Below are 72,089 nucleotides of genomic sequence, written 5' to 3'. Positions count from 1 at the left end.
ATGTGGAATAAAATAAAATAAATAACAGAAATGTAATGTACTTAGCTGAGAAAGAGCGGTGGCGTCCAGCCCTGAATGTCAATGCGCTAGGAAATTGCCAGAGAATAGACAGTCCGACGGTGCGTCACCGAGCGAGTTCAATTTATAGTGTCCGGTCTCCCTTATCCTCCCGAAAGAAAATAACTATTTGGCAAGTAATTTGGCAGATCCATTGAGTTAGTCGATGACAAGAAGGGATTAAGTTGGAAAATTCAACTATTTCCGTTCCAAGATGTGTGGCAATTGTTGGAAGTTTTAGTGCCAATGTTGTCCCGTCGACTTCTTGCAATACAATTGCCCTTTGGAAGTGGATGGAGCCCGATCGAGTTGGAAGAGCAGGCGAGTGGCGAAGAGGGAGAGAATGGAGATTTTTCTATTTTTTTCCTTTAAGTGGCAATGGCGGTCGGTTAAGAACCTCAAGCACGGAGGGGTAAATTGTCCCCTAGCTAGGTATGCATTGGCCGGCCAACTTGCAGGCGGCCCTTTTTTTTGTTGGTTTTTAACCACACCTTTAAGTAAAGGTGTGTGTGTGAACTGGTTGATGGAGAGGAAGAACAACGACAGCAGCGCGAGCAGAGCGGGAGTGATGGCGGCTTCTGCGGTCACTTTCAGCTTGTATGCAAGAAGGGAAAGCGACTCAGCTGCCCAGGGCGCCCCTACCGAGAGTATGAGTTTCGGGTTTGGTGATGGTAGGCTGCGGGTCTTGCATGCATGCAAGAACTCGTTCCCATGAAGCTCTTCGTGAAGAAAACGCAGCTATCGAGATTACAGCTATGACTCCTTTGCATGGAGGATATTGCCGAGAAAGCTTAGATTAGTCAGAGCACTTGATGACCACATTACTTTGGTATTCCTCTAGAATTCTTTCAAGAGTCGCCTCCTTACCGATTCTCTTTACCCAATTCAACTTCTCTTTCAAAGTCGTAATTGAAGCTTCTCGATTACTTTCAATTCCGAGTAGGTTCACCTTCTCGTTCGTATCTTCAAATATACTCAAGATTAGCTAATGCTTGAATTTAGCTGTTGAACATACCCGTTCTTGATCGTCCTGAAGTGGAAACTAGAAGCCGGTTGCCAATGAGTTGCCGATTGGCCGACAATTGATGCCCAAGCAAAATTTCTTTTGCGAATTCGATCAATTAGTTTTGGAACTGTCACAAATCCTTCAATCTTTGAATTGCAAGGTTGATGAATTGCAATTGAAATTTTGTTGATTAGAGGAACTCCTTCTTAAAACGGAAATCAGGTGCCGATTAATCCTCGAACCTGAGGCTCTGATACCACTGTTGGGAGAAGAGGGGGAGATTGACCACTTAGAATATTCAACACAAGCTTTCAAGCCATCACCATCAAACTGTCCACCTCTTCTTTCAATTTCCAAGCATACACACTCACCTAGACTATGACACACACACACACACACACACACACACACACACACACATAGTAAACATAGAATTGACATAGACAAACTTGTAAAAGACTGTAAGAGAGGTGTAAGAGATGGAGACTAGATTAGAGAGTACACAACAAAATAATCATAGCTTAAGAGAGTAGAGAAGAGAATCTGCAAGAGAAAGGCCTAAATCTAGCCCCAAACTCCACGGCACCTCTCTTGTGGAGTTGGTATTTAATATATTACTTTGAGTTTAAGATGCCAAAAATTGAGGCCCCTCTTTTACAACCACTTTACTTTTGCAAATGAGTGAAGCTCATTAGTTCTTGCATGACCCATAAGGGGAGTTCCCACTACAACTATTTACAGAGCCATAGTGGCTTATTGAAATGATGTTCTAAGATACTGTGCAAATATAAAATGGCCAAGAGTAATTGCCGTCGCCTCTTCATCAACTCCCCGCATTCCACTCTACAAAATCATCATCAACTCAATTAGTAAAATAGACAGCACATGATTAATTTAACCATTACGCCCAACTATCCCAATTGCAGCTAACCACTACAACAGGAGGGTGCCCAGTCTCGTAACAAGCTTCAAGGCTGATGACACTTACTTCTTGGTTTCCAGCAGGTGGTGGAGGTAGAGATGGAATGAGGGGCTGCGGTGGTGGTGGTGGTTGTACGGGCGGTTGAAGGATTTGGATCGGTGGAATCGACCCTGGTTGCCTGGGTGGTGGTGGTCTCACCCTTGGTGGAGAGATCTGATTCTCCTTTATTGAAGTTCTGCATTCTTGGATGAGGACAGTAGTACATGCCATGGCCGTCTGGATTTCTGACAGGTGCATGCCCCTTCTGCACCAAATGTACTGAAAGATTCTCTAGTTGGTTGGTGATTCAGTTCAGCAGGTCTTGTTGATCTTCAGCTGGTTCCTATGGCTGATTCCTCTGGACGGTTCCTGCAAGTGTGACTAGGTGTCGGGCCCTTTCCGGTTCCTCTTCCTCGATAGTTCTGGCTTGTAGATGCAACTTCTTATCTTTAAAGCCGAATACTTCAACTGCTACCTCATATGTAGTAGGAAACCTTCCCTTCACCTTCTCTTTAAGAATTGACCATAAACCAACCACAAACCGGTCTTTCTTCAAGAAATTGCGCGTCCCCTCACCCTCTCTCAGCGATGCAACCCATTGTCCCCATAGATCCACAAATTTTGATTCGTATGCTGCATACTCAGCCATACTTCCTTGCTTCAACTCCATCAGCAATTGCCATAGCTTCTTGAATGTGGTGCCTTCTCCAAAACACCTTAGGAATGCTGCTCTTAGCAGATCCCACATCTCCTTGGTGACTTGCACTAAGAAATTGTGCCATGATCTTGCTTCCACTTTCATTAGCAGCGGAAAAATGCACAGATGTGAAGCATCATCATCCCTTCCAGAGACGACACATGCTATCTCAAGATTATCCAAGAAGTTTGAAGCATCTTCCCCCACCTTACCCGTGAAGGTTGGAAAAGAAACATTTTCCACTGCAAAAAATCAGGATTTTCAAACCTTTTTTCTTTTTTTTTCTTACACAAATGACTTAGCGGCTTATAGCGGCTTTCTTACAGGGTTGGTTGGATAGATTAAAATAGGAGCTAAGAAGAGCACACAGCTAGAATAGAATAAAGATCCTTACATCAAAAGAGTGGTAATCATCAATAAGGGGCAAGATATTGGGACGTGGGGATCTAAGGACTTCATCGAGCATCTCTGCTCTGAATAGGAAAACAATCTTTTGCTGGTGATATATCTTCCTATTAATGTACATGCTTACATGCATGTGTTTCAAGAAACAAAAAGGAAACACTTCTAACCTATTGTTATTATTCATGTCGGGTGTAGGGAAAGGATTTGATCTCTAGAGTTGTATACCTTAAGTGTTGACAAGGTGACCCTTTCACCACATGCATGTACCTCTTGTTGAAGTCCACACAATCCTCCACATTAGGTTCAAAACAGACTGGGCGAGAAGAGTCTACCTCAATTGCCTTTCCATTTTGCATGCGGCAGCGACGCTTGGGTGGTTGTACTTCACTTGAACTCTCTAGGCCTAGAGAGAGCATAGGCCCACTTGCTTCCATCAAATACTTTAGGCTTTGTGGCTTGGACTTAGTGGTTGATGTAGTTGACAACTCTTCTCTGACCACACTGGGAGAAAACACTTGGTGCTACACAAAATTTGATTGATGTGAGAGTGCTGACGCGATCTCAGAAGCAAAAATCACCGTTCTTTCTTCACCTCCTTTGTCGGTACTCATTGATAGAATGCTTTGGTTCACAACAGTGATGACATTTCAAAGCCCTTCGTCTTTATGCTCTTGATTTTTTATTAGCACTAGCAATGTGATGGAGAGCTCACCTCTTGGATATCAACGATGCTACAACCTGGCAGTAGCACTTTGATGAAGGCCTTAAGTGCCTCTTCAATTTCCTCTCCTCCGTTCTCCAATTGGAGAATTCCCGCAACCATTTGTCCATGGTCAGTGACGTGCATCGTTTTCAGTGTTGCAAAATTGAAGGTTTTTGAGAAGCCCACCGCCACCGTGGGGGCACCAAATGACAAACGCAAGTGCAAAACGGACCCCGACGGCCTCAACGCCAGCACCGTGCATGCCGAACTTGTCACAAGAAGTGAACAAGGGGCACAATCTAGCTTTGAGCGGTTAGGATGCGAACAACAGTGATTAAAGTAACACTAATATAACACACCATAGAGAGAGAGAGAGAGAGAGAGAGAGAGAGATAGAGACGTAGATGTAGATGAGGAAAACCCCTTGGGATGTGAGGGCAAACTTGATTCAAAGTGGTATTTACAAAAACCTTAGCTTCAGTGAGATGGTGATTGTGGTGATAGAGAGAGAGAGAGAGAGAGAGTATAGTGCATTCTCTAGGGAGAATTCCATATGTGTGGAAATTCTACTCTTGTGTGTGGCAACCCTTAGATTCAGGGTGTGTGCATGGCTTCCTTCTCAAGTGTTGACGCCCAAGTGCTGCCCCCCCAAGTCCCAAGTGCTACTCAATCACGCTGATAGTGAACTCTCAGTGTTCTTTTATAGATGTAGGCTACATTAATTTAGGATAATCTGATTATGTTAGGGCCCTAATCAGGAGAGACAAAGCAAGGAGCCGGGTCCCAGATGGTTGACCCTTGCTTTGTTTTAGGAGAACTTTAAAATTATATCTCCTAGGTGGGCCTTTGTGACCATCACCTAGAGAGAGGTGGCAATATACAATTGGTTTTTTATACAAGGTTTTGGCTTGAAAACGGAAAAATAGATTACCCTACGGATGTTTACTGCGGAGATTCGTCATGGACGAGATGCCGGTGAATGATGAGAGTCGCTGGTGCATCGGTGTAGCACGTCGTCACTTTTGGGGATGGTGGGGCATGCCTTTGGCGTTATTTCTTGATTCGTTGTTGCCTTCGCATCATTTTGGTGTGTTTGTCAAAGCTTGTCGTCCGTCTTGTTGTTTTCTTTTTGGTTTTCTTCTTCCTGTGTGTGCGTATGGCGTGCATGTGTTTGTTTGAATGTGTGTGTGCAAGTGTAAGCGTGTAGTGTGTACGTAACTGTGTATGTGCACTCATGCATGTAGTGTACGTGTGTGTGTGTATGGAAAGAGAGAGAGAGAGAGAAATACTTTAACTGGAAGAGAGAGAGAGATGGAGAGAGAGCGAGAGGTGGGTGAGAGAGGCTGAGGGAGGGGTGAGAGTGTGTATATGGGGTTTTGTGTGTGTGTGTGTGTGTGTGTGTGTGAGTGTGTGTGTGTGTGTGTAAGTGTGTAAGTGTGTGAGTGTGTTGGCAAGTGTATGTGTGGGAACGAGAGAGACATATAATTTTTTTTACATGCTGGCTCAATACAGGAACGAGGAAGAGAGAGAGGGAGACTGAACGAGGGAGAGAGAGAGAGATAATGAGTAAGAGATGGGGAGAGAGAGAGAGGGAGTGTGTGTGTGTGTGTATGTGTGTGTGTGTGGCGTGTGTTGAGAGAGAGAGAGAGAGACTATTCAGGACGATGCTGCTGAGGAAGAGAGAGAGAGATAGGGCGTAAGAGGGGAGGGAGACAGTGAGCGAGAGATGGGGAGAAAGTGAGGGAGAGTGTGAGAGTGTGTGTGTGTGTGTGTGTGTGTGTGTGTGTGTGTGTGTGTGTGTATGTGTATGGGTGTGTGTGTGTGTGTGTGTGTAAGGAAAACGAGAGAGAGAAAGAGATTTTTTTTTGCGCGCCCTATGGGATGGCCTGGTTGCCGACACAGGGAAGGAGAGAGAGAGGGAGAGCGTGAGTGAACAAGAGGGAGATGGGAAGAGAGTGAGAGGGTGATTGAGAGTGTGTATGTGTGGGTGTGTGTGAATGAGTGTGTGTGTGTGAGAGAGAGTGTGTGTGGGGGTGGGGAAACGATGAGAGAGAGAGAGAGAGCTACTCGCATGGCGAACCCACCGGGTTGATGAACGAGAGGGAGAGAGAGATTTTATGGGTGCATGTGATAATGAAGGAGAGAGAGAGGGGAATAATGGAGGAGAGGGGGCAAGGTGATGCCAAGGGGGGTTGGCCCCTATGGGCGCATGCGTGAGCAAGGAGGAGAGAGAGGGTGGCGGTGGCGTCTGCAGGGGAGAAAAATACGATTTTTCTAATATTATTTTGCACTATTATTAAGCTTCGGGTTGGAGTTGGTTCCCGCGACCATGACTTGTCAAAGCCGGCCATCACTCCCTAGTCAGCAAGTACGACAAGCACCTCAAGCACCTTAGTCATCAAGCACGACAAGCACCTCAAGAATGGGCCGGGAAGACCTTCAATCGTGGTATCACCAAGTTAAAATGTTTGAACAAGATGTCTACAAAACTGCATTTAGAACACAAACCGGCCACTATGAATTTCTTGTCATGCCATTTGGTTTGACAAATGCACTAGCAATCTTCACTCATATGATGAACCGAGTTTTCATTGGACGATCAAGATTTTTTCATTGTATTTTTTTATGATATTCTGGTGTTTGGTAAACATGTGCAAGAACATAAGGAGCATTTAACACGTTTCTTTGACCTTTTCTCACAAAACCATCTATACTTGAATCTTGAAAAGAGTTCATTTTTTCAATCTAAAATAGAATATTTGGGACACATTGTAACGGGTAAGGGAATACATGTAGACCCTAAGAAAATTGAAGCTATACAATCATGGCTTAGACCCAAAAACCTGCATGAGCTACATTCTTTCATCGGTCTATGCTATTACTACAAAGTTTGTTTGTAATTATGCCTACATATCACACTACTTAACTCTCCTGTCAAAGAAAAACACCCCATACGTATGGACTCATCCACAAGAAATCTCAATCCCTGCACTCAAGAATGCTTTGACTAATGCACCTGTGTTACAGTTGCTTGATTTTGATCAACCATTCAATGTGGTACTTATTGATGCTAGTGGAAAAGGTATCGGTGCAGCTCTTATGCAAGATAACCATCCACTTGCATTTGAAAGTCGTAAATTTAAACCATCTGAATCTAAATTTAGTACATATGACAAAGAGTTGACTACTATAGTGCATGCATCGAAAATTTGGAAACACTATCTAATGGGTGCTGACTTAATCAATAAAATTGATCAGCAATGTATCAAGTACTTGTTATCTCAACCACTAATAAACGATAGACATATTAAGTGGGATGCTTTCATTCAAAGTTTTCAACTCAACATTCAATACCAACCTAGTAAAGAAAACGTTGTACCTGATGCTTTGAGTCAAAGACCCTCTCCTAATAATCTATATATTATTACATGAACTTTTTTTTATAATATGAATGATAGTTATGCACAAGATGATGACTTTAAAACCACTTGGTTGCATATGCTTGAAAATTTAGTGCACACCTTTCTTGAATACACTATACAAGAAAACTTCTTTACTTCAAACAAAAATTGTGTGTCACAAAACCATTTCAAGTTTTGCTCATTGAAGAGTTACACAAACCACCTTATGCTGGACACAGAGGTTTTGCTGCTACTTTTTAGAATTTATGTCGTGATTTTTTTTTACCTGCTATGAAAAGTGATGTTAAACCGTATGTTTCATCTTGTCTCATTTGCCAAAAGATTAAGCAGCACAACAGGTAAGAAATTAGGTTTGTTACACCCTCTCCCTATTCCTGAAAGACCTTGGGAACACAACTCTATGGACTTTGTTATTGGTTTCTCACTCATTGTTCACAAATATGACATGATTTGGACTGTTATTGACATTTTTCTAAGCAAGCATATTTTATTTCATACAAGAAAACTCTCACTACACATCAAGCTGCACTTCTCTTTTTAAAAGATGTTTTTCCTTGTCATGGTTTGCCAAAAGTAATCATATTTGATAGAGATTCAAAATTTTGTAGTGCTTTTTGGACTACAGTTTTTGAAAATCTTGGCACTACACTTGATTTCACTTTTGCATTTCATCTTGAATCTAATGGTCAAACAAAAGTCACTAATCGCACTGTTATTGACTCATTAAAAGTTTATGTGTCTTCTCAACTCAAGAAATGGGACGATTACCTGCATATCTTACAGTTTTTTTATAACAACACCACACACTCTGCTACAAGTAAGTCTCCTTTTGAGATTGTGTATGGTCATTCTCTTCCTATTCCTGCTTCAAGAGTTTCTAACATTGTGCCTGATTCTGATACTTTTACTGCTGCTAATTTTCATGAAATTTATAAAAGTGTACACACTGCTATTAAGAATTGACAAGAATTGTACACTAAGCATGCTAACAAGCACCACAAAGCACATGAATTTAAAGAAGGAGATTATGTTATGCTTCGAATTGAAAAGAGAAGAATTAAAAGTATTGATACAAATGTTTTTGTCAAGCTTGGTTCTCATTTTTATGGTCGATTCAAAATTTCTACTGTGATCAATGATGTTTCATTTTGTTTGGAATTACCTTCACATTGATACATTCACAATGCATTTCACATTAGTCTATTACGACCCTTTTGAGGACCCCTACTTACACATTATATATATGAAGAACCACCCATACTTGTCGATCAAGAAGAACAACTCATCCTTGACCAAATAATTGATCATGAAACCACCACTACACATATTTTCATGATTTGTAATCGTTATCTTTTGACTGTTAATGGCCACCCCAGAGAAGATGCTAAATAGATGCCTAAATTTTTTTCCAAAACTTTCCAAATCTTCTCCACACATTTCATCACTCACAATCCAATTGATTCTCTATTGAGCAATTGAGGACAATTGTTATCCCTAGAGGGAGGGATGTTACGAGACTGGGCACCCTCTTGTTGTATGTGGTCAACTACAATTGGGATAGCTAGAGCGTAATGGTTAATTAATGTGTTGTCTTTCTATTTTTACTAACGGTGAGTTGATGATTTATAGATTGGAGTTCCGGGAGTTGACGAGAAGGAGTTGGCAACAAATGAATTCCTCATCCATTTTATATTTAGTGTTTTAGATCTTTTATCAATAAGCCATTATGGCTGCTTTGTAAATAGGATAATGAGAACTCACCCTAAGAGGGTCATGAAATAAGTGATATACTCCACTCATAACTAAAGTAGACTAAGTGTAAAAGAAGGGCCTCTAATTTTTGGCACCAACAAGTAATATCAAATATTAAATACCAAACTCTACAAGAGGTGCCGTGGAGTTTGGAGCTATAATCTTTAGGCCTTTCTTGTGTAGATGCTCTCAATTTTCCCTTTGCTCTCTCTTAGGCTATGTTGTGTACCCCCTAATCAAGTCTACATCTCCTCTCTTACACTCTTTCATGATCAAGATTGTGTGTGTGTGTGTGTGTGTGTGTGTGTGTGTGTGTGTGTGTGTGTGTGTAAGGTGTCATAGTCTAGGTGTGCATGTACTTGGAAATTGGAAGAGATGGTGATAGGTTGAAACGTAAGTGTGCAAGCAAATTGGAATTGGAAGAAACCGTTCTCCCTATCTCCTTTCCAACAACTTATATACTTAACATGTGTCCTACAAAAGCTTTGTAGTCTATGACTCCTTATGAAGCATAGCATGATATAAAGCCTTCTATTGAACACATGTGCATTTTTTGTTGTTTGGCTAATGCCTTAGTCCCACAAACGCAACACAAAAGTTGGATGATAAGGTTTTCAAGTGAATTTTTGTTGGTTATAGTGTTGAAAGCAAAGGTTTGGTTTCATGGGATGTAGTGTTTGTGGAAGCTTCGGTTTAGCCTTGTTGTCATGTACTTGAGACAGTAATGTAAGCTATGACATTTATGACAGTTAATTGCCTCTTTCCAGTGGTGGAAGTTCGCATGCAAATTCAAATGAGGCAAATGTACAACCCATGGGAGTTTCTAAAAATGTTACAAATCAGCCTATTACTAATACAGATGTAGATGATGTACTCGACAAGGAAAGGGCTAAGAATGAGCAGGCTAGTAACCTTTGTCTTTTGATGAAGCACAAAATGCAAAAAATTGGATGGCTGCCATGCAATCACAATGTGATGCACTTATAGAAAATGACACATGGACTTTATGTGATTTACCTCTTGGCAAAAAGGTCATTGGTACAAAGTGGGTTTACAAGTTGAAATGCAAGCCGGATGGTGAGATTGATTGCTATAAGGCTCAACTTATTGCAAAGGGTTATGCACAGCAAAAAGGCATAGATTATGAAGAGACTTTTGCTCCCGCTTGCTGCATGACTAATGTCCGTTTTCTATGTGCATTGGAAGCTCATTTGGGATGTATATCAGTCAAACATTGTTACTCCTTTCTTGAATGGTGACAGATTTGAGGAAATGTATGTAATGTAGCCTTGTGGTTTTGTCAAGAAAGGACAAGAGGATAAAGTGTACAAATGTAAGAAAGCTTTGTATGGGTTGAGCAATCTCCTTATGCTTGGTATGAGAAAGATGATACTCAATTGGCAAAATGAAGTTTTCATAACAAGAAAGCACATTGTTTTTAAAGCGTGAGGGTGATGTCCTTCTCATTGTCGTTCTCTATGTGGATGATTTGCTAATCATTGGACCAAATGAGAGACATATTGCTCAATTTAAGGCTAATTTGAATGCTACTTTCAAGATGAAATATTTGGGGTTGTTGCATCATTACGTGGACATACAGTTTAAGCAGTGTGATGGTGGTATTGCCTTGTTTCAAACAAGTTACATAGAGACATTGCTATGTATGTTTGGACTTGAGGATTGCAAACCTATTGTCAGTCCCATGAAAGTAGGTTTGAAATTGAGTCTTCATGATGTTGGTGATCTTGATGATGTCACTCTCTACAAAATTACTGTGGTTGCCTTATTTATGTATGTAACACAAGGTTGGATATTCAGTTTAGAGTCTCACAGGTCAGTAGATTTATGCATAGCCTAGGGTGTAAGCATTGGCAGGTTGTCAAGAGGATTTTTTGCTACTTGAGTGGCACTTTACATCTTGGATTATTTTATCCCAAGGGGGATCATTGCTGCCAGACTTACATGATTTTTTAGACTCAGATCCGGATGGTTGTTTTGACATGCAAGGGTCCACAAGTGGTTTTTGTTTCATGCTTGACAGTTCATGTATCTCATGGTTGAGCAAGAAGCAAGCTATTGTGGCCACTTCTAGTTGTGAGGCTGAGTATAGGGTAGCCTTCATAGCTATGGCTGAGTGAGTATGGCTCAGACGCCTTATGGCTGATTTGGGTGTTGGACAGGACACTGCCAACACCATCTACAGTGACAGTTAGATCGCATTGGCAGCTGCAAGAAAACTTGTTTTTCATGCTCACACAAAGCACATTGAGGTGCATTACCACTATGACCCCATCAAAAAAAGGATTCACCACAGTAGAGCACATGGTGCTTGCATTGATGTTTTCCACTACAAACTTCCACTCTTATCTATTGCATAGACTCTTTGTAATTCTAACAATGGAAGAGGTCTCTCCGTATGTGATGCAGCACATGGATGTCTCATCTAGAATCTCGAAGTGGCTTGTTAGATTACAACAGTTTGACTACACTTTGCAAGTGGAAAACTCCACCAGGGCTAGTCTAGCAGGTATTCTTACTCATCATCACTATGAGAAGAAGCTAAAGGTCAACTCACAAGGTAAAGGAGTGACACCAATGGTGGAAATTACTAATCTAGAAATAGCTCACTCTCTTTTATTTGATGGAGCATACAAAAGAACAGTTGGGCAGTTTCTACTCCCACTCCAACAATGAAGCGGAGTACGCATCCCTAATTCTTGGTTTAGAACAATGTGTTTTGCAAGGGGTTTAATGCCTAAATGTGTTTGGTGATGCCATGCTCTTAATAAAGCAGATTAATGGCACTTGATTTGTAAAAATCAGGTTTTGCTTAGCCAATTGCGCCAAGTTAAGGATCTTTTACAAAAATTTGAAGCAATGCAGCTATTTCATGTCCCTAGGGCAAAAAATCAAGAAGCGGATGCTCTAGCCAAGGAAAGAATACAAAATGTTCTTGTAAGAGCAATCAAACTGAAGCTGCCCCTCTTTCAGGGTAGCTATGCTATGCTTGAAATCATCAGATTCTTAGATACAAGAGAATGTCTTGCAGGGTATACCAAGGGCCAAAAATAATGGCTTGTCCGAAAGGCAACAAGATACCACCTTATCAACAGAACCTTGTACTGCAAGGGCAAAGACCAGATTCTCAGGCAAGTACCAATCTCCAGTGAAATCACGGAGGTAATCTCAAGTTGCCATAATGGTGTTTGCGGTGTCCACTTTGCTCTAGATATTACCAGTAGGAATATTCTACAGGCAGGATTCTCTTGGCCCAATCTGAACAGGGATGTGCATCATTGGTGTAAAACATGCAGAGCTTGTCAAGTATGTAGTGATCGAACACTAACCTATAAGCCACAGACTCCTATCATCTAATATGGCCGGCTTGAGAAGTGGAGAATAGATGCAATTGGTCCTTTACCAAGGGCCCAATCAGGTAAGCTATACATTCTAGTTGGTGTAGACTACATGACCCGATGGACGAAAGCAGCAGCCACCACACGCATTACAGCCCAAGAAGTGGTGAAGTTCATATTTGAGCACATTTGTTGCCGCTTTGGCACACCTCTAGTGATAATATCTGATAGAGGGCCAGGTTTTAGAGGGGACTTGGTGGAAGAATTGATGAAAAAGTTAGGCATCACACGCCGACCCTCCACTCCATACTATCCACAGTGCAATGGTCTAGTAGAAAAGGTAAACGGCATGATCTGTAAGATCATCACAAAGCAAGTGAATAACCACACAAGTGATTGGGATAAGCATCTCATGGCCGCTCTTTGGGCCTACCGCAAAACATTTTGAACATCACTAGGTTTCACCCCTTTTCATCTGGTATATGGAAAGGAACACATTCTACCCATTGAGGTACAAATAGCCAGCTTGCGAGTCATGGCTAGTCAGTTACATGCCCAATTGCCCATCTCTGCAACCACATCTCAGATCTAGAAAGTCTTCAACTAGATAGGGAAGATGTGATTAACCACTATGCAGCACAAGCAGAACGACGTCAACTCACATTCAATCAAGGACTTAAGGAAAAGGGTCTAAAGAAAGACATGTTAGTATTGAGATACGACAACAAATTCAACACTAGGAAAGATAAGAAGTTTCAGCCCAGATGGGAAGGGCCATTCATCATCAAAAAGCAATACACCAATGGAAGCTACAAAATTGATGGAAGCAGATGGTCGAATTCACAAGACCAGAGTCAATGGAGGGAGGCTAAAAAGGTACTTCTTAAGGTTTGATCCAGAGTTCATACTAGATATTCCATAGGAGGGAGAACCCTCCAACTCCGCTGCTAGGGAATCAGAAGCAGAGCTAGAGACATGAATGCCTCTAGCCAGAAGGGGATGGCTAATGATGGCCGGCTTTGACAAGTCGCAGCCGCGGGAACCAACCCATATCGAAAGCTTAATAATAATGCAAAATAATATTAAAAAATCATTTTTTTCTCCCCTGCAGATGCCACCACCACCCTCTCTCTCCTCCTCGCTCACGCATGCACCCACAGGAGCCACCCCCCCTTGGCATCACCTTCCCCCCTCTCCTCCATTATTCCCCCCTCTCTCTCCTTCATTATCACATGCATCCATAAAATCTCTCTCTCCCTCTATTTCGTCAACCCAGAGGGTCCGCACGAGTAGCTCTCTCTCTCTCATTGTTTCCCCACCCACACACACACTCACCCTCTCACTCCCTCCCCATCTCCCTCTCGTTCAGTCACACTCTCCCTCTCTCTCCTTTCCTGTGTTGGCGGCTCTCTCTCTCTTGTAACACCCGCCACACACACACACACACACTCTCCCTCCATCTCTCCCCATCTCTCACTCACTGTCTCTTTCTCTTTCTGGTTCAGCCTCCCTCTCTCTCTTCCTCGTTCCTGTATTGAGCCAGCATGTAAAAAAAATTATCTCTCTCTCTCTCGTTCCCACACACACACTTGCCGACACACTCACACACTTACACACACACACTTGCCGACGCACTCACACACATACACACACAACCCCATATACACACTCTCACCCCCTCCCTCAACCGCTCTCACCCATCTCTCACTCTCTCTCCATCTCTCTCTCTCTTCCAGTTAAAGTATCTCTCTCTCTCTCTCTTTCCATACACACAACACACACACGCGCGCGTACACTACACGCGTGAGCGCACATACACAATTACATACACAGTACACGCTTACACTCACATGCACACATTCAAACAAACACATGCACTCCATACGCACACACACACAAGAAGAAGAAAACTGAAAAGTAAACAACAAGACGGACGACAAGCTTCGACAAACACACCAAAATCACGCGAAGGCAACAATGAATCAAGAAATAACGCCAAAGGCATGCCCAAGTCGGGCCCCGAAAGTGACGAACGCACTACACCGATGCACCAGCAAAGCCCGCCATTCACCGGCATGTCGTCCACGATGCATCTTCGTAGTAAACATCCGTAGAGTAATCTTCAAGCCAAAACCTTGTATGGAAAACCAATTGTTTATTGCCACCTCTCTCTATGTGATGGTCACAAAGGCCCACCTAATACGAGATATCATTTTAAAGTTCTCCTAAAACAAAGGAAGGGTCAACCATCTGGGGCCCGGCTTCTTGCTTTGGCTCTCCTGATTAGGGCCCTAACCTAATTAGATTATCCTAAACTAATGCAACCTGCACCTATAAAAGAACACTGAGAGGTCACTATCAGCGCGATGGAGCAGCACTTGGGACTAGGGGGGGGGCAGCACTTGAGAAGGAAGCCATGCACACACCCTGACTCCAAGGGTTTCCACACACAAGAGTAGAATCTCGGTACATATGGAATTCTCTCTAGAGAACACACTATAGTCTCTCTCTCTCTCTCTCACTTTCGCTCTATCTCTCTCTATCACCATGGTCACCATGTCACCGAAGCTAAGGTTTCTGTAAATACCACTTTGAATCAAGTTTGCCCTCACATCCTGAGGGGTTTCATCCTCTGCATCTACGTCTCTCCCTCTCTCTCTCTCTCTCTCTCTCTCTCTCTCTCTCTCTCTCTCTCTCTCTCTCTCTCTCTCTCTCTCTCCCTCTCTCTCTCTCTCTCTCTCTATGGTGTATTGTATTAGTGTTACTTTAATCATTGTTGTTCGCGTCCTAGCCGCTCAAAGCTAGGTGATGCCCCTTGTTCACTTCCCGTGATGAGTTTGTCATGCACGGTCCTCGCGTTGAGGCCATCGGGGTCCGTTTTGCGCTTGCACTTGTCAGGAGCTTGAGATGCTTGTGGGAACATTACCCAAGCTTGATGTGCTTTGTCATGCTTGCTGACTAAAGTGCTTGAGAGTAAGGTGTTCCACAAAGTCAACAACTATCCCAACAAGGAGGGGGCGATTCCTACAAGAGGGGTAGAGGGAGAACACACACATCCTCACACAATGTAAGATTGGTACAAAGAAAGAATTTAGGACACTTGTCAAGGTCCTCTTCATGTTGCCCTCATGGTGTGCCTAAAGCCTATTGGTTGGCCTCGTAAGGGATCCAATGATAAATTAGTTAATTTAATTAATTTTTTTTAGCATTTATTAAGTCCTTTCTCTCAAAGGGGAAAGGGGGACTCTTGTCCCAAGGCTACCCTTGTTGCTTGATATGCCCCTTGCATGTGGTTGACTAGGCCTGGAGAGGTCCAATGATCTTCAAGCATGAGCTAGAAGGGAGGGTCGACCAAAGCAAGCTAGGGGGTTTCTTGAGGGGTATACTCTCCCAGACACACTCTCATTGTGTGAATTGCAAAGTGCAAGAGCTCCATCTCCTTCTCCAAGCTAGTAGAGAAGTTGAGAGCGTGACACCAACACTCTTGGCTATGGAATTCAAATCCAACCAAGATCCACTCTTCAATGCTTAAGCTTGCCATCTTCTCCATCTTCATTACTATGCTATTATGTATGCTAGCAAGAAGAGTGATGATAAGTGAGGAACTACTTATTTCTCCTATGGAATGTTTCTTCTTGCTCTTCCCTACCCTCATTCCCTACTAGCTCTCTCCACCTTCGAAGGTGTTTGAGGCCTTGGGACTGAGGCTTGGGATAGTTAATGCTTTTTGGAAAATTTATGTTATGCTCATGATGCATGAATCTTTTTGACTTCATTGCATCACCTAGGTCACAAGGAACACAAAGATTGTATTGTACCAAGTCTCTCTTGATGGGAGAATATATAATATGAATGCCTATTGGAGGGGGGACCGGTTCCACATAATCTGGTCCTCAACTGTTTTCATGTTCTCTAAACTCTCTCTCTTGCAAAAGTATTGTTCATGACAAGTTAACTAAGTACTATGTTTATGTTTCTACCATCAATTAAGTTCACCCTCTATGCTCACAAATAAATCTCACAAAAATGCTTTCTCTAATTTTCCTAATTCCGCTACTCTCAAAGGTCATAGCCCATTTTCATTACAAATCATGCATGAAGCAATGTTTGAATTGTGAGAAAAATTCATCATGTGAAGAGACTTGAGAAGTTTTGGTGTGAGCAAAAAGTTGGTTTACCAGCACTAGATAGGTTTTTCCTTGCTTTTGAATTTCTTGTTTGGCTTAAAGGCCTAAAGATTGTAGCCCCAAACTCCACATCACCTCATGTGGGGTTTGGTATTTAGTATTTGATATTACTTGTTCGTGCCAAAAATTGGAGGCCCCTCTTTTACACTTAGTCCACTTTAGTTATGAGTGGAGCATATCACTTATTGCATGACCCTCTTAGGGTGAGTTCTCACTATCCTATTTATAAAGCAGCCATCGTCGCTTATTGATAAAAGATCTAAAACATTGTGCAAATATAAAATGGCCGAGAAATTTATTTAGTGTTGAATCCTTCTCCCCAACTTCCAGAACTCCAATCTACAAATCATCAACTCATCATTAGTAAAAAATAGAAAGGCAACACATTTATTAACCATTGCGCTCTAGCTATCGCAATTGTAGCTAACCACATACAACAGGAGGGTGCCTAGTCTCGTAACATAGGTGGCACACATAATAGCCTCAAGCCAAAACGAATGTGGTAAAGCTTGACTTTTGACCATACATCGTGCCATTTCCATAAGGGACCTATTTTTCCTCTTGGCAACACCATTTTGTTGAGGTGTATACGGCACTGTACATTAGTGTTGTATCCCATGACTAGCCAAAAATGCATTAAATTCATGAGACATATACTCCCCCCTTGAACGGAGGGTGCACGTAGTACATTTCAAGACATTTTCAGTCATAGCCAAAAATTGCTTAAAGCACATAAACACTTCAGACTTTGCTTTAAGCGGATACATCCATGCATGCCTAGAGTAATCATCAATGAAAGTAACAAAGTAAAGGTAATTGCCCAAAGACGCGGTTTGCATGGGCCCACAAACATCACTATGCACAAGCTGCAACTTGCATGTAGTCCTAATTGAACCATCCTTTGGAAACTTTGAGCGTTGTATCTTACCCAAAATACAGCCTTCACAAACATTTTTGATAGGTGCTTCAAAATGCAACAAAGAAGCAAATTATATTTTTGCAAACGTAGCAAATTGGAAAAATTCAGATGCCCAAAATGTGCATGCCAAAGTTTTGCATTTGAAATAGCCTCAGAATCCACAACTGCATTTGCAAAATTATGCCCACACTTGTCATACAAAGTGAGATTATAGCCCACGACATAAAAGGCATGATGCAACAATCTCATTCCAAAATTAATATTATGAATTGTACCTCTGTCGTTATCCACAAGTTTCGCAACAAGACCAATTCTAGCAAGTGCAGATATAGATAAAAGGTTCTTCTTGATCCCAGGGATATAAAGTGCATCAACAAGTGTGAAAGAACTGCCATTCGCAGTAGTCAACACAATCTTTCCAGCTCCCTTGATAGGATAAGAGGCGTTGTTGGCACAAGTGACTGAATTCCCATGAGGGACACCCTCAAGAGAGGTAAACAAGTCACGATGAGAGGTAAAGTGATTTGTAGCACCACTGTCAAAGTACCACACATGAGTATCTGCAACAACTAACATACATGCATCATGGATAGAAGGAGCATAAGTGCACTCTGCACTAAAAGCCCATTCTACATCAACATCAACATCACAATCTCCTTTCACAAAAGACTCAACAATAGCTGCAATTGTAGTGGAACTAGCCTCTTTCTTCTTAGCCTCTTTTGCCTTCAACTTAGGACACTACTTGATCAAGTGATCAATATTGTAAAGCTAATCATCAAGTGATCATTAGCTTTACAATAATGGTAATGCATCTTCTTTTTTCCCTTTTCACCAGAATTCCCAGATGAATTGTTGCCAATAGAAGCATTAGGAACATGCGATTTACCACTCGCAGAAGAACCATGAGAAGTGGCTACATTACTAAACTACCACCTTTTCTTTGAGCAACAATAAAGGCATGTTCAACTGCACACTATTTAGTCTTGTTTTTCTTTGGAAAGTGACTCTTGCAACATCAATGTGCATAATGCGTCAAACTTGACAACTACAGGATTTCCTTGGATCATAAGTCTCCAAGTACTAGTGAAAGTCTAGTAAGAGTCTGGCAAAGCATCAAGAACAGCCTGCACAAGGGAGCTATCAAAAATGACTTTGCCTACAAAAATAAGTTGTTCATCCTTGATACTAGCAAGGAAAGTGTCCACCTCATCTTCCTCATGCATAATCTTTGACTCGAGCTCTTTAGGCAGCAAACAATTTTAGCCTCATTGTGACTTGCATAAAGATAAGCCATAATATCCCAAGCTTGTTATGAGGAGTAATAGTGCACTTCATAGACAATGCAATCAATGCATGATCTTATGCATCTCTTACATCCCAACGAGCTTGCTCAATCGTAGGCAAAACAGCTCTGGCAGCAGCAATCTTGCCACCAAAATTTACAACATCCTCAACATCGTTTACATCCTTAGAACCAGGACCTACATCAATTTCCTGCATAATATTCCAAACGCCCTTTGACAGAAGGACATGTTGCATCATATGATCCCACATAGGGTAATTATCCCAATCCAATCTATCGTCAGCAGCGAACATCTTGAACACATCTATGCTGTTGTCGGCCATGGCAAATTTTGCACCTAATGTGGAAACTGCCCGAAAAGAGGAGAAACAAAGTGGGAATAACATGTACTATATAGCACAAACCAAAGAAGACTGTAAGGGACTTGGTATGCAAAAAATGGCATTGACAAAATTTTTGCATAAAATAACAAAATAGAATTCACAGTAGTACCTATAGTAGAAACGGAGGCCAAAATGAGCTCGAATCAAAAATCTGAGCAGACCGAGCTCTTTAAGATAGCCCAAAGCATTTATCGACCTATTGTTGACACTCACCAAAACTCACAAAAATTAAAAAAAGCAAGCAGGCGTGTGTTGGAGCTACTGGCGACTAAGCCCGAGAGGATGCAACCTGCTCTGATACCAATTGTTGGAATTAGGGTTGCAAGATGTTAACCCTCACAGCTCACGGACACCCTATCACCTACGACGGATGTTGTATTATTTACTTCTAGAGTCAGGTACCGGGCTTGCGGTCCAATAGGAAAAGGGTAAGAGTGATCGTCGATGAGAGGCGCACTCTAACTGGAACATTCAAGGGATTAGTTGGCTAAGCATGGGCGCCCAAGTGTGAGTGGGGTGAGCTCATATAAAAGTCAACTAAACCTAAAATTCACTCATTCTCTCATTTGTGCAATTGAAGAGTGCTCTTGCTCCATCTCTATCTCCTTCTTCTTCATCTCCTTGTGTGTGTGTGTGTGTGTGTGTGTGTGTGTGTATGCGTGAGAGAGAGAGAGAGAGTGTGCGATCAAGCATTGCGGCGGCACGACAGCGGCGAGGTGGTTGAGCGCGGCGTAGCGGCATCTCCCTCTTCTTTGCGGCGAGGAATCCCCCACGACAGGAAGCGTAGAGCGGTGAGTGACACACCAACGCCATCTTTGAGCTTACTAGTTTAGGCTTGTTGTGTGCTTGGAGCCATTTGTGGCTCGCACACGGTGTATCGGCAAGTTCCTTGCATTGACACGTGCGACATACGCGCACATTTTTGGCACCATTGCCGGGGAATTCCATACACTAAGCTTGAATGGCACTCTGTGCTTCTTTTGTGGTGCAATTTCTATTGTAGGAAAGGTAAGGAAGGAGGGTGTGTGTGTTGAGAAGAAGGAATTTGTGTTATACTGTGTATTGTTTTTGTTCATGGAGTTTTCAAAGGTACTGTGTTTATTCTCTATGTATTAAGGTTGTTAGTTTTCTGTGTACAGTAAGTAGGAAGTAGATCTGTGAGAGCTAATAGAGTGTGTTAGTGTGTAACAATAGGTGTATTACTTAGAAGTAGGTAGATACAGTGTGTGTGTGCTCTCGTGCAGGCCGCGGCGACCTTATCCTTTATATATATATATATATATATATATATATATATATATATATATATATATATAAAATTAAAGGTAGGACCGGGATTGGTAATATCTCCCAGACCCAAGCCCAAGCTCACGCTCAGGCCTAGGCCTCAGTCGCCTTTTAAAATTACGAATTTTAGCTTCACACGTAGCTAAAAATTGATTTTTTGAGGACCAACGGAACTTCAGATGCCCGAAAATTGTGTTGTAAAGCACACAGCGACCCTCTAAGTGATACGCTCGTTTCGAGCTATCACACACTTTAATCAAAAAAATCAAACATTAAAAAACATTAAAAACGTAAAAAACACGACTGAAAACGGACGCTTAAAAAAGTAAGCGGTTAACCTTCGAGGTTATTCACCGACGCTTGTAGGGTGCCAAAGGCACATGCATCTGCACTCTGGTCGTGTGCTAGAGACAAAGCAACTAGAGAGAATTTCGACTTACGCGAGTTCGCAATATCCACCTACTTTAGGTTCCTGGCCCTCGGCGGGGACCAAAGGTAGTACAAACCAAGACCCGAACATAGCGGCTAGTGACTCTTCCTCTGACTACGACGTCATGGAGGGTTTCCCAATGCCTAATCCCGATAGCTCAAGCCAAGACATGCATGCCAGGGGTCCACGGTCCGGGCCAAGCGTGCTTAGCCGCCTGAAGGAAACCTTTAGTAGAGCCACTCGCTCCGAACATGGAGCTAATGATGTAAATGAGGGGGGTGGGGAAGTAAATTCTCCATACGTGACCAACGTAGACCCTATACCCTTAGAGAATGTGCACGTGAATACTTCATTCACTGCACCTCTTGACTCTTCAGAGTTATTTCCCTCCGAGGTCATATTACCCGATGGTAGAAGCCTTGCCGAAGTGCAAGAGGTTGAGCGGTATATCCTTGCAGCGAGGGAAAAGAAAGTCGAGAGCTTACGTAAGGCGGAGCAACGAAGAGAGTTAAAATCGGGCCTATGTCAATATCTTTGCTAGGAGAGCAATCGAGTGCTCCTGACTTAGCAACCGCTAAGGGCCAACCTTTAGAAAGCCACATTGCATCTGGTTCAAAGAACACCCCTAGCACCTCAATCCTAGATGGAGAGTTCTTAAATGAGAACTGGGAGTACGAACTACAAACGGAAACTCTGACCGACCTATACACAGGTCACACCTATCACATGGGTTGGTTAGATGTCCTACAATCCACAATGGGTGCTACTAGTGTGGAGGATCAACAACAAAGAGTTTGTGAGGTCATCCATAGGGTCATTGAGTTAGAGAGACAGAACAAGGGGATCAACATGCCTTCAACGGGTCTCATGAGATTCTTGGATACAGGGAAGGCTAAACAGCCAACCTTATCACAAATGGAGACTCCCTCGGTAACTCCGATGGATCCTCCATATGTTGTTTCTCCAGGGGTCTCAGTGCAATCTGAGCCCACAGAGTCTAGCTCATCTTTCCCTTGATGACACGACGGCTACCATGCCTATCCCAATGATGGGCACACGCCATGGACCTCATTTGTTAGTAAAGCACCGCTACATGGTAGCTCAATGCCTGCAACAGTACCTACAAGTGTGTACCAATCGTATGCACCTATGGGTCATCGTACTCATGTAGTCTCTACTCCTCCCATTGTTTCAACAACCTATGCTCCACAACCACAACACCCAAGCTCTTATTTCCATGGGACTATACCGGCTAGCATTAGCATGTCACATCCAACCTCTGCTATGCCTAGGGCCACCACATGGCACAACATCGTACCCAACGTGGAACCCAAGGGCTTCCTATGCGCCAAGCCCGATGCCAATACCTACTTCACATGTAGTCTCTGGAGCACCTCCACCCACGGTGCCTGCTCACTTAGGTGACTTGGCAACATTTTCTCAAGCTATTGGTCGATCTATTACTGAGAATATGCGTAACACGCGTGATAGAGAGCCTAAAAGTAAGGCAGTACAAATAGCCAAGCTCACACAAAAATTTAGTGGAGATGGGGATGTGAGAAAACATATCGAAGTTTTTGAACAAATATGCGATTCTCTAGGAGAACACAATGACCTACATAAGAGTAATGCTTTAAGCCTAACCTTAAGTGGAAAGACTGGGGATTGGTATAGAACCCTAAGGGTGGAAGAAAAAATGATTTACCCTACTCTTAGGAGACTGTTCTTGAAAGAATACATACGAGAGGGAGTGCTTTGGGGTGTAGCCTCTCAGCTCCAAAAAACCCAACGAGAGGAAGGAGAGTAAGTGAGAGACTTTATTAGCCGCTTGAAGCATTTGAATTCTCGATGTAATCCAAATGAGCGCTTCAACAATAACCAATTGCTTGATAGATTCATTAGGGGGTTACGACATGAGGATATCTACAATGGCTTAGTCATTAGAGGTATCACCACTTGGGAAGCAGTCACCACCAATGCAATCCAATTGGAGGATAATTTAATGATTCAAGGAGAAAGATTGTCTGTTGACTCTAAATCTATTAGCTCACAAGCATCAGGGCATCAGCCAATGACCCTAAACCCTATTGCTAAGGAGCCAAAGATATATCAGATGACTTTAGCATATCTCACCAAGGCTATTCAAGAGAGTCTTAGGGATAATCGTGCTACACAAAACAATCATATGTATCCAAGAAGGGAGCAACAATGGTGCTCAATATGCTATGGACCTCATAGTACCAGTGAATGCCCTACTTTTAGAGTAAAATTCAATGGGAACTGCAATGCCTGTGAGAGGTATGGTCATCAAGCTAAGGACTGCATAGTATTTAAGCGCGTGATGGCCAATAGACCAACCTTAGCATGGACAAACACACCTCGAGTGCCTACATTGATGCCGGCCCCACCTCTTGAACAAACAGCACAACACAAGGTCCCTAGGGCCCAAAATGTTGTCCAAACAACACCCTTACCACCTCCAGTGCTAGGACCGCAACCACCACATCCAAGAATCACTTCTGTGAATCAAGTGGGTTGTGAGTCATCTATTTCTTGTTTCGAAGGCTGTGAGGAAGATATAGATCCTAATATGCCTATGGGATGGATGTTCTTGAAGAAAGTCCACAATACTACATGGAGGACTATTGGAGACAAGTCAAACCTGGATATCAAGTAGCTGCTCTTGCGGCAAGAGACCAAAATATCAATTACACTGCTAAGAGACCACCTCTTCAATGCTATGAGTGTGGAGGTCCACATCATGTAGGAGTGTCCTATTAGGCTACAAAAGAACACCACACTAATGCAAACCAATCAAGCGAGCACGTCTACAATGCTGATACTCATGTGTAATCGATGTGGCATAGATCATTTGATTGCCCAATGTCCAAATAATCCAAATGCACCGAAGATCACGCCATAAACTTGATTGAAGTTACCAAGGAGCCATCACAAAGTACACCTGTGGTACCAATAAACATACTCACACGATCGATGCTCCAAAAACAATATTATATTCTTGAGGAAAGAGACACGGCATCAATTGCCCAATCTCAGAAAAATAAAAAAACAAGAAGAAAGAGATCGCAAAAAGCAGCGAAGTCAGACCCCAGTTCAGACCCCAGTTCAAAGACCAACATAGGGACTGGTGACAACCCCGTATATATGAACGACGCTGAAGAGGATTCTGATTCAGAAGAAACTGTGGACGTACTACCTAGGATGACTGAGTCGAACAATGTGGATTGGGTCCACCTAGCAGCAACCATAGACACTTGGGGAAATAGGGGGATGACCTGGGTAACACCTGAGGGGGATGAAATGCCCGTACCCTTAAATATGCTACAGGCAATGCATATAGATTCTGACAAGACCCATCCCAATATAACGAACAAAACATATAAGTGGGTCCCTAAAGCTTCTTTAGCGACCATAGCTAGTGCTAAAAAACAGAAGCCCCGTAAGAAACGTCCCACTCGGTCCAAGAAATGTAAGAAAACGTGGCGTTGGATTCATAAACGACTATTGGAAGCCCAAGGCTACTATCAAGGAAATGATCAAATCTGGGTGCCAAAACGTAGATTGTGTTCTTACCTGTCAACTGAGCCATGTGCGCCTAATCCTGTGGCTCCAAAACGAATCGACGATGGCGGAAAGAAAAAAGTTACAGAATGCTACACACCCACTCCAAAGCTAGTTTGGGTACCGAAGAAAGAACGATTTGTTCCACCTAGCTCAGGAAGGGGGGGGTCCCATGAAGCTTCTAGCTCCTCATGTAATGCATCCATAGAGGTAAAAGCTTCTCCACAGCCTCCACCTACAATAGTGGACCTCCATAAAGCTACAAAGGAATCCACACCTCCCAGTGTTCAAGAATCGCCTGAGGAACCACTTCAAGTTCGATCCTGGGAGAGTACCTTACCACCCTTTCAACTTGATAAGGCACCTAAGGTAATAGAAAACTACTAGCAAAAATCCTCACCTATTACCAATTGGAACAATTGGTTTCAAAGGGTGACGAGCACATTTCAAACGGTATGATCTACCCAAGGAAGGGGGGAGTGCATCATTCACTCACTTCCCTCTCAACCTTCCTCCCTGACCTCTCAATCTCCCAATCTTAGGGAATATACATATAAAGCCTTATACTCACAAAAAACAAAAAAAATAAAGAGCAAGAGCAATTAGCAAACGAGTATGCACAATAAAAGTCAAAACATTGACCCAAATCTACACATTCACATCCGGTACACTGAAACAAAAACCTATGTCATAAAACACCTTTGATCCTTATCACTTGAGTGATGGAGGGTAGGTAGACTCAGTACGATAGGAGTGTTTCTGTTTTAGAGTTGAGTGATTAGCAAAGTTCTTTTTTCCCACTGATGTGCCTCCTAGAGGTATTCTTTGTGTTTCCTAGTGTGTACAGGAACGTGTTGTTGTTGTTAGGACTTGGACCTTCATGGAATCTTTCTGTCGTTCACACTTCAAATCAAGCACCACCATCAACACAAACAGGTGTTTCTTGTCCATCAGCATTGCCCCTTATATTTTTTGCATCTATGTTTGTCTGCTTTAATTGTGATTGGTAGCATAATATTCAGCGCATTTTCTTAGTATCAAGCATTAAATTCAATGTCATTTTTTTTCATAAGCACTTGTCTAGGTTTTAAAATCAAGCAGTCCGACTAAGCTAGTTTGACCAAGTTAGGTATTAGAGATCTTCTCTTAATACCATGGGGAATGCCTTCCTAATAGTCAATGGTTACTTAGGTTCTTAATCCGATTTAGGCAGCATTGTGTGAAATGTACTAGGGCTTTCTAGTGGGCTTAGTCCCTATTGACCTTTAGCTTAAGTATTATAAAGGGAGTTTACTAGTGTGATGAGCCAGGGGAGGGTAACAGTGTTATATGACCCCCTAAAGCTACAAAAATAAAATGTTGAAAACGAACAAACAAAAAATCAAAGTGACACAATGTAAAATCTTAAGCTGGAAGAGAAACCTCAGCTTGATTTGGTACTTCACTCACATGTATCGCCTATGGTACTAGAGCCCTAGAGGTTCCCAGTGTGGGCGCTTTTCCTTGAAAAGCAAAAAACCCAAGACATACAAAATAAGCACACACATCAAAATTGAATCACTGTGAAAAGACTTTGGGGGGTCAAAGAAAAGGTAATCAGTTAGGCGATGATTTCATGAGAAATTCCTTTCATTGTAGCTTAACTACAAGGTCTTCTAGGTATAGCCTCTAGTCAGCCCTCGAACATGAAATACTTGGCTCTCGCGATTAAACAACTTAATTGACCAGAGAAAATTGAGAAGCTTACCCATGGTATTAATAGTCGATCTCTAGTGCCTTTCGACCGTTAAATTAGCGACCCCAGACTTGTTTAATTTTTTACCTTTACATATGTTTATGCATTTGATTATATTGCAATTTAATGTTTATTGCTGACAAATGGTTTAAAATTCTGTTACCAATCACATTGTCTGCCTACAACCGCATATGGTTTTTAATTCTATATGAGTATGCAATTACTGTGCCAATGTTGTTTGATTTTGAAGTGACTGAAGAAGGCTAAGGACATTCATCTCAAATGCTCTTCCACCTCGACAAACGAGCTTCAACTCAATAGCTTTCGAGGACGGAATCTACATCAAGAAGGGGGGCATGTTAACCCTAACGGCTCACGGACACCACCTACGATGGACGTTGTATTATTTACTTCTAGAGTCAGGTACCGGGCTTGTCGGTCCAATAGGAAAAGGGTAAGAGTGATCGCCGATGAGAGGCGCACTCTAACTGGAACATTCAAGGGATTAGTTGGCTAAGCATGGGCGCCCAAGTGTAAATGGGGTGAGCTCATATAAAAGTCAACTAAACCTAAAATTCACTCATTCTCTCATTTGTGCAATTGAAGAGTGCTCTTGCTCCATCTCCATCTTCTTCTTCTTCATCTCCTTGTGTGTGTGTGTGTGTGTCTGTGTGTGTGTGTGTGTATGCGTGAGAGAGAGAGAGTGTGTGTGTGTGCGATCGAGCATTGCGGAGGCACGACGGCGGCGAGGCGGTTGAGCGCGGCGTAGCGGCGTCTCCCTCTTCTTCACGGCGAGGAATCCTCCACGAAAGGAAGCGTAAAGTGGAGAGTGACACACCAACGCCATCTTTGAGCTTACTAGTTTAGGCTTGTTGTGTGCTTGGAGCCATTTGTGGCTCGCACACGGTGTATCGGCAAGTTCCTTGCATTGACACGTGCGACATACGCGCACACAGAAAAACGCACATAGCTTAGAGAAGATGAAGGAATCTCAAGGCACACATCAGAGAGTGAACTACTTAGTGTGCAAAGAAAAGATAGATAGCCCTAGAGTGATGGGCTTATATACAATGCACTGGGGAAAGAACCTCCTAGTGAGGGAAAAAAATGCCCCGGTTGTCCTAAGTGTGTTCACACACATCACTATCACATGTAAATGGTAACAACGGGGAGAAAGAACGGCAGGGATGGAGGTAGATGAGGGTGATGATAAGTATTTTTCAAGCATAGAATTAGTAAATTCTTCTATGCAGTAAGCTCTTAGCATAGCTAGAATAATAGAGAAGAACAAGATGAAGAAGATGAGCTTACTTAGTTGGATTTGCATCCATAGCCAAGTGCTCGAGCATGGAGACTATCGCTTGAGCTCCCATGAGAGAGACAGAGAGAGAGAGTACGAGAGAGAGTACTTGCTTGGCCACTCTTAGGCATTTGAGAGAGTGTGAGAGAATGAGAGAGCAAGCCCCCAAAGTCCCATGAGCCTCCTTCATTTTTTCCCAATGTTCTCTACTTTCCAAAATTCTTCAAAATGGAATACTAGTGCATGGAGCATTCACAAGTGAACACTTAATAGGAAACTAGATATATAAGTGAATATTTGTCCCCTCCCCTTCTTGCCATTCTTGAACAACTTGCCTCCTCCTCCTTTTTGACTTGAATTGGCAAGTGCACACACACACACACACTTGTCCAACCTAATGACTAAGTGACGCGAAGCATTTCAGAGGGAGGGGTGAGGGGATCAATGGATAGAAACTCCAAGCATGGCCGTCAAGCGATGGCTTGTTAAAACTAAACCCGACCAAGAACTAAACCCGGATATGGGGCCTATCCGGGTTTAGTTCTAAGCCAGTCCAGGTTTATCATTTATAACACCATGTAAAATGGCATTCCTTTCACATGCACGTGGATGAGAGACGTGGCTAGCTCAAGCCTCAAAAGGCATTGGGGCATGAGGTCATGGGTTCCAATCCGGGCTTGTCACGTGTACCGCCATTTTTTTGGGGGGACTGCCCACCTCGGGATGCTTGCCAGCCCTCCTTCGCTGTCAATCCCCTTACCCACCTCCACGTGCACCCCCTTGTCACTTAGTGCCATGGCTTGTCCAACTTTCCATAAAGCAAGTGCAAGCAACTTGGGACATTTGGCCTAGCCAAACTTATAATAGAAGGACTATAGTCAAATTTTTAAATAGGGAAGGGTTGATCTAACAGTCTTTTGTTTTTCCCTTTCCCTAATTGAAAAGTGTAAAGTTTTCTTTAATTTAACTAGCTCATGTGCAAGACCTTTGCATGATCCTTTGGAGGCTCTATGAAGATAACTTGGGCTAGAGATTACCTGCTTATTGAGGACCTACTAAATTAGGATGAACTCTAATAAAATGTAAACTTACGCTTGGGCTTTGGAGCTTTACCTCCTATGCAAAATCTTAGCGTAGTCATTGGGAGGCACCACAAAGTTGGTCTCGAACCCTGCTAAATTTAGATATACTAAGTTGAGACTATCTCTACCGAGTTTAAATTTTATCATTCCAGACTTCATACTTGGAGTCTAATGAGTAAATTTAATTACTTAAACATTACACACCTAGTTTCTATTTGTAGAATCTTATCATTGCTGTAATTATCCCCCTTTGTCATGTACCTTTGATCAAGGTTGCTCAAGATAGACTTATCCTTCCTTGACTTGTACCTTCGATCAAGATAATTAAATAGCAATTATTCTTGCTCTTTTATATAATTCTCTCCTTTGTTCCCAAGTCTTTTACTGAGTTAAGTCTATAAGCACCTTAATCAATTTCTTTTGTTCTCTTCTATTTTCTTTAGACTCAAGTGGCCAATTTAAGATGGAAATTACTTCCAAAAAGTTAGAAATTATTTTCATAACAACCTTGGCCATTTTTTAATGCATCATTTAATGCATTTACCAATACCTTAATAATAGGAGGATCACCCGTTCACTTCTAATCATATCTTGAATGTAGATCACCCATGGAGTGAATGACCCTCCATGCAATAGCCTTTGCAAAATCATGAAAAATAGGAATGTATCTTGCATTCCCGATTGTCATTTTGTTTACCGGTTGCATATCTTGAATAAATCTCAATGGCACAATTCTTTTTACAGAAACTTTAAACCACTTTTTTAAATAGGGTGCCCAATCTTGTTCCAATCTTTTTATGAAAAAAATCAATCAACTTTGAAACCTAAGCCTTTGGAAATGGAATAGATTGTGAATTCCAAGGCATGTATAGAGCAATGAAAATAACTAGTGGTGCTCCAATATTAGGATCTACACATTCAATCTGACCTGGTTGAAAACGAAAAACCTTTCCATGTTTTTGCAACATATCTTGAAAAACACTTTATCTCCTCATGTGCATCTCCAATCTTCACTTCTTGCAATGTCTCTTTGGTAAATTTGTAAGCTATCAAGAAACCTTCTTCATAAGCTTGTCACTTCATTTTGGGGAAGGTGTTGCTCTACAGGTCTAATATTCTTTGCTATTGCCGATTACTACTAGTCTTACTTTGGGTTTTGGGGGTTACTTCTAAAGGTACAGTGTCTTACAAGAAATTTAATGGTTTATGAAAATGGGCAGAACAATATTTATGCAATGTTCAAAGAGATTTTTAGGAATGTGAAGCGTTAGATTGAGATGAAGGTATGCTAGGAGATTTTAAAGAATCTTCCTTTGTGGATACAATGGTAGAACTTAAAGCTACTGCTCAATCTAGGTCTCAGACCACGGGGATAATAAATTTGTGAGCTTTTATTTTAGAGCTCTTTTCAAACAAAAATAGCTTTTTCCATTCCATGCTCAAAAAAAGCAATTTTCATAAGTGGGAGGGGAAGCTAATTCAGTACTACCTATGAAAAATGTGAGGACAATGATAGTCAATGGAGCTTGAATGATGTATAGATAAATAGATAGATAGAGAGAGAGAGAGAGAGAGTCAAGAAGGGGTTAATTTCTCCTATGAACTTACAGAAAATATACATATAGAGGGGTATTTTAAATTGAAAAAGTGAAAATTTTGGTACATAAGGGGTCTTTTTATTAAGAAAAGTGGTACATAAAGGGTCTCTATATAATTTAAAAAATTTAGAATAGGGGGTTTTATAAATACCTCTTGAACGCACGTACTATGCAAGATCTCTATATAGTGAACCCCTCGAGCAATCACTCTTGTAAGTCCATATAATGCCTCTATTTTGGCATGTGAGGGGTTTCCTCACCGTCAGAGAGTGGTCTTGTTATCACTCTCGAATCGCTAAATGGGATTTGCCTCGTCTAGGCTTACACGTGCTACACTATGGACTCTTTGGGTTACATGCTTTGCAACCATGGTTTTTGGGTTGTTCACTTTACCATTTATTGTAAGAATATGGCCTTTGTAGGCCTTTGAGCACGTTATTGGGAAATAATTGATTGGTTCCTTTGGAGCAATTCTCTGTAGGCCATCTATGTGCCTCATATTGCATCTAACGTCGTGGCAAGAACATGGGAGTCATAGAAGAGAACAATGGTCAATAGTGGAGGGGTTCAAACATTGTTCAACATTAAAAGCATTAGGAGGATCACCCAGAGCTTTTTCATAGGGAGAAGTTTTTTACTAGGCCCAGAGAAGGTGAATATGGTAAATTTTATTATGTGATCTGGATATGTGTGAAAGTCTATGAGAACTAATATTTGAACTCGTAACTTTCAGCAAATGTGTATCGGATCTTGATGGTGTAGATACGCATGCAAAGGTATCATTAGGTTGTATGTGTCTTAGATCGTGATGCTCATTTGAGGAGCTTGTTTTTTTAGAGGCTCAGTCTGTCAAAAAACCATTCATCATTACTCAAAACATGTGAAGGGTTTCTAGATTGGAGGGTACTTTGATCACCAAAAGTGGAAGTCTCAAAAAATAAAATCCATGGAGACAAATCCTTGAAGAAGCATTCTAGTTCTGAGAGAGAGAGAGAGAGAGAGAGAGAGAGAGAGAGAGAGAGAGAGAGAGAGAGAGTAAATGTATGTATATGTGTGTGTGTGTGTGTGTGTGTGTGTGTGTGTGTGTGTGTGTGTGTGTGTGTGTGTGATCTTGCAATGCTAATGAAGGTGGCTAGGGAAGCTTGTGATGATGAGTATTATTAGTTGAATAAAAGAAGGATGGCAAAGGAGATTGTCAAGTATGAAAGTAGATGAAGGCACAAATCAGTGATTCATGAGTAGGAAAATATGGGCAACCATGTGTTAGGTAATTCAATTGATGTGGGCCCGCTATTATAGGGCATAATGGTGCACAAAGGCGGGAGTGGAGCTCGTGGACAAGACTACAAAGAAGTGGTTATTCTAGGCAAGTTCGCAACAGAGTTTTGGGATCTATTGAGCCTCTTATTATCCTATCCATAGATCAAAGGAAAAGAACTAACGACTTGAATACTTACCCTTGTGTTGAAGCTAACCGTGCATAGGATAGTTATTTTCCCTCGACATCTTTTTTTGTTGAAAGATTAGATACATGTAAAACAAGACTACTAAAGTTTTTGTAGCAGATGGCAGGTGTCGCTAAAAATAACATGTCTTTGCCAGCATGAAATTAGACCAAGAATTAGACATCCGCATGACCTCACCTTCTAGGATGCTAAAACAAGAGGGATGCCAATGTAAACAATGCAAAAGATTGGCAATGACAAGGCTTATCATGGTAACAACTAAATGGTTACCTCGGCATCCTCTACGGACTCTCTCAAAAGGTATAAGCAACCAAATTATATGGCTTTGTTCTCCAAAGATCCCCACATCATTGGATGAACACCAACCAAGAACCTCTCAGGCTTGAACTCATGGGCTACTTCCCACAAGATTTCATCTTTGCCAATTTCCCACACATTCACAAAAAGGAGTATATCTCTTGGCAAGGAAAAGCCGACAATCCTACTCGGATCCCTAGCCAAATGTGGTAGTAGCAGTGGCACTTGTGGGTGTAGCCTCAAAACTTTTTTAACAAATGCTTGCAGGTATGCAAGGCTATTAAAATGGGATTCCTCCACTTTCTACCCCCATTGTATCAGTGCAATTATTTCCTCGTGAAACTTAACTAGCCAACTTTGATTTTGGGGCACACAATAGCTCTGCCATCGCCCACTCTATAGATACCATTGTGCTATATGTACTTCCAGTTAACATTTTGTGCACAACTACGACATGGACATGGATTCCTTTAAACCTTAGAGCTGCCCAAGTCTTCTCATCCACAAAGCACTCATAGCAATAACAAAACTACATGGTCCATGGATCCCACACATGGTGATGTGATGAGAATAGGTTTGAAGAGGTGTGGATGATCAAGTGTGCTTCTCCACACTAGGAACGTTGCTCCCTACTACCACATCCTCTCACCCCCTGAAGAGAATGTACACTAAACTCTTGTAGCTCCCCACCGGCATAGCCTTGGAAGATCTGTAATAAGCACCGCACGTATGCATCAGCCAATGAAAAATTTTCACATGGACTACATATAACAAGCATCCAACATGCTCAAAGACTTTGAAAAGCATTGCTCTTAGAGACCTTTCTTGCCAATGCATATATGGGCTGATTTTGGATGATTGCGGTGGCTTCTGTAGTCTTCTTTCTCTCAAAGTGCGGCCATATTTAATGAAGGTCTTTGACGTACATTAGAAATGCAAGGTGCGATACTACTAATACTTTCTGCATCAATCCCATCACTACATCCTGCAACACCTTGTTCTTAGTCATACCCGTTAATTACCATCTCAAAAATAATTGGCAGTGGTCATTAATCGCTATGCAAACACGTCCTCGACAAGGCAAATGTGAAAATTGAAGCTTAAAACCATGGCGGCTGTCCTTTCACAATGTTGGAGATCATATCATTGTACAATCATGTTTTGTATCTGTTATAAGCAACAAGTATAATGGCACATCTGGTACTTTTGACCTCAATTGGAGTCAACTCTTGCTCGTAGTCAAGGACTACATACGCCAGCTTCTCCTTCATGTCCCGCAGGATCTCCCGTTCTGGCATTGTCGTTGTTGTAAAGGAGTAGCATATCTTTGTCAAAATCTTCATCAGTGCGTCTCTTAGGTCCCTTCCCGCCAAGTCCAACCGCAGGATTGCATGCGGAAGGGCATACCTGCATGGATGGACATGCATTTACATAGATCATTGTGTGTATGTGTATCTGTGTGTGTGTGTGTGTGTGGAGACATGCATTTCAGAAGAAAGTGTGTAGAGGCATACCCTTCATAGATGGGCACCGTGTGGGTCACCCCATCTCCAAAGTCCAGCACAATTCCTGGTTACTCATATATAACATTCAGGAAATGGTAATGCCATATGCATTAGAAGCCAATGTAGCAATCTTATTTTTGAAATTAACATCTGATTCATGTTTGTATGCTAAAACCATGGAAGAAATTGGGAGAGAGGGATTACCTGTAGTACGTCCTCTCGCATAGAGCGAAAAGACTACCTGGATTGCAACATATAACATGGCCGGAACATAGAAAGTGTCGAACATGATTTGTGTCATCTTCTCACGATTCACCTTTGGATTAAGGGGAGCTTCTGTGAGGAGGACATGGTGCTCCTCCCGTGCTACTCTTAGCTCATTAAAGAAAGTGTGGTGCCACAATTTTTTCATATCATCCCAGTTTGTGACAATGCCATGGTAAATTGGGTACTTGAGTGTCAGAATACCTCTCTTGGATTGTGCCTCATCCCCCACATAAGCATCCTTTTGCCCCATGCCGCCCCACAATGCTCGGAACCACTGCTCTTGGTGCATCATCCCCCGCAAATCCATCCTGCACATGCACATGTCATCCAGAACACTGATTTTTTTGAATCTTGTTTTATGTTGGTCCATTGCATTCAGCGATCTACAAAGTCGTGATTGATCTCTGCGTCCATCTGCATTGAACGTCTAGTATTTTTTACCTCAACGTCCATCTGCATTGAACGATTTGCAAAGTTGTTAGGACATTGATTTTCTTCTGGATGTGTTTGCATGAAAGCACGCGTGCACGGGCACACACACACACACACTCACACGCAAGACAGGACACCGCATGTGCCATATAAAATCCTGCACTCTTTGTATGAACTTGAAGTGCTAGGCCTGTACTTGTATGAACTTGTGCATGTGTTAGGTGTTTGGGTGTTGATCCCAGCTTCTTGAATGCGTGTACTCCTTGATGAACGATGTAGCTTCTTGAACGCCGTTATAGGAGCAATATCGCCAGTCTTGAGTCTAAAACCCCGCGATGCGCATACCCTTACAAAAAGGGGGAGCCCTTCATTGTTAACTACTTTTATTTGTATCGATTATCCAAACTCACATATGAGTTGTCATAACTAATATCTAATTCTCCTAAATGATTTTCTCATCATTTAATATGGGGAAGTACCAGGGGAGAAAAAGCTAGAATATTGGTTAAGCTGGCAGACCGGCCACAGTAGGGATCCAAACAAGGGGCCATATGCAAAAGAGCAATGTGAAACAATGGGCTTAAAAGACCCTAAGGTTTAGCCCATTAAGACTTCCAAAATGCTAAGGTTCAAAAATTCAAAGGTTGTGCCCAAAGGTCAAACTCTAGGGAAATTGGATGCTTTGTGTGTGTCCCAAAATGTCTTCTCAAGTCCTACATAAGAGGGGATGAGCCCAAGAAGTAGGGGATGAGAGAGAAACACAAAAACACACTCACAAGCTTCCTTTGTACACAAGGGGAAAGAGGGACACATGTCAGCTCCCTAGCCCAGATGCCCACAAGGTGTACTCAAATCCTATTGGATGGCCTTGGAGGTGGACCAATGAGAATTAGGCTAGAGTAAATCTAGTTTAATAAATTTAAAATCACTTACTAAAGAACCAATAAGAATTTAGCTCTCTAGAAGACCATTGGACAGTCTCCCAAGGGGTCCAATGAGCATTCAACAGCCCAATGGCTTGCCTGATTCCTATTGGCCAGGAGATAAAGGGGTCCAATGAGAGTTTAATTGCATTAATTAATTAGAAAAATCTCTTACAAAAGGGGAAAGGGCCACACATGTCAGAAGGCTATCACTTATGCTGCTTAATTTCCATTGGCTAGGCTTGGGGAGGTCCGTTAGGGTTGTAGCATGAGCAAATAGAAAGAGGGGTCGACCAAGAGAGAGAGGGGGCTTATTTTTCAAAGGCATTATCACTTACACACTCACACAATCTCATGTGTGGATAAAGAAGACTCTCTCTCTCTCTCTCTCTCTCTCTCTCTCTCTCTCTCTCTCTCTCTCTCTCTCTCTCTCTCTCTCTCTCTCTCTCTCTCTCTCTCTCCCTCCTTCTCAAGCTTTAATAAAAAGCTTACCACCTACTCCAAGCTTGTGAGAAGGGAGGCCTACACCAACAACGCTTGGCTTTGTGATGCAAATCCAACCAAGAGCCAAGCTTCAATGCATGATCATCTCCTACCATGCTAATTACTAAGCTAAGCTATGCTAATATGAGTGATTATGTGAGGAGGTGTACATCTTTCTCACAAGAAAACTCCTTCTTCCTCTTAATATACTCTCATACCCCACTAGCTCTCACCATCTTTGAAGGTGTGTGAGGTCTTGAGTCTGAGACCGTGAGGGAATTGATGTTGTGTTTGATAAGTGTTTTGCTTAGTGCATGAAGTTTCCATCTTCATTACACTAGCTAGTATTGAAGGAGCACAAAGAATATTGTGAAATGTCTCTCTTGATGGGAGAAACCATAATAGAAAGCCTTTTGGAGGGGAGACCGGCTCCATGTAATCCGGTCCTCAACTGTTGTCAATAGCTTAATTTTGCTCTCTTTTGAAGTATTGTTCATGCTATCTAACTAGGTGTTATACTTTTTGTTGATGTCTTCAGCCAAGCACTCTTGTTATTCTCATTAGGAATCTATTCTAATGAAATGCTCACTATGATCATGCTATTTTCCGCTACACACAAGTTACTTGGCCATTAAATGTTCCATGAGCATTCACTCAACAAGGAGATCAAGCACATTTGACACCATTATCCTAGGGAGGCTCCACATTGATAGTAAGTTGATTATTTTAAGACGTAGAGAAAGACAATGGATTTATAATTTGATTGTTACCATAAAAAAACATACATGTGGATCCAAAAAGAGTGCACAATAATGTGATTGGGAAAGTAAAATCTCATTAGAAATAATTTCATTGCAGTTATCTTTCACTAGTGTCCTAGAATTCACATAGTCTATTGATGATTCTTACATGTGATATCAAACTTTTTTTTTTTCATCTGTTGTAGCTCTAACACAAGCCTTGCAAATAAGTAATGTGATTTTTACATAGTGGACTCCTTGGGGATATTTATACATTTGAAACTATAATTTACATATGCTGCGTTAGCTCAAAAAAACTAAATCTTACTTTAGCTACACCTTCTAGGGCATACTTTGTAAGCAATGCATTCTAAAATGAGATATTGTAATAGCAAATTCTCCCTAAGGTATTAGAGGCATAAAAAAGGCACGCCTATATACAAGAGCACTACCGAGTGTCACACCTAATTTAAAGCTCTGCCTAGTGTGACACCCATTATTGATGCAATATAGACATCATCCTTGTCACATTGTTTACAAAAGGACAACTTGCACCACTTGAAATGCACAGCTTGGGCAAGTGCAAGAATAGCCTTGTTATAGGAAACTAGAGAGACACTTTAATAGAACCATCTTAGAATCTTATAAAAAAATGTAAATCATAAACTTTGGAGTGTGTAATTTGTTTTGATTAAGTGAAGACATGCTGCTCAAGACTAACTCAAAATTATTTATTGTGTAGGCACCATTCAATTTGGCCATAAAGTCTCCGTATAACAAGCCCTATAAGAAAAAAGAACAAATTTTACATTGTAGAAACAATCCCAAGGGACCCAAGAAATATAAAGCACAAGTGTAGAACTTAAAAGAATGGTATTCCAAACTTTTCTCCTGGTATATGAAGCCTTGGCTTTTAATTATTCATACAACAATAGCTCACAGGCCAATGGCTTGAATGTAGATAGTCTAGAAGCTTATAGAAGAATAACATTTTTAATGTTTGAGTGATGTAACTGGTAAGTGTTGAGCTCAAAGACTGGTTTTTAAGATCTAGGTCAAAACAATTTGGCTTCCAGATCTTCATATAGGAAGAGCTCACAAACAAGACGGGACAATTTAAGAGTTCATAGAAAAAGAGTTCACGGACTAGATCCTTATAATAAGATTATAAATCAAGGTGTAGTACTGAGGTTTTGATTGCAACAAAAGTTTTCTAGCTAGGCATCTTTGCATCATTGGCTACTTGTTTAGGGGTACTTTCAATCTTACCATTGTGGTGATAGATTCTTTGCTATTCTATTATCAAATTCTTTTATATATGTGTTGTGTAGTACCAATGCCATACTCATTGGCTCTTCCACAACTATCCAATTTCAAATATTCCCACTCACAAGTATCAACCCCTTTCCTCAAGGTTTCCAAGGTCAAAAATATAAGAGGATTGTGCTAAATTTGGTAAAATCATTATCTACAGTATCAAGCTCAAAATTGAAGATTGTGTAGAGTTGTGCGGACAATCTTTCATCTGTCAATGACATACTGAGTGAAAAACTCTTCTTCCAAAATTATGGAACCAAAATGGTTAAGAAAAACACCGCTCAAAATTTAAAAGTTCTCAAAATACTCTTTATCAATTTTAATGCGTTGCTCCAAATTTTGTGTCTTTTTTATAATAGAGATCCATCCTTAAGGAGTCTTTTTGGGAAATTTTGGAAAAATACAAGGGGTATTGTGAGAAGGTTTGGATTTTGAGGGGTATTTCAGGAAATCTCCTTTGCAATAAGTCTCCAAACATTAGAAAAATATGTTTTCGTTAGTCTTCTTGCAATCAGTCTCATAATTTTGAAAAAAAGAGTTTTTGACTCCGTGCATCGTTGACAGCTCGCAATCCGTCCGCGCGCGCGCAGACGGACTGTGAGCTCTTTCCCTACATAATCTTCAATTTTTTAGGGTATTCTGGTAACTTCTTTGATAGAAAATCGACACAATCAGAGGAAACGTGAGACTCCCCTACAAAATGTCAATATTTTAAGGCTATTTTGCTACCTTTTTTGAGAGCAAATTGATAGTCGTGTCAATGAGAGGAAACGTGAGATCCTTAGCAGAGCTCGCAGACCGTCTGGGCACGCGTGGACGGATTGTGAGCTCTTGAGCTAGTAGCTAGGGCAGACATTGTAGATAGCTGTTGGCAGGGTGGTGATGTTAGCAACTAGAGGCCGAGTAGCTACTCCAGTTACACTTACAGTAGACGAGACCAAGGCTCCTGCAGGCTACACAGCATGATAGCGAGGTGATAAACGTGGGGAGTTGACGTTGTCGACAACACAAACCCCACCCCCATCCTCTGGAGATGTGATTCCCTCGCTCAAAATCTACAGAACACTAAAAATCTGATGTGCCTGTGGAGAGTCCCACAGGCAGTGCCACTTAGTCTCCAAGGGATGCCCGCAACATGGGCAAGTAGGAGGATGGACACTATAGACTAGCCTTGTAACCACTGTCAATCCCTGGTGAGCGAACAACCATTGGAAGGTGGAGATCCTACGGGCCTACCAGCCAGTCCAAAGCCACTGCCAGAAATCGGGGAGAAACTCTTGAGAAGGCCCTACTGGCACTAGTGCTCTGAGGCTGTTGGTATAGCTGGCCGTCGAGCTGTGGGATGGAAACGGCCAAGCTGGACTGTGTACTGAAAGAAGTGGGTGCCTAAGACATCTGGCTTAAAAGGGTCATGCCAGACTCACTCTCCTGGATCCCACTGAAGCCACACTAAGGATCTGGTGTTGTAAACTTGAATCCTCCACACTCCTCCAAGGTCTGTAGGATCCGGATCAATCAAACACTTCCAAGCAATTGCGGCCACTACCTGGATCCTCTCAAAAGCACACTCTGACCCCAGTGGGGACTCTGCCACCCGTTGAAGTATGCCCTCTGCCTTAACCTCAAAGAACAGGCAATCACCATCCTTTAAGCAATCTCTAGCTGCAATCAGGATCTCCAACTACATCAACGTACCCATCCATCTCGGGACCTGGGGCTCAAAAGGAGTCTGCCACTCCTTTGTGAGAGCGTCTTGGATGTCCTCTCTCATGGCTAGCCCTCCTCTGTAATGTCCCAGACTCTAGTTGTATCTTTTCAAGCAAGCTGTAAGAAGTCCGCCACTCTCCAAAGCTCCGCGTGTGGACAACCGTCAAGGGGCCCAAAGAAAGGCAAGAGCAGGAGCCAAGCATGTGCCCCTACTCTATGCGCATCGCGAGGTTTCAGACTCAAGGATGGCGATATTGCTCCTATAACGGCATTCAAGAAGCTACATCGTTCATCAAGGAGCGCGCGCGTTCAAGAAGCTGGGATCAACACCCAAACACCTAACACATGCACAAGTTCATACAAGTACAGGCCTAGCACTGCAAGTTCATACAAAGAGTGCAGGATTTTATATGGCACATGCGGTGTCCTGTCTTGCGTGTGTGTGTGAGTGTGTGTGTGTGTGTGTGTGTGTGTGTGTGTGTGTGTGTGTGTGTGTGTGTGTGTGTGTGTGTGTGTGTGTGTGTGTGTGTGTGTGTGTGTGTGTGTGTGTGTGTGTGTGTGTGTGTGTGTGTGTGTGTGCTCGTGCATGCGCGCTTTCATGCAAACACATTCAGAAGAAAATCAATGTCCTAACAACTTTGCAAAGCGTTGAATGCAGATGGACTCTAAGGTCAAAAATACTAGACGCTGAATACAGATGGACGTAGAGATCAATCACGCCTTTGCAGATCGCTGAATGCAATGGACCAACATCTCTTTGCAGTCTAGAAAACCAGGATTCAAAAAAATTAGTGTTGTGGATGACATGTGCACGTGCAGGATGGATTTGCGTGGGATGATGCACCAAGAGCAGTGGTTCCGAGCATTGTGGGGCGGCCAAGACATGCCGGTATAATGGTCGGCATGGGGCAAAAGGATGCTTATGTGGGAGATGAGGCACAATCCAAGAGAGGTATTCTGACACTCAAGTACCCAATTTACCATGGCATTGTCACAAACTGGGATGATATGAAAAAATTGTGGCACCACACTTTCTTTAATGAGCTAAGAGTAGCACCGGAGGAGCACCTTGTCCTCCTCACAGAAGCTCCCCTTAATCCAAAGGTGAATCGTGAGAAGATGACACAAATCATGTTTGACACTTTCTATGTTCCGCCCATGTTATATGTTGCAATCCAGGTAGATACAAAACATGATTGTACAATGATATGATCGCCAACATTGTGAAAGGACAGTCGCCATGGTTTTAAGCTTCAATTTTCACATTTGTCTTGTCGAGGACGTGTTTGCATAGCGATTAATGACCACCGCCAATTCTTTTTGAGATGGTAATTAACGGACACGACTAAGAACAAGGTGTTGCAGGATGTAGTGAAGGGATTGATGCAGAAAGTATTAGTAGTATCGCACCTTGCATTTCTAATGTACGTCAAAGACCTTCATTAAATATGGCCGCACTTTGAGAGAAAGAAGACTACAGAAGCCACCGCAATCATCCAAAATTAGCCCATATATGCATTAGCAAGAAAGGTCTCTAAGAGAGATGCTTTTCAAAGTCTTTAAGCATGTTGGATGCTTGTTATATGTAGTCCATGTGAAAATTTTGCATTGGTTGATGCGTTCGTGAGGTGCTTATTACAGATCTTCCAAGGCTGTGCCGGTGGGGAGCAGAGCTACAAGAGTTTAGTGTACATTCTCTTCAGGGGGTGAGAGGATGTGGTAGTAGGGAGCAGCCTTCCTAGTGTGGAGAAGCACACTTGATCATCCACACCTCTTCAAACCTATTCTCATCATCATCACCATGTGTGGGATCCATGGACCATGTGGTTTTGTTATTGCTATGAGTGCTTTGTGCATGAGAAGACTTGGGCAGCTCTAAGGTTTAAAGGAATCCATGTCCATGTCGTAGTTGTGCACAAAATTTTAACTGGAAGTACATATAGCACAATGGTATCTATAGAGTGGGCGATGGCACAGCTATTGTGTGCCCCAAAATCAAAGTTGGCTAGTTAAGTTTCAAGAGGAAATAATTGCACTGATACAATGGGGGTAGAAAGTGGAGGAATCCCATTTTAATAGCCTGGCATACCTGCAAGCATTTGTTAAAAACGTTTTGAGGCTACACCCACAAGTGCCACTGCTACTACCACATTTGGCTAGGGATCCGAGGATTGTCGGCTTTTCCTTGCCAAGAGATATCCTCCTTTTTGTGAATGTGTGGGTAATCGGCAAAGATGAAATCTTGTGGGAAGTAGTCCATGAGTTCAAGCCTGAGAGGTTCTTGGTTGGTGTTCATCCAATGATGTGGGGATCTTTTGAGAACAAAGCTATATAATTTGGTTGCTTATACCTTTTGAGAGAGTCCGTAGAGGATGCCGAGGTAACCATTTAGTTGTTACCATGATAAGCCTTGTCATTGCCAATCTTTTGCATTGTTTTCATTGGCATCCCTCTTGTTTTAGCATCCTAGAAGGTGAGGTCATGCGGATGTCTAATTCTTGGTCTAATTTCATGCTAGCAAAGACATGTTATTTTTAGCGACACCTGCCATCTGCTACAAAAACTTTAGTAGTCTTGTTTTACATGTATCTAATCTTTCAACAAAAAAACATGTCGAGGGAAAATAACTATCCTATGCACGGTTAGCTTCAACACAAGGGTGTTGAGCCAGCAGAGGATCACACCCACATTTTTGCTCACACTCATCATTTTGTAACCATTGATTGTAATAAATGTCTTTCCGACATTAATTTTGATTTGAGCCATTCATTAAGTAACGAGACTCAATTGAGTTTCCAGCTTGTAATCCCGAAGTAATTTCACTTGCTGATGTAATTAGTTAGAGATGTTCTCACCTCGAAGGCTGAGGTATATAAGCCAAAGTTTTTGTAACCTAAAGGTTTTTAGATTATTAATCAAAGTGAGTTTTTGAGCGTCGTGACTGTGTCTGAGAGAGAGAGAGAGAGAGAGAGAGAGAGAGAGAGAGAGTCTTATCTACTTGCTACGCGAGCTACGGAGCCGCCATTGGAGAAGCGACACCGCCATTGTGTTAGCAACGGCGAGAGCTACGCACAGATACCAAGAGTGCGCGCTATTGGCTTCGGTGTGAGTTTTCTTCCAACTCGTGTGTCGGAATGGAGCGTGCAACATATCTATAGAACCACAACGAGTAGAGCTACACATTAGTACCATCGGGGTCAAGTTTCGATCACCTGTATTTTTCGGCCTGTCTTCATACGCGTTTACCGCACTGAGTGGTTATAGGTTGATTTTGCAGTTCAAATCTTTAGGGTGTTGTTCTTACCTAGTGTATAGACTTCCCCTTGAGTTTGAGATCGATTTAATGATCCTAGATCCTGTTTCGTATAGCATTCGTTCGTAGTACGGATTTCAGTCACTTGCATATTTTAGAACTTAGATTTGATTTCCTTAGTAGTGATTGTCATTAGAAGGTCGAGTAGGTGATTTGACACCCACCTAGTTGTTTCCATGCGCCTGCGGGTCAAGCTCCGTCCTCGTCTGACAAATTCTGTTGTTGGTTGAGTTCTCGCTATTTAGCTTCCGCTAGCGGCGTAACCGCCTTAACATTTGGCGCCGCTGCCGGGGACGAGAGCCCTAAGTAGGTGACCTTAGACTAATCCTACGAGGTGAGTCGTATAAACTACTTTGTATACTTTAGTTAGGAAAGATCTAGGAGTGGTAGACTCCGAAGATCTCGTGAGATACTAGGAAGTGGGGTATTCCTGGGTCTTCTGTGTTGACAGTATTTTTAGTTTAGCTTAGATTTGTTTGTTGTTTTGTTGGTGTTGAGTAGTTGTTGATAGAAGAAGAATTTGCTAGTCCGTGAGTGACAGTGGATCTCTTTAAAATCACAATTACCAAACCCATTTTATGATTAGGAATAGCTTAGGTAGGACTTCATTTGATCCTGATCTAGAGCTAGTAATCATTGGAGTATTTGCTTGATATGGTTGATTGCATGATAGATCACTAAACCGTCGAGTTAGTAGTGAAACTTGCAAAAAACAAAAGTCAGAGAAATTTTCTGTGTATCTGGGAGCTGCTGAGCACTTGAGAAACCTTTAGGAAGGATTCTGTGCCAAAAAACTGGAAATCTGCAACTTTAGACATCATACGCGTATGATGTCTAAATGACCAAATAGAGACCAAAACAGAAATTTTGACTTTACCAGAGTGTTCAAAAGGGGGGTTATACCCTAATTTCAACTTAAAACAAGAGCATTAACACTCAAAGAAACCCAAAAAGACAAGCAAGAGTCCAAGAAACGCAAAGAATAGAAAATTTTGGATTCAGATCTTGTTTTTACATTCAAACCTGACAAAAACACTTGAAACTCAATTATAAACATTGGAGAAGGCTTAAAACCAAGAATAGTCAAAATCTGGGACAAAAGACATCATACGCGTATGATGTCTTTTAGCACATCCACTGCTCATTTTTGATATCTGACCTGACGTTACAAACACTGTAGAAAGCATAAATATCAAGTCTTGACCCAAATTGATGAAAAAGACATCATACGCGTATGATGTCTTTGACCTAATTTTGGACATATTTTGATACTTTGCCAACACAGATCCATTGTAATAGCTGTCTAAAGGTTATATTTCAAGTTTCATCCCATTTGGATCACAATTGACCCAAAACAAGTCAAAAGCGGAAAATTGCCAAAAAAAGCCTAAATTAGCCATAACTTGCTCAAACACAGTTCAAACTGAATTTTGTGAGTGGACAGAGCATAAGGGGGATATTGAGAGTGAGCATAACCAAAATAGTCCAAATTTGTGAAAAAAGACATCATACGCGTATAATGTCTTTTTCAGCATAACTGCAACAAAATTCTCACTTGATGAAACAGAAGTTGTTCAACTGACAAGATTAAACAATTGACCAAGTATCAATCAGTTTGGATCAATTCTGACCACAAAAACTTGGGAAAACAAATTGCCGAGACGAAAAAGTTAAAGTCCTTTAGGGGAATTGATGAATTTGAGATCGGGCAGGAATCTCCAGAATAACCAACCAAAACAAGGGGAACAAGCAAGTGTCATATCAACCGAGGGAAGTGTAAACCAAAGTTGGGTGCAACCATTAGAGCCGATCTTTGAAGGAAGTGTTTCTGATACTTCTTCGGAGAGATCTTACGAGATTTTCACCGAACACTTGGAACACTTGAACCTGAACAACAGAGAAAATATGGCAGCAGGATCATCAAACCCTTCCGCCACAATGATTCTATTGTTCATAAAATATCAGTACGACAATGAGCAAGGTGCCAAGATCTACAAAGATGGAATGGACCGCTATTGTGTAAAGATAGAAGATAGACCTAGTGAGTTCAAGGACTTAGTGTCTGTGAGCTATAGCGGAGATAGATATCTAGATGACGAGGGTACCATGTACTTGGGAGTCCTAAACCCTAACATTGTGGACAAGTGGGGATTGATGGGCACCAAAGCCAAAGTAGATGAAGAACTTGAGGAGAAAGCACCAATAATGAACTTCCCTGATGCGAGGTTAAGAAGAGAGAATGAAACTACAAGGATCAACACTGATAACATCTATGTGGGGTTATACAAATATAATAATGGGGAGCAAGATCTCTATTATAGATGTGAAGAACCCTACACCGGAGAGTTGACAGACCAAAAAAGACTTTATGTCTTTACCTACACAGAGGGATCAGAAGTGAAAATTGCCGCTTACGACAAGTATGGGAGGCAATACTCAACAATGGGCAAGAAAGAATTAGAAGGATATACATACTTTGGGGGACCACTACATCAGTATTATGTTACTTCTAGCTCACAAAGACCAGCACCAACAAATGGAGTGCAAAACCCAATGACAACAGGAGGACAAAGAACTCAGGCTGCTGACTCTTTCAGTCAACCTCAGTACTCGAAGCCCGGACCAATGGGATCATTACATTCCAGAGAGTCAATGGATACGAATCGAGGTAGTGCAGTTCCAATCCCCACATATACCACTCCAGGTCCAAGGTTCGAAGCGGAACCATCACATTTACCTCCTAGTAGTAGACTCAGGGCAGGGGAACCGACAAGTGTAACCCATGAATTCCATGATGCTAGAGAAAGCTTTAGCCGGGACACAGGAGCAATGAGATTGGTAGCAGACCATAGACGTATGAGACCATCTCAAGTAGCCAAGTGTATGCCAAAGAAGTATGATGGTTCAGGATATCCGTATGCACATGTGTCACTCTTTAAGCAAGTCTTAAGAGCTGAGCAGATAATAGATTTCCATACACAATACGAGGGATTTGGTCTTACTCTAGAAGGTACAGCATTGACATGGTTTCAACCACTGAACATAGGGGGATTCCATGACATTGACCATTTGCTAAGAGAGTTTGCTGAGGAATTCTCAAAACGAGGGATTAAGCACAATACGGTCTCACAAATATATGCTTTTAAACAGAGAGAACACGAAAAAGTGAAGGAAGCTTCACTTCGCTTCAAACAATACATTGAGAGATGTCCAGTACGTGAACGACCACAAGATGACAGACTATCTGTTCTCTTTATTGAAGGATTGAGAAACGACACTCTCAAGAAGGACTTGCACTTGAAAGCTTGTACAAGTTTCGAGCAAGTAACGAGAGAGGCATTGTACTTAGTGGATAACTGTACGGTTTATGGAGAGGTGACAGCGGATACAGATTTTGCATCCAGTAGCTCTTCCTCCGTAGCGAGCGAGACTACCACTAAAAAGAATGTTCAAACAACAACCATGCCAAATGTAGAGCAAATGATAGAAGATGCTCTAAAAAGGATGGCACCATACCAAAAACCATTGCCAAAACCACTGAAATGGTGTGCGATTGAACAAAAATGGACAAACCATCCAACAGAGGAGTGCTATTACAACAAAGGGTATGTAAGGGAGCGTCAGTATGCACCTCCTGCTCAATTAGCACCACCTCAGGTACATCCAGTACCTCGATACCCAACGGGAAATGTACCAGGACCTATGGGGATAGAAAGACCGCAACCGATATTGGGACAACAACCATCTTTACCAGGAGCAAGACCAGTGGGCATTAGATATGCACCAATCTTAGAGAATCAGGAAGAACAAGCCTTAGTGCCTGTTCAAGCCTATTATGAAGAATCTGGTGCACACATGTCTCCAACTGTGTATTACCCACCAGAAGAACCCAAACAACCAGAACCATGGGGCATGATTGGGAGAACATTGATGTTCATAGCTCATGGAGGGTTAACAGGACAAAGACCATCCTATCCACAAAGGACGAATCAAGTGGGACCAAGACCAGCACTAGGACCCTGTTACAAGTGTGGAGGTGACCATCTGATGAATGTTTGTCCACATACGGAAATCATTAGAATTAACGCTTATTGCATTGAGTGTGGGGTTACTCACTTCATTGAGGATTGTTCAAAGAATCCAAACAAAGTGCAAAAGATGACATTGAATATGCTAGAGACTATTCCTACCAGCAGTGGGTCTGAAAATGAAACTCTGATACCAACGCAAGTTGTTACTAGAGCTCAAGCTAAGAAAAAAGCTAGAGAACCTGAGAATGGAAAGTTAGCGACTGAAGTGGTTAGTCAAGGACCGCGGAGTCAGAGAAACACATGGAAAGCTAGAAAAGCACGCATGAAGTTGAGAAAAGAACGTGAAGACGCTATTCTAGTTGAGGAACTAAAGCGAACTAAAGATAGATTAGAAAAACTTGAGAGTCAAAACGGGAAACGAGAGATGAGTCTGGAAAGAACGAAACAAAAGAGTATCAAAGAAACAACGAGCTTAAGCTCAGGGGGATCAGTGCTAGTCGACAAAGTACATGAACCATTGGACGCACTGATGAGAGCTTATGAAGCTAGGTTAAAGAACAACCAAACACAAGAACAGAGGTGGATGACATACTCAAACGCGGGATTGGAAAAGCAGAGACTTGAAATGTGCCAGAGAATGATCGAGACTGCACAAGCGTTATTAGAACCACCAAGAGAAACAATGAATTGTGGAACGGAAAACCCAATTCAGCAAGAGACTATCATTTCACAGGTAGCTGAAAAGACTCCCAGTGCACAAAAGCCTAAAAATACACACAAGGATGACCGCATAATATTGAACACAACAGATCAGGAGATAGAGAGTTTTCATCCAGTCATACAGAGGTCTTACGGAAAAGATGAGGATTACAATGAATTTTGGAAACAAGTGAGAGAGGCAAACTTTGCAAACAAGCTAAGTTGCCAGGCTAATCAGACAAATTGGGAAAAGGACATCAGGAATCCTCCCATAGTGGAATTTGAGGCAGGATCTCAAGTGGACTTGGATCTGCAATCTTACTGGGGAGATGGGGGCTCTGTTAGAACAATGGAGAGCAAACCTCATTCACTGAATACCTTACCTTCATACTTAGGAGAGTATGAAGCAAAATCCGAGATTAGAGCACTTCCCTCACGAAGAATCTCATCAGAAAAAGTCATGGACTCGCAAGGATTGATAGAGATCTTGTCAACACCAGTGACATGCACTATCACTCTAGCTGAGCTTTTGAGGCTAAGACCACATATGTGGACCACTGTAGGAAAATGCTTGGAGAAATTTGGGATAAAAGACCCAACGTCGAGACTGTAAGAGGGTATACAAGAGCTGAGCAAACCACAAAAGAACGCTAAGCCTGTACCCTTAAACAAGGTCGGAGAGTATTGCGAAGGTGAAGAGGGGAATACAACCTTACCAATTGAATTCCAAGGAGTGAACACGATGGCAATACTAGACAGCGGAGCTGGGGTAGCCATTGCTACAAAAGAAATCTGGAAAAAATGGGGGAAACCAGCAATAAGGAAGACTAGGTTGAAACTCCAATTAGCAGATGGACACATGGAGAAACCTATGGGGTTATTAGAGAAAGTCGTAGTGACTTCTTGCGGCATTGAATACGAACATACTTTTGCTATTGTTGATTTTGGCAAGGAGAATAACTATGATATCATACTGGGAAGACCATTCATGAGACAATTGAAAATGGTCCAGGATTGGGGCTACGATCATATATACCTGAGAAATATGGAAACCACTACACGTGTGAACCTGAAAGACCATAGCTACAAAGATGTGAACCAAACACCGATAGAGGAGTTTGATTCAGCTACTTTGGCGGAATCCAAATTTCCAGCTTGGTTAGGTAAGCCCAAGGAGTTATGGAATGTGGAAGTCTGAGGCGAGAAGAATATGTTTTAGAAAGGGCTATCGAAGACGAAACTTATATAGGAGAACCCTTTCCAGAGGACACGCTTGAACCATTAGAATGGACACACATTCTAGCAACCCTAGATGTTTGTGCAATTCCGGATGGTCCCACAACAAAATTTTGCGACAAGGACGGGTACGACGTGGTTCCGTACTTCATGCTGAGAACTCTACTCGAAAAAGAAACTGAAAAGAACGATACACTGGAAAAGGAAGATGAAGAAGAGGTGTTTCACGACATTCCTGATCATCCAGAATGGGGAAATGAAGCAGACAACGAGTCAACGGACAATTCAAGCGGAAACTAAGAAACTATGACGGATGTCCGATTTTATGATTTTTCGAACCAAACTAAACAACGCCAGAAACGCTATAGAGCAAAGAGAAAAACAAAGGGGGTTAGAACCAATCCGATGCCTAGAATAAGAGGGAAAAATCAATTCCTAATGCTAGTAAAGGCGGAAGATTGTGTTAAGGACAAGATTTCTGGCAGAATGAGAGGCAATGAGCAAAAGAGCTTACGAAAAGACAAAAGAAGCTCAAGAAATCAAGTTCAAAGGAATGAAACGAAAACTGAAACAGAAAAATCAGAAAAGAACAAGCGCAACATAGAACATACGGAGTCCAAGCTAGAATGTAGAAACAAGTACAGAGAGCTCAAGAAAACTCTGAAAGAAGTTTGGACGACAGAAATTGAGAGTGGAGAGGACGAAAACGCCAAAATCAAGGAAAACATGGATGTACCCTCTCACTACAGGAAATTCATAATAGAGGATAGGAAGGTGGTATTAACCCAACCTATTCGAGAGAGAAAGGCGAACGAATCTTATGACGGACCGGAGGATGCAAAAAAAGTTGATTTAGCAGCTCCAGGTGAGACACCTAGACCGGTGTACATAGCCACATATTTGTCTCCAGGCGAGGAAGAGAGACTTTTGAGTCTTCTCAGAGAGTACAGGGACGTGTTTGCATGGTCTTAAGGACTTAAAGGGAGTTGACCCATCGATATGCCAACACACAATCCCACTAAAACAAGACGCAAAGCCTAGCAGACACAGACCATACACATATAATGATACGTTTGCTAAGCGAATCAAAGAAGAGATAGATAAGCTAATGGAAGCCGAATTCATATACGAGATTGAACACACCGATTGGGTATCTCCGATTGTGGTGGTACCCAGGAAGAACGGAAAACTCCGAGTGTGTGTCAACTTAAAGAAAGTGAATGTTGCAACAATCAGGGACAATTATCCCCTGCCGATAACTGATCATGTTCTAGAGCGTGTATCAGGGAAAACAGCATACTCCTTTCTTGATGGTTTTTCAGGATATAACCAGCTAGCCATAGCACTGCCAGATCAACATAAAACAACTTTTGCAACGGAGTGGGGAATTTATGCTTATCGTGTTATGCCTTTTGGTCTAACCAATGCTCCCTCAACCTTCCAAAGGCTGATGACGCATGCTTTCAAAGAATACTTAAGGTTGTTTCTAGAAATATACATGGATGACTTATGTGTACATTCTCTTCTAAGAGATGAGCATCTAGAACACCTAAGAAAAGTATTTGAGAAATGTAGGACATATCGCATTTGTCTCAATCCTGAGAAATGTGTATTTATGGTCCGACAGGGCAAAATTCTGGGACATATTGTCTCACAAAACGGAATATCCACGGATTTAGAGAAGATAAAAGTTATAGTGGATATGCCTAGACCAACCAATGCGAAACAAGTACAGAGCTTTATGGGACATTGCGGATATTATAGACGATTCATTTACATGTACGCTATAATAGGCCAACCACTTTACAGGCTAATAGTGAACTTTGAATGGACAGAGGAGTGTGAGGAATCATTCAAGAAATTGAAAGAGGCACTCATTACTGCTCCAGTCTCAAAATCACCAGATTGGGAGAAGATATTTCATGTGCATATAGATGCTTCGGCATATGCAATAGGATGCATTCTGGCTCAGCCAGAAGAAGGAAACATGGATTTTCTTATTTGTTACGCCAGTCGACAGCTCAACAATGCAGAGAAGAATTACACCACAACAGAGCGAGAAGGATTAGGAATGATATATGCTGTGAATAAATTTCGGCATTATCTTCTAGCCAACAAGTTTGTGTTTTTTACGGATCACCAAGCCTTGCTCTACCTAGTGAATAAACCATGCAATACCGGGAGAATAGTGAGATGGTTCATTATCTTACTGGAATTCGACTTCACGGTAGTAGTAAAGAAAGGAAAAACACATCTTAGAGCTGATCATCTTTCGCGATTGACGAATGGGGAAGACCCTATAGGAGTAGATGACGACATGCCAGACGTGTACTTGTTCAACATAGAAATGATACCGAAGTGGTCTCAAAATGTAGTTAGCTTATTAACCTATGGAGGAGAGTTTGATAGAAGAGAATACAACCAGAAACATATTGCTATTCAGCAATCCAAGAATCTTCAATTGGTTGCAGGAAGGTTGTATCAATTGGGAAATGATCATGTTTTACGACTATGCATCAATCCTGAGGAATATAATATATATCTGCGCGAAGCACATGTTCAAGAATGTGCATTTCATTGTTCAAGAAGGAACACATATAGGAATTTGTTACAATTGGGAGTCTATTGGCCAGGAATGAAAGAAAGCGTACATGAATATGTCACTGTATGTATTGTATGTTCATTAAAACCGCCAGCAGAGTATTCAACATTATATCAGATAATGATAGCTCTGGAATGGAGTCAGTATATTATTGAATATCTCATAAATAGAACTTTCCCAAAAGGAACGTCAAAAGCTCGTCAGAAATCTGTAGAGACAGAAGCTAGAGATTACGCTTTAATAGGAGATCAACTCTATAAGAGAGGTAAAGACAACCAACTTAGGATTTGCGCATCAGAGTCTGAGTATATGATAATCCTGGAGCAAGCTCATGGAGGAGTAGGTGGAGGCCATTTCTCAGGTGATAAGACAGCAAAACTTGTCTTAGCCACAGGAATATGGTGGCCAACATTACATATGGACGCTGAGGAATACGTTAAACGGTGTGATGACTGTCAGCGGACCAAAGTACCACTTAAAAGAGATGATATGCCGCTTAGACCAATGATGGGGGAAAGAGCTTTTGCAAAATGGGGGATTGATTATGTCGGACCCATTTCACCTCCGGCATATAAGACTCATGCACAATACATCGTTGTGGCTACAGACTATCTAACAAAGTGGGTCGAAGCAAAGGCAACTCAAAAAGCAGATGCCAGGACCACGGCACAATTTCTATATGAATACGTCTTTGTACGATATGGATTGCCAATAGAAATTGTGAGTGATCGAGGCACACATTTTATAAATGAAGTGATAGAGATCCTTCTAGATGAATTCATGGTAATCCATAGGAAATCAGCCCCGTATCATCCACAAGCAAACGGACAAGCTGAAGCAACAAACAAAACCATATGCACGGTCCTTACGAAGATTGTATCTGAGTCGAGAACTGACTGGGACCAGAAGTTGCATTCAACATTATGGGCATATAGGGTAGCATATAAAACATCAATAGGAACGACCCCATATAACATGGTTTTTGGGCTAAATGCTATCTTACCAATAGAATTCTTGATTTCAACCTTAAGGGTGGCTAAGGACCTAGAGTGGACAGGGCACGAGCTTTCTGATAGAATAGATGACCTGGAAAAGCTAGATGAGCTTCGCCTAAAAGCAGTAGCTTCTATCTATGCTCAAAAAAGGCGACAAAAAGAATTTTTTGATAAGCATGTGCGGACTAAAGAGTTTAAGGTTGGGGACTATGTCCTAGTTTACACTCTGAAACAGCATGCTAAGAAGCTTAAAAAGCGAGGGATGGGACCTTTGGTGATTAAAGATCTATCACCAAGTGGAGCCGTCAAGCTTGCTACATTAGACGGAGAAGAAATGCTAACCCAAGACATGCTTCTCAAAATACATCAAGAAAAGCTGCGTGTCCAGAAAAAGAAAAAGATTGTGGAGGAAGCGCAAGCCGAGGCAAAGGAAAGAATGGAGAAAAGAAGACTACTGCGCCAGAAACGGCGCAATGAAGGAGCAATACGAATAAACGCATTCAGTATAACAGAAATGGATAATGACAAAGAAGAACCCATCATTGAATGCAAAGTAGGAACCAACCAAATCAAAGCCAGAGCACTATTGGATTCAGGAGCTCAAACTAACCTACTTTCACTCAGTTTGTATAGACAATTGACAAATGACACTAAATTACAAACTGCCAAGCAAGAGTTAAAGAGTTACTCTGAGAATTCAATCAAAACTGTCGGATGCACAGTTTTACATATACAGATTAACCAGTATGTGTATCCTCATATGTTTTACGTGGTTGAAGACCAAGCTACACAACATCCATTATTGCTAGGACAACCATGGCAGAAGCAATACAATGCAATGATTGACTGGAGTTCTAAATTAGTGCTTATCAAATACGAAGGTGAAAGTCAATCAGTTAAGTTCACCAAAGGAGCAGAGCCAACTCCAAAGGAAGAATCCAAGAACAAAGGTAAACAACAACCAGGGAAAAAGAAGAAGCAATGGCAACCAAAAGTTTCTATACAACTAGATTGCTCTTCGACGAGGAACTCTCAACATTGGATAAGGAAGACAAGCAATAATATAACGGCTCAACCTTCGGAAAAAACGGAGTCAACGTTGGTATGGAGACCAAAAAAGGTTGTGCCAGAGAACACAAAGGTGGAAAACAGAGTCTTCACTACCAGACAACAGAGTGATTCCAGACAATCAAGGACAGTGAAACAGATCTGGATTCCAAAGAAGTTCATGACGGCACAAAGCTATAGTAAGCAAATTTGGATCCCAAGGATTTGTAAACAGGAACTCCCTTCAGCACAATCCACGGAAACTCCTAGGTATTTCAAGGCGAGGAAATCAACACAAAGAACAAAGCAGGTTTGGGTCGCAAAGCGTTTGTGGCAAGCACAAGCGAAGCGGAAGCAGATTTGGATTGTGAAAAAGAACAACAAGGTAAAGAAGAATCCATCTACTGATTCTACTACCGAAGTGCCAAAACCAACCCAAAACCCGACCACCAATCCTTCAATCAAACAAAGAGCAGCTTTATTGGAAAGACTGTTGTATCATCGCTCTACAATTGCATTGGGAACTTATGACCAAAACAACTACAATGCTTCGCCCACAGACACTTCATAGTCGTCTGGGAGGACTCAGACTAGGAGGGGGGGAGGTATACAGGTATACAGGAGCTACAAAGCAGCTACAAGCGACAAAAACAAAAAATTATATTACAAGGGCAGTGTCTTACATGATTTTGCAATTTTTATGTTTGATTGCGGATATTGATAATATTTATGCCCTTATATACCTTGTTTTGCAACAAGAAGAGATCAAATGATGAATTTGGGTCTCTAGACGTGTAAATATCACTAAATAAAAGTGTTTTTGGAGCTAAAAAGTGGAAAAAAGTGGTAATCCAAGTCCAAAAATCACAAATAAGTGTATATTCATATACACAGGGTTACCAGCTATTTATTGTGTATGTTTGGAATTTTTTGGCTTCAATTTGCTATTTTCCTTTTTTTTTAATGATTTTCTTAATAAAAGTAAAAGAAAAATAAAAAAGCAGGTGAAACGAGATCAAAAAAAAGAAAAGAATAGATGGTGATGATCCTAATGACAAGGGAAAACCATGGTAAAAATTGAGTACAATTCGGGAAAAGTTGCGGAAAGCCCGAAATGACAGAATTTTGGCAAAGTGGACAGATTTCTCAGAAACAGGTCAAACGGAGTCCAAATTGAGAAATTTCAAATCCTAAAGTGCATTTCACGACGAGATAGGAGCACATGTCAAATTTGGTAACAAGTGATCCGGGAATCCGAAGTTAAGTATTTTTCACATCACTTTCAAGCTCATTTCCACTATTACCTTCTTGGAGAGAGTAAAGAGCACACAGGAGCATCCAACCTTCTACAGCCTTCTACGACTGCTACGAGAGCTCAGAGGACACCAGACATGAAAGGTAGACTCGTTGCCATAAGCTTTTGATGCTTATCATTAACTTTTGTCGCGAAAACTGACCAAAACCAAGAAACAAGAGCAGACGGGGAATGCGATAGAATGCTAGGTAGTGGCACAACCGCCTAAATAAACCTTGCAAGAACTTATAGGTGGGTTACCCTAGTATAGAAGATGGGTTTCTAACACTCAAAGCTCGAGAAAGAACGACTGGAAAAACCCTAGGTCAACAGAGCCTGCAAGAGGCAAACAGGAAAAAGTTGTCGAAACGACACAAAACTTCTCAGGAAGCTTAACAACATCGAGGGCAATGCAACCATGGAGTATCTCCAAGTTTGGACCACCAAAAGTAGGTCGGAACAACCAATTCGGCTACGGACACACAAAGCGTCATTTTGGCATAACGGCTGAAATTGACGACCGAATGAAATGAAACTTCACAAGCAGCTTCAAATATACATGGATGACTTATGTTTTCAAACAAAACCCAAAAGAAAGCTGATTCACTTACCGATGGTGAAAAAGACGCTTTCGGGCAACCAAAAGGAGAAAGATGGAGAACGGGGAGCCAAAGTCAAGTTCAACCAAATAGATGGCTTCACAACATATCCAATGAGCTGGAAACGCAACTCTCGAGAAGAAAAGTTGAAGAAATTCAACTCCAAGGCAAAAAGACGACTTCGGAAACTGAAATGCCTATAAGGGGGCTTTTTAGCTAAACTGATGACTTTTTAAGTTGAAAACTAGTTAGCAGGGCTTAGGGCACTAGCACAAAGCATTCTTTGCACAAAAAGACCAACATTTCAAGAAAAGACATCATACGCGTATGATGTCTCACAGCATGAATTTCACATCCATTTCAACATTTGAGTGCATAGCCTCATTCCAAATGTTAATCACATCCTATGAACCAAGTATCATGAGATTTGGAGTTAAAAAACCCAAGGAAAATCAAAAAGACGCAAAGTAGGCCATAAAATTGATTTTCGGTCCTAATTTTGTCAAAATAACTCCAAACTCATTGAAACTTTGTAGGATTGTTGATTAACACATCTACAAGCTATCTGGAACCAAAAAGCACCATTTTGACACAAAAGACATCATACGCGTATGATGTCTATTTGCACTTACAGAGCCAAAATTGCTCATTTGTCATCATACATCCATTATATATATCTAATACATGCTACATATGAAATTTGGAACCATTTGGTCAAGAGGATCACCCCATTAGCCCAATTGAGGAAAATCCTTCACCTAAAGCCTATTTTTGGCCCAAATCCAACATACTCAAGTCCAAACCAAGATTTGAGTAGAAACACCCTTCACTAGTACATGGGGAGTCCACAGAACCAATCCCATGCAAAATTGATGAAAAAGACATCATACGCGTATGATGTCTCCAGAGCCATTTTTAGCCCAAAATCTATCCAAACTTCATAAATCCACTGAATAATCTTATCTAAAGCCAAATCCAAGCTTATAGAGAAATTTGGTCCAAAAATACACTAAAAGACATCATACGCGTATGATGTCTCACTATGTGATTTTGGCACCTCAGGGCTTCAACCACCAAACAGAAGTGATCTACATGTCATTTGAAAGTGAACCACCAAGTTTTATCCAATTTGGATCATAAAATCCAAATCCCTTTCAAAATTTTGCCAAGAGTCGGAACTGGACTAAACTGGCCAAAACTTGACCAAATGGGATCCAAACTCAAATCCAAGCATATGATACTCATGTATACACTATCAGCTACAAGCACAACTAATATGAAGTCATTTTGACACAAAAGACATCATACGCGTATGATGTCTCCAGCATGATTTTGAGCCCATTTTGCATATTTTTTCACCTACCTTGCATCCTTAGGCCCTGAATAGCTCATGTTTCAATTTTCAAGTCATTTGGATAGTTAAAAGCTTCATTTCGGCTTTTCGTACTAAAAAAGATGCTAACTTCTGAAATTGGAGTTACAGGATCCATGGATTCCACCAAGTCATCGGCAACGAAGAGAAAAAGACCGACAATCAAAGATGCTCTTACAGAAGCGGAACCCTTTGACATTCCAGCAGAAACCCTCAAGCCAACCAAAACTTGGGTGGAGGAAGCAGTATTGGAGAAAGAGGGAATAAAGATCTACCAGGGGACTTTCAGAGATCCTCAAGGGCAAGCGGTGGATGTACCAATGATCCCACAGGAATTGATAGATTATAGCAGGTCAGAAGACATCAGCAGGTACCTGGAAAGGGCAGACTTGCACAGTTTCTTCACCTCGAGACCATCAGGTGTGGATACAAGAAGAGTGTACGAGTTGGCAACATCCATTTAGAAGGATGGAAAAGCCACATTGACAGCCATGGATGGAGAGAAAGTAGAAGTACAGATCACTCCACAGCTCATTGCAGACGCATTGAAGCTGCACAACAAAGGGAGCTCGGTCAGGGAAAGAAGGGAGGCCATAGAGGTCTATGGGCCCAAGAAGCAGAATGCAACCTATGGAGATATGGCGGACCCAGGAGCGGCAACCCTTTGCCGACTGTACAACCAATTTCTTCATGTTTGCAGTAAAAGACCGCAAAAGTATACGACACCACCCCATGCCATTGCGACCACCATCACATGGGCATTAAAGAGCAATATGCCAAAAGAGGTGAATTACGCTCAACACATCCACGAGCAAGTAATTGCCATGCACAACGAGAAGCCAAAATACATAGGAGGAGCAGAAATTCTGACAAGAATAGCTTATGAAGCTATTGGAGCTAGAGATCAGTGGCCAAAGGCTCCCTCCCAAAATGAGTGGCTTAGAGAAGCCGACGAGGAGGAAGAACAGCCCGATGTACCCAAGAGGGCATCCACAAGAGCACGTCGGAAACTAAAAGTAGTTTCAGAACCTGAAGAGGATGTGGACGAGCCACTTAAGAAGAAAGTAAAGAAGAAGGTTGCTCCCAAGAAAACCAAAAGTCAGAAAGCGACAAGAATGGAAAGATTAGTGGAGCAGTTTAGAGCGGAAAGAGCTCTAAAGGGTGACTTTGAAGAAAAGTGGGTGCCAGACCCCACTAAAGTCGGAACTAGCTCAGTCAGGCCACATATTGATCAATACGATCAATATATTAAAGCTTATGAGGAGTCAGAGGCTATTCTGGAGCAGCAACCTGTCGAGCCATACACTGAAGAGGAGGTACAGCAATTAAAAGCTGAGCTGAAAAAAGACGACAAGGGGAAAAGGAAAGTAGATGAGTCTACTAAGCCTCAAGAGAAAGATGGGCAAGTCGACAAAGGGAAAACCAAGGAAGCTGAGGACAGATATCCCTCTATGATTGATGTACCAAGCCCTAAGAAGACGGAAAAAATTGTGGACGAGACCACAGTAGAGGTGGACACAGATGATTTGGAAAAGCCACAGGCCGAGACCAAAGAAAAGAAGATAGATCTAGTTCAGCAAAAGAGAAATGATTATGAGGATCTGGTAGAGATAGGATACACCGAGGAAGAGGCCCTTGAGGCAGTTTATGGGATCACCCTACAAAAACGAGATGAACGGAGGAAAAAACAAAGAGTAAAAAAGAAAGTGAAGAGAAACTGGACGAACCGAAAGTACTAGAAGAGCCAAAGCCAGTGGAGGTGGTGGCGGAAAGAGCTTTAGAGTTGACAGATGATGATGAAAAAGACATGCACATGGTGCATGAACTGCTCAGCAAGATAAAAGAAAGGTCCAAGGCAAAGGAAGTAGAGATTGAGACAGCCAAACAAAGGGAAGCGGAGTTGTAGAGAAAATTAGAGAATGCTATGACTGAATCTGAAAGTCATAAAGCATCACTCTATGATGCAGAAAACGAGAGAGACGGCTTGATACTCCAGCTAGCCGAGGCTTCAAGAGAAGTAGCAAGTGCAAAGGTTGCACATTGCGGAGGGATCATTGGCCGCAGAGGAGAGGCTCACATTAGAAAATCAAACACTACGGACAGAGAATGAGGCCCTCCGCAAACAGCTCCAAGATCTACAAGAGCAACAAAGAAGAGAAACAGAGACACCACAAGAAGAATCGGGTGGAGCAGCCATAGAGCTACCAGAAATTGGAGAGGCAACCACAATTGAAGATCCAAACCCCAGCTCAAGAGGTGGTCTCGACTTCAAGAATCTGTGAAGAAGAAGAACAAAGGCTCCATGACCAAATAGAAAAGTCAGCAGAGGAGAGTGCCAAGGCGGAAATGGAATGGGAGAGGAGACTCCTAATCTCCATTAGACTTCAAGGACTAGACACAAAAGTGCTCCATGAACAGTGGATGCAACCCAGCCTGCCTTTCCCTTTGACGAAATTTGAAGTGCTAAAGACGAAAAAGAGAATAGAGAAGGAATAGTATGTCGCTCTTTACGAAGGCGACATCACAAAGGAGGAACAATCAAAGAAGATAGTAGATTCACAACCTAGATGGAGGAAAGGTTGGCTGAACAAATACCCAGCCTACCTCATCTACTTGGTGGAGGCACCAAAGGAGATTCGGAGGATGCAACCTTCTGCCCGGTGCCAAGAGTCAAAAACTAGAAAGAGCATGGCTGGATTGCAGAAAAGAAGCCAAATTGGCTTAATTACCCCAGGATGCCAGGACCAAAGGCAGGAGAGAGAATAAGTAAAGCCTACATGGTGAAAACCCTAACGGGCACCATCAAGCTCTTTACTGGCTCTCCTGACCTTTCATGTCAGATGCTCAAGAAAATCTGCAGGACTCTCTTAGCTTGCATTGAAGTGTTCGCGCCAGATAAAGCCACGACCTCGAGTCTACTATCGACGGCCGACACGGTGACTGATATGATGTACGATCTTTCATTGCAGCCTTCTCCAAAAGTGTTACACCTCCTATACCAAAGGATTATGTTTTTGCCTAGCTTCCACATGCAAACATTCGAAGAAGCTTTCTACACCGGCTTTTTCACCCACGAAAGCAAAATATTCGGCCCAACCTTGACCATCGGCAACCTACGATACGAATCACATTTGCAGATGCTCAAGACGACAGGACTTTATTGACCAAGCATAAAAGTCATGTTAGGGACGACATGAACGCGGAGGGGGGGGAGTGTTGAGCCAGCAGAGGATCACACCTACATTTTTGCTCACACTCATCATTTTGTAACCATTGATTGTAATAAATGTCTTTCCGACATTAATTTTGATTTGAGCCATTCATTAAGTAACGAGACTCAATTGAGTTTCCAGCTTGTAATCCCGAAGTAATTTCACTTGCTGATGTAATTAGTTAGAGATGTTCTCACCTCCAAGGCTGAGGTATATAAGCCAAAGTTTTTGTAACCTAAAGGTTTTTAGATTATTAATCAAAGTGAGTTTTTGAGCGTCGTGACTGTGTCTGAGAGAGAGAGAGAGAGAGAGAGAGAGAGAGAGAGAGAGAGAGAGAGAGAGAGAGAGAGAGAGAGAGAGAGAGAGAGAGAGAGAGTCTTATCTACTTGCTACGCGAGCTACGGAGCCGCCATTGGAGAAGCGACACCTCCATTGTGTTAGCAACGGCGAGAGCTACGCATAGATACCAAGAGTGCGCGCTATTGGCTTCTATGTGTGGTAAGTTCCTACGAGCTTCGGTGTGAGTTTTCTTCCAACTCGTGTGTCGGAATGGAGCGTGCAACATATCTATAGAACCACAACGAGTAGAGCTACACATTAGTACCATCGGGGTCAAGTTTCGATCACCTGTATTTTTCGGCCTGTCTTCATACGCGTTTACCGCATGGAGTGGTTATAGGTTGATTTTACAGTTCAAGTCTTTAGGGTGTTGTTCTTACCTAGTGTATAGACTTCCCCTTGAGTTTGAGATCGATTCAATGATCCTAGATCCTGTTTCGTATAGCATTCGTTCGTAGTACGGATTTCAGTCACTTGCGTATTTTAAAACTTAGATTTGATTTCCTTAGTAGTGATTGTCATTAGAAGGTCGAGTAGGTGATTTGACACCCACCTAGTTGTTTCCATGCGCCTGCGGGTCAAGCTCCGTCCTCGTCTGACAAATTCTGTTGTTGGTTGAGTTCTCGCTATTTAGCTTCCGCTAGTGGCGTAACCGCCTTAACAAAGGGTAAGTATTCAAGTCGTTAGTTTCTTTCCTTTGATCTATGGATAGGATAATAAGAGGCTCAATAGACCCAAAACTCTGTTGCAAACTTGCCTAGAACAACCACTTCTTTGTAGTCTTGTCCACGTGCTCCACTCCGGCCTTTGTGCACCATTATGCCCTCTAATAGTGGGCCCACATCAATTGAATTACCTAACACGTGGTTGCCCATATTTTCCTACTCATGAATCACTGATCCGTGCCTTCATCTACTTTCATACATGACAATCTCCTTTGCCATCCTTCTTTTATTCAGCTAATAATACTCATCATCGCAAGCTTGCCTAGCCACCTTCATTAGCATTGCAAGATCACACACACACACACACACACACACACACACACACACACACACACATATATATATATACATACATATACATTCTCTCTCTCTCTCTCTCTCTCTCTCTCTCTCTCTCTCTCTCTCTCTCTCTCTCTCTCAAAACTAGAATGCTTTTTCAAGGATTTGTCTCCATGGATTTTATTTTTTGAGACTTCCACTTTTGGTGACCAAAGTATCCTCCAATCTAGAAACCCTTCACATGTTTTGAGTAATGATGAATGGTTTTGTGACAGACTCAGCCTCTAAAAAAACAAGCTCCTCAAATGAGCATCATGATCTAAGACACATACAACCTAATGATACCTTTGCATGCGTACCTACACCATCAATATCCGATACACATTTGCTGAAAGTTACGAGTTCAAATATTAGTTCTCGCAAACTTTCACACATATCCAGATCACATAATAAAATCTACCATATTCACCTTCTCTGGGCCTAGTCAAAAACTTCTCCCTATGAAAAAGCTCTGGGTGATCCTCCTAATGCTTTTAATGTTGAACAATGTTTGAACCCCTCCACTATTGACCATTGTTCTCTTCTATGACTCCCATGTTCTTGCCACGACGTTAGATGCAATATGAGGCACATAGATGGCCTACAGAGAATTGCTCCAACGGAACCAATCAATTATTACCCAATAACGTGCTCAAAGGCCTACAAAGGCCATATTCTTACAATAAATGGTAAAGTGAACAACCCAAAAACCATGGTTGCAAAGCATGTAACGCAAAGAGTCCATAGTGTAGCACGTGTAAGCCTAGACGAGGCAAATCCCATTTAGCGATTCGAGAGTGATAACAAGACCACTCTCTGAAGGTGATGAAACCCCTCACATGCCAAAATAGAGGCATTATATGGACTTACAAGAGTGATTGCTCGAGGGGTTCACTATATAGAGATCTTGCATAGCACGTGCGTTCAAGAGGTATTTATAAAACTCCCTATTCTAAATTATTTAGATTATGTAGAGACCCTTTATGTACCACTTTTCTCAATAAAAAGACCCCTTATGTACCAAAATTTTCACTTTTTCAATTTAAAATACCCTTCTATATGTATATTTTTTGTAAGTTCATAGGAGAAATGAACCCCTTCTTGACTCTCTCTCTCTCTCTCTCTCTCTCTCTCTCTCTCTCTCTCTCTCTATCTATCTATTTATCTATACATCATTCAAGCTCCATTGACTATCATTCTCCTCACATTTTTCATAGGTAGTACTCAATTAGCTTCCCCTCCCACTTATGAAAATTGGTTTTTTTGAGCATGCAATGCAAAAATCTCTTTTTGTTTGAAAAAAGCTCTAAAATAAAAGCTCACAAATTTATTATCCCCCTCTTTAAATTCCTATGTCAACTTTGATAACAGTTTGATCCCAAAAACTATCCTTTTTCCTTAAATGATCTACACACATAGTAAGGGGATTAAATAGTTCACTACTACCTTTGCTCCGATTCCTTGCACAAGAGGATCCATTATCTAAAAACTATGTTTCTATCTACACCGTCGTTATAAAGGGATGTTCTAGAATAAGAGGTAAGTAAAATGTTCCTACACAAAGAAATTATATCCATCACTCACATCCCCAACAATCACTTTAACATTTGGGCATGCCCCATAAGGATCTCTTGGTAAAATATTAACAATTTCCATCCATGATCAACATCTATAAGTCCTCTACCTTTAAAGTACAAGATTTTTGACATAAGATTGATCGTGTGTTAGGGTCAATGGGTTATGATCAACAAGTCTAACAAAAGGCTCATCAAAATCTCCCACCTTGACCAAAGTATTTATAGTAGCCTAGCCCAATGCTTTCTTGTAAAATGACTTCTTGGAATAGCATATGAATCCTCCTCTTCATGGAATTGTACATGCTTTACCTACCAAGAAAATTGATTGCTATCGATAATGTTTCCTGATTCATCTTCCTCATACTCATCTGCATCAAACCCTTCTAAAATTGCTTTAATTTTTTATTGAAGACTTTGTATTCCTTAAGTCCTTGCCGATTCATTTTCAAAACCAAATGGTATCTATTGCTTCCTCTTTATGATCTCTATGATCTCGTTGTCAAACTCCCTCTTTGCAATTCTCAATATTCTCCCCAGGTTAACTTCATTCCTTTGACACTTCTTTGTATATGTGGCCAATTCATTATCACACTTCAATTTATATGTTGGTCCTCTACGTTTACCTTGTTTTTAACCCTTTGACCTCTTCCATTGGAGTCTCCAGAAGAACTAGAGGTACATTTTGACTTTTTTTAACCTTCTCTCTGATTACTAAACTGGGTTGCTCTTTTTGAAGTATCTATAGAGTCTTCTCCTTTCTCTAGCTTTTCTTCTAGAATTTCTTCATTATTTAGAGTTCTTGCAATATAAGCATAAACCAAAGAGAATCAACAACATCCTCCCACACAATTGTCTCCCTAATACAATTTTCCAATTAACAATTTTTGGATAATCAAGCTTGCCTTTCTGTGCGCCCTTCGTAGCATAAAGCCAAAAAGCTCCTTTAGATTGAACTTCATTAGAAAAATACCCCTAGTAATTATGTTCTATATTGCAATCCATAAGTGTAAGCATCAATGATGTTGGTATTAACCTACATCTCATCCAATACCATTTTCATGCCTCCTTCCCAAAGTTAGTTTTGAGAGGTAGCCCTATTTGAAGGGGTAGGGACTACATGAGTACGAGGACCTATAGGTGTATATGATTGGTACACACTTGTAGCTACTGTTGCAGGCATTGAGCTACTATGTAGCGGTGCTTTACTAACAAATGAGGTCCACGACGTGTTTCTTGGCATGCCCATCATTAGGGTAGGCATGGTAGCCATGGTGTCATCAAGGGAAAGATGAGCTAGACTTGGAAAGGTAAAGCTATCATTCAATGTGGGCTCAAATTGCACTGAGACCCCTGGCGAAACAACATATGGAGGATCCATAAAACTTACCAAGGGAGTCTCCATTTGCGATAAGGTTGGCTGTTTAGCCTTCCCTGTATCCAAGAATCTCATGAGACCCATTGAAGGCATGTGGATCTCCTTGTTCTGTCTCTCTAGCTCAATAACCCTGTGGATGACCTCACAAACTCTTTGTTGTTGATCCTCTACACTAGTAGCACCGGTTGTGGATTGTAGGACATCTAACCAACCTATGTGATAGGTGTGACATGTGTATAGGTCGGCTAGAGTTTTTGTTTGTAGTTCGTACTCCCAGTTCTCATTTAGAAACGCTCCCTCTAGGATTGAGGTGCTAGGGGTGTCCTTTGAACTAGATGCAAATGTGGCTCTCTATGGGTTGACCCTTATTGGTCTCTAAATTAAGAGCACTCGATTGCTCTCCTAGCAAGGATATTGACATAGGGGCTTTCACTTTTAACTCTCTTCGTTGCTCCGCCTTGCGTAAGCTCTCGACTTCCTTTTCCCTAATTGCAATGATATATCGCTCAACCTCTTGCACGTCGGCAAGGCTTCTACCATCAGGTAATATAACCTCGAAGGGGAATAGCTCTGAAGGGTCAGGGGGTGCATTGAATGGAGTATTCACGTGCACACTCTCCGAGAGCATGGGGTCTATGTTGGTTATGGATGACGAATTTACTTCCTCACCCCCTCATTTACATCGTTAGCTCCATGTTCGGAGCGAGTGGCTCTACTAAAGGTATCCTTCAAGCGGCTAAGTACGCTCGACCCAGATCGTGGGCCCATGGCATGCATGTTTTGGCTTGAGCTATCAAGATTAGGCATCAGGTAACCCTCCATGACGTTGTAGTCAAAGGAAGAATCACTAGACACAATCTATGGGTCATGAGTGGTACTACCTTGGGTTCCCGCTGAGGGCCTAGAGCCTAAGGTAGAGGAATAATGAGTGCTCGCGTAAACGGAGACACTCTCGATGTGCTCGTCCTTGAAGGTGCCAAGGGAAGCGTGTGCGAGTGCGAGTGCGAGAGCAAAGAGAGAGAGAGAGAGAGAGACCTTCTTTGGGTGGAGCGCACAACAACGTTATCCTGTTGTTGCAGCTCCTTATTCTGTTGTATTAAAGAATAAGTGTATATGTGGTTAAGTCAGTAGATGGGTTAGTAGTAAGTGGGATGTCCGGCCAGTTGGCCTGAATGCAAACAAACTCCCACTTGAAGGCCAACGCAGCCCAAGTTACCTGGTATGTACAACTGTGAAGCAATCTAGTGGCTTCAACCTATACCCATCAACTCATTGCAATGTGTAAACCGCTCCAAAGCTAAGCCTTTTGTCAAAGTATCTGCTGGGTTGTCGTCAGTGTGTATCTTGACCAAATTAATGAGCTTTTTGGCCAAGAAATCTCTCACAAGATGATACCTGACTTCAATGTGTTTCGATTTGGAGTAAAACACGGGATTCCTTGCCAATGCAAGAGCACTCTGACTATCACAATATATCACTGGAGTCTCATCAATGTCAAGATTTCTAACCAAGTGAGATAACCATATAGCCTCTTTACTTGCATCCAACAATGCAACGTACTCTGCTTCCGTAGTGGAAGACGATGTACAATCTTGAAGACATGACCTCCAAGATACTGCTGCTCCAACAAATATGAAGACATAGCCAGATGTCGATCTTCTATTGTCGACACAACCCGCATAGTCTGCATTTGCATAACCCACGATGGATGCATCACTATACCTGAAGCGTAAACACGTACCGACCGTACCTTTGAGGTACCTAAGAATGTGCTTCACTACTTCCCAATGCTTGCCGCCAGGATTTGCCATATATCGGCTCACCACTCCCACTGCAAAAGCAATGTCTGGTCTTGTGGCCACCATAGCATACATGAGACTACCCACTGCCAAAGAATATGGTACCTTAGCCATTTCAGCTCGCTCAGCATCAGATTTGGGTGCTTGCCGAGTTTCAAGAATGCCTGCATTGGGGTACTCAATGCTTCCCCCCCTGCATATCGAAACGTTGCAAAACTTTCTCAATGTATGTTTCCTGAGATAACTCAAGAATACGACGTTTGCGATCTCTTTTGATTCGCATGCCAAGAAAGTGTGTAGCATCCCCCAAATCTTGCATTGCAAAATTATTGCTAAGTGTTTTCTTCAAGTTGGCAATTTCCGCAATGGATTTCCCAGCTATAAGCATGTCATCAACATACAAAACTAGAATGATCATCGAGCCATCATCTAAATTTCTTGTGTACAAGCAGTGATCCTCTTCGCTCCTTTTATATCTTTGAGACCTCATACATGCATCAAATTTATGATACCACTACCTTGAACCCTGCTTTAAGCCATAAAGTGCCCTTTTGAGCTTACATACTAGCTCCTCATGAGATGCATTCTCCTGAACAAACCCTTCAGGCTGCTGCATGTAAACATCCTCATCGAGATCCCTGTGAAGAAATGATGTCTTCACATCCATTTGGACAAGTTCCATGTCCTCAATCGCTACAAGACCAAGTACGGTTCTAAGCATTGTCATCTTGACCACATGCAAGAAGATTTCATCAAAATCGACCCCCTTTTGCTGTTTGAACCCTTTGGCTACAAGTCTAGCCTTGTACTTTGGATTTGGATCACCTGAGGTAAATTTCTTCTTGTAAACCCATTTGCAAGGTAAAGCTTTCATATCATTTGGCAGTTCTACCAAGTCCCAAGTGTCATTAGCCAGAATCGAGTTATACTTAGATTGCATAGCCTACTCCCACTTCACCACATCATTCATCATCATGGCTTCTTGGTAGCAGCTTGGCTCACCGCAATCGGTCAACATGATGTAATCAAGACCTGGCTTGAAATGCGCAGGTGGACAAGAGACTATAGTAGACCGTCTCACTCCTTGACCATTGCTATCCACTCCCTCTAGAGCATTGCTAGTGGAAGGTACATCACTAGCCCACTGAGTTGATTTCACTGTCTCTGAGGCAACATCCTCAAAAGTGACTCTCCGAATCTCTATTTCCTGGATAGGTTGTTTATGCATCTTTGACTCATTGAAGATCACATCTGAACTACGGATAACTCGACGAGATTTCGGGTGCCAGAGATGATATCCCATCTCTCCATCTGCACCATATCCAATGAAAATACATTTGTGTGACTTTGGCTCTAACTTCTGGAGATGTTGTTTAGGCTCATGAGCATAAGCTTCACAACCAAAAACACGTAGATGGTCATAGTGGGGCTTACATTTAGACCATAACTCTCCTAGAATCTCATAATTCAATGGCGTACTAGGCGAACTTTATAATGTGCACTGTGGTCAAGACGATTTTTCCCCAAAAGCCTTGTGTGAGATATGCCCTAGAAAGCATGGGTGTGACTATTTCCTGAATCGTACAATTCATGCGCTCAACAACTCCATTCTGAGCTGGTGTGTATGGTGCAGTAAATTGCCTTTTAATCCCCCTTTTAACACAAAAATTGTCAAACTCCTTGGAGACATACTCTCCACCGTTGTCAGTCCGCAACCTCTTGAGTTTTTTGCTAGATTGATTCTAAACGAGTGCTAAAAAAATTTGGAACACAGGAAGAACTTCATCCTTATGTTTCAAAGGATATGCCCACACCTTTCGAGTAGAGTCATCTATGAATGTCACAAAATAGCTGGCCCCCCGTAGAGATTTGGTTGACATAGGACCACAAACATCACTATGCACTAAATCTAGAGGTTCAGCTCGCTTTTGACCCAATGATAAGTGCACGGACCTAGTCTGTTTGCCATAGATACAATCCTCACAAACAGGAAAGTCAACATAAGACAAGACAGGTAAGTAGCCAAAACAAGTCAGAGTTCTTATTCCTTTTTGGCTAATATGACCTAGCCGGCAATGCCACAACTCAGTAGACGGCAGCTTGGCTATAGATATGTAATCATGACCAACATCTGACACATGCATAGAATACAAGGTACCATGCTTATGGCCTCTGAGTACAACAAGATTACCTTTGCGTACTATCCACGAACCATTGCCAAATGTGATGTTGTAGCCCAAATCATCAAGCTGACCAACAAAAATCAAGCTTTTAGTCAACTTGGGCACATGTCTGACATTACATAAAGTAAAGTGTGTGCCATTCCTTAGATGCAATTTGACGTTTTTGACACCCTCAATGTCTAGTTCATAAGCATCACCAAGTCTCACTTTGCCACAAGAGTGAGAATAAGTAGAGAACCATTCTCTATGTGGTGTCACATGGAAACTCGCACCAGAATCTACTATCCAATTCTGTGCATACTACGCATCTTCTATAACAAGAGCCTCAACATGTAGATCTGTTGTGAAGACCAATACGTCAGAGGTAAGTGGCATAACAACCGCTGGAAGAGTCTCTAAAATAGGAGCATTTGAGGACTCTAGCACATTGATCTCGTCTAACTTTGCTTTGCCCTTGTTTGAATCATCAGACTTAGAAATTTCACCGGATTGTTTATCCTTCTTGCTTTGCTGCCATTTCCTGCAATCCTTCTTCACGTGCCCTTTTTTATGGCAGTGATAGCACTTGACATTACGCATAGAACCCCGAGACTTACTGCGTGAGCCCCCACATTCCTTGCTTTTGGCACGACTTTGAGTGTGGCCCCTCTGTCTATCACTAGCAACATACGCATCACCATCCTTCTTGCCTTCGAGAGATTTCCTACGAATCTCCTCGGTAAACAGACTCCCAAGGACGTCATTGTATACTAGACCGGTACCAGGTGTTGAGTTGCTAATTGCAGTACAGAACGTATCCCAAGACGAGGGTAAACTGCATAGCAAGAAGATACATTTGATTTCCTCATCGAAGACCAAACCCTAAGTGGTCAACTGAGTGAAAATGATATTGAACTCATTAATGTGAGTAGAAATAGTGCCCTCTTCCTTCATACGAAGATCAAATAGCTTCTTCATCAAAAAAACCTTATTAGTGGCACTTTTGTTCTCATATATGGAACACAACTTATCCCATACATCTCTAGCAGTTCTTTCTCCAACTATAGTAAAGTACATAGATTCGACCAAATGCAAACGGAGGGTAGATTTGACCTTAGCATCAAGTTTCTTCCACTCAACATCTGTATACTCGCCCTCTGGGCGCTCCATGATAGGATCCAGCTGGCCTTTTTGTATAAGAACATCTTGAATATGCTCTTTCCAAATAGCAAAATTCGTTTCGTCAAATTTTCGGATGTTGTAAATATCCTTTTCACCACTAGATGACATGGCTGCAAGCTAAAGATAATATGGCGATAAACACTGGTAATTTTGAGAAAAATTCGGCAGAGTTTTGCCAGAAAAACTGACAGAATCTTAATCCAAAACTGTCACAAGAGATCAGTAACGCATCAAAAGTAATGCTCTCAAAGCACAAGACAGGCGCATCAATCACTAATTGTGCATAAAAAGTCAAAAGCTGACCCAAGACTGCCAACACAATGTCAAATGCACCTAGCCCTCTCTATACATGTCCTATGGCGAGGCCACGAAAAAGGGGTACTCCAACAACCTATATCACCGAAAGGATCTCAACATTCGAGAATCTCCCAGCTCAAGAAAACCTCACGCTAATCGACGCTCACAAAAGGTTATGCAGACAAGAAACCAGCCCAGTCTCAGAAAGGACCTCCGAACCAAGTCTCAAAAAACGGTCAGGACTGCTAGAAACAAGCCAAATCGGCTCCATAAAGGGAAAAAAGGCAGTTATGGCAACTCAACGTACATCCGCCATCAACAATACTGCAAGGCGCAGTATACGCGATCAAACAGACACCAAACAAAATGTGCAAGCAGTAAACAAATCCGTGCGGGGAGTAAAACCGCTCTCAAAAGAGCTCAAGCACTATCAAAAGTGCCAAAACAATGCATATGTGCATCAAATACTCCCACTAAAATCTATGCTGATGCTAAACACTGCAACCTGTAAGAAACCTGGATGTCGTGTATGTATGCAAGAACCTGTGAGGAGATGGATGCCTGAAAAACCCGAGACAATGTCGATGCCAAAAAATGCTCCTAATCAGCCCATAAACACCTCTCAATAGCACATAATAGCCATAAAACGGCTATATACCATCCCAAAATAGTCTCTGAACAACCTGCACCTGTGTCCTGTACCTGTAGCAAAAGTGGAGTTGAAAAATACAACTCCTGAAGCGTAGTTCGGATGAAGTTTTTGATTGCATGAACAACTTCGAAAGGGGGGTGAAACCCAGGACACCCATGGAAATGTTCTTGGAATGCTGAATTTGCCAATGCCGAAATCGGAAACCTGTTTGCACTTTTAAAAGTGCGCGCGCGTGGACGCAAAAACGGCAAGCACAAACCCTGCTCTGATACTAGTTGAAGGTGCCAAGGGAAGCGTGTGCGAGTACAAGTGCGAGAGTAGAGAGAGAGAGACCTGCTTTGGGTGGAGTGCACAACAACGTTATCCTATTGTTGCAGCTCCTTATTCTGTTGTATTAAAGAATAAGTGTATATGTGGTTAAGTTAGTAGATGGGTTAGTAGTAAGTGGGATGTCTGGCCAGTTGGCCTCAATCCCAACAGTCCTCTAGCACACGACCAGAGCGTAGGTGCATGTGACCTCGACACTCTAGAGGTGTTGGTGAGTGCCCATGAAGGCCGCTCACCTAGTTTTTTAGGTGTTTGCAACCCAATTTTTTGTATTTTTGGTCCCTTTTTTAAAACCGAGCCACATAATATAGCGTGAGATAGCTCAAAACAAGCATCTTGGCTAGAGGGATGTGCCATGCTTTACAGCCCCCGATTCGGTTACGTACAACCCTCGGAATACATAAATGTTTGTCAAATTCCTCGAAGAGAATTATGGCTGTGGAGGATGAGCGGGTGCTTGTCAGACTGCCTCATGTAGCAACTTAAGGGCAAGGTTTAAAGATACAGTGAAGCGGATGAAGACTCAGAGTGTGAGGGACCGACGATTTGGTGCTGGGAGTGTTGTGGTTCCCAATCTCTACTACTATGTTCCTCCTGATGTTGATGCGCTTGTAGAGGACCTAAAGATGCACGATAAATATTGCATTCGTTGTGGCTCTAGGAAAAGCAGAAAGAGATCTTTTATCATGGCTAGCAAGGAGAGGCTAAGCATTGAGTCAGGTGCTTGCATCGTATACTTGGTAGCTTCATTAGTGCTAAAGCAAGCTGGGATATATCCAAACTTTGGGCGTACTTTTGGGACATCCTTCATGTTGTATGTCTTGACCTCTTTAGTGGTAGGAGACAATCACAGAAAAATTGCAGTGAAGTGTTGTTCATGACACTATATATTTGCCAAGGACAAAATGTTAAACTCTATCACAATTGCCCTCAATGAAGTAGATACCCTACTCAATTTGTCTCCTAGCTGTATTGATGAGTTCTTCCATGTGATAAGGCTGATGAAATATGTCCACAACAAGTACAACTTCTATGGCTTTCTATTAGTTGGAACAGAGGCTTTGCGTGACCTTATTGAAGCACAATATGACAAGCGAGTCAAGGATGCACTGGCGAGGGGGTGGGACTACCAGCCAGGATCTACTCCTATCAAGTTGCCATTGCTCGCTAGCCAAATCGCATGGCCTAGAGTGCACGAACCAGAGGCTTGCTTAGTTTAATGGCTTTTAGCGGAATACAAAGTTAATATTGCTTTAGTTTTTCATTTAAACAATATAGCGTAGATTCGAAACAACAAAATGAGATGTCCCCCACCTTAGTATGCACAGCATGTTGATTAAGCCATTTTACTCTAACAATTGCGCCAGAAGTTCTGAACTGAGAACTCATCACTACAGTAAACCCGACACCATCTATGACGTGAAACAGAAAATTATCCGGGCCTCTCTTTAAGTTTAATCTATCTCTTGGATCTTTTGTTTTGTATCAACGTGTGTTTTGTGTCTGACAAAGAGGACATAAATTCACAACATCGGACGTTTTGACTGCACAACCACGCTTCTACTCGACAACACTGCAAGGGTCGTTATTTGCATCCAATTTTCTAAGTATATGCGTTTGCTTGGCGCAAC

General features: G+C 41.9%; 2 protein-coding genes across 2 annotated transcripts; one reads left to right on the top strand and one right to left on the bottom strand.

Annotated features, from left to right (window-relative positions):
• Nucleotides 1–32,544: 32,544 nt before the first annotated feature.
• On the bottom strand, nucleotides 32,545–33,953 carry LOC147426470 (actin-103-like). The gene is made up of 4 exons (XM_086497855.1): nucleotides 33,641–33,953; nucleotides 33,446–33,500; nucleotides 33,143–33,338; nucleotides 32,545–32,640 (listed from the first exon to the last, which is right to left on the bottom strand). The coding sequence occupies exons 1-4, from the start codon at nucleotides 33,951–33,953 to the stop codon at nucleotides 32,545–32,547; spliced, it is 660 nt and encodes a 219-aa protein (XP_086353981.1).
• A 6,010-nt stretch (nucleotides 33,954–39,963) lies between these two features.
• On the top strand, nucleotides 39,964–41,015 carry LOC147426469 (actin-1-like). The gene is made up of 3 exons (XM_086498790.1): nucleotides 39,964–39,975; nucleotides 40,125–40,484; nucleotides 40,947–41,015. The coding sequence occupies exons 1-3, from the start codon at nucleotides 39,964–39,966 to the stop codon at nucleotides 41,013–41,015; spliced, it is 441 nt and encodes a 146-aa protein (XP_086354916.1).
• Nucleotides 41,016–72,089: the final 31,074 nt, after the last annotated feature.

This window comes from Adiantum capillus-veneris, chromosome 24 (genome assembly GCF_014529385.1).
Source record: "Adiantum capillus-veneris isolate H3 chromosome 24, ASM1452938v2, whole genome shotgun sequence".
NCBI lineage: Eukaryota > Viridiplantae > Streptophyta > Polypodiopsida > Polypodiales > Pteridaceae > Adiantum > Adiantum capillus-veneris.
The sequence above is the reverse complement of the archived record's forward strand: the minus strand, read 5'-3'. Positions and strand labels throughout refer to the sequence as shown.

Excerpts from the sequence above, each read along its gene's own strand:
- LOC147426470 (XM_086497855.1), bottom strand. The coding sequence starts at position 33,953 with ATGGGGCAAAAGGATGCTTATGTGGGGGATGAGGCACAATCCAAGAGA. Across the intron at positions 33,501-33,640 it reads TGCGAGAGGACGTACTACAG|GAATTGTGCTGGACTTTGGA; the intron begins GTAATCCCTCTC and ends ATGAGTAACCAG. Across the intron at positions 32,641-33,142 it reads AAGAGTTGACTCCAATTGAG|ATCTTCCAAGGCTATGCCGG; the intron begins GTCAAAAGTACC and ends TGCTTATTACAG.
- LOC147426469 (XM_086498790.1), top strand. Across the intron at positions 40,485-40,946 it reads TGTTATATGTTGCAATCCAG|ATCTTCCAAGGCTGTGCCGG; the intron begins GTAGATACAAAA and ends TGCTTATTACAG.